The 72089-nt window shown below is 41.5% G+C and overlaps 1 protein-coding gene across 2 annotated transcripts; it reads left to right on the forward strand.

Moving 5' to 3' along the window:
- Positions 1-7381: 7381 nt before the first annotated feature.
- ZC4H2 (zinc finger C4H2-type containing) lies at positions 7382-40322 on the forward strand. 2 transcript variants are annotated; one of them, XM_055338289.1, is made up of 5 exons: positions 7382-7586; positions 34849-35020; positions 36587-36759; positions 37580-37742; positions 38860-40322. In XM_055338289.1, the coding sequence occupies exons 1-5, from the start codon at positions 7444-7446 to the stop codon at positions 38971-38973; spliced, it is 765 nt and encodes a 254-aa protein (XP_055194264.1). In that variant the 5' UTR covers positions 7382-7443; the 3' UTR covers positions 38974-40322. The 2 variants fall into 2 exon arrangements, with proteins under 2 accessions (XP_055194264.1, XP_055194265.1); XM_055338290.1 differs by lacking the exon at positions 37580-37742.
- Positions 40323-72089: the final 31767 nt, after the last annotated feature.

Consider the following 72089-nt stretch of genomic DNA (forward strand, 5'->3'; position numbering starts at 1 on the left):
AAAAGAGAATATATCTTTCACATTCACATTCAGAACCCAGCACCTGGAGTCCAATTTTCAGTATTTTAACTACCTCAATAATGTTATGAATGTAAGATATTGGAATAGAGATCCCAACTTGAAACAACTGGTGCCGATGGTAATTTAATGTCTTGTCAAATGCTTTTATTGATTGGTTTAAATGTTATTCTTGATATAGAAGAATATGCCTTTTTAAAAAGCTTGTAACACTTTCCCAGTCTGTATTTAAAAAAGCTACAGAACACTGGATTAATTTGGGGACGGTAGAATAAAATAATTAATTGGTTACTATTGCTGCATACATAGGGTGGGGTGGGATGCGATGATTGGAGAATCAGAGCTATTTTTAAAACATTAGGTTCAAGATAAATACAACTCACGACTGCTAGTCTTGGGGGATGAGGGTGGGGGAGTTGTGCGGGTTTTATTTTGTTTAATTTATTGGTTAGTCTTTAAAGTAGGTCATTTTTTTTTAGATTACTGGACCATCATTAAAAGTGTACTGTGAAGAGATTAATGATATGTATAAAGGGCTTTACCAAAGTCCACTAAATAAACACTACTCAAGTACAGACTGCAAGCCAAAAAAAAAAAAAAAAGAAGAAAGAAAGAAAAAAGAAACAGTCCTCTCTCCCACAGAGTTACAAAATTTGGATTACAATTCAATGTCAGAAAGCCAATTTAGAAGCACAATGATAAAGATACTGGTGGCTCTAGAAAAAAGCATAAAGGATTCAAGAGACTTCATGACTGCAAAATTTAGATCTACTCAGGCCGAACTTAAACATCAGTTAAATGAGATGCAACCCAAACTGGAGGTCCTAACGATGAGGGATAACAAGATAGAAGAACAAGTGAGTGATATAGAAGACAAGTTGATGGCAAGGAAGAAAACTGAGGAAAAAAGATAAAAACAGTTAAAAGATCATGAGGAGAGGTTAAGGGAAATAAACGACAGCCTCAGAAGGAAAAAAAATCTACATTTAATTGGGGTTCCAGAGGGTGCAGAAATAGAGGACCAGAAACTGTATTTGAAGAAATCATAGCTGAGAACTTCCCTAACTTGGGAAGGGAAACAGGAATTCAGACCCAGGAGATAGAAAGATACCCCCCTAAAATCAATAAAAACCGTTCAACACCTCGACATTTAATAGTGAAACTTGCAAATTCCAAAGATAGAGAAGATCCTTAAAGCAGGAAGAGACAACAAACAGATACCTAACCTTTATGGAGAGAAGTATTAGGTTAACAGCAGACCTCTCCACAGAGACCTGTCAGGCCAGAAAGGGCTGGCAAGATATATTCAGTGTCCTAAATTAGAAGAACATGCAGCCAAGAATACTTAATCCACCAAGGCTCTCATTCAGAATAAAAGGAGAGATAAAGAGCTTCCAAGATAGGCAGAAACTGAAAGAATATGTGACCACCAAGTCAGGTCTGCAAGAAATACTAAGGGGGACTCTGTAAAAGAAAGAGGAAGTCCAAGGAAACAATCTGCAAAAACAGGGAGTGAATAGGTATCATGATGACATTAAATTAATATCTTTCCATAGTAACTCTGAATGTGAATGGGCTTGATGACCCCATCCAAAGGCACAGGGTTTCAGACTGGATAAAAAAAGCAAGGGGATCCCTGGGTGGCGCAGTGGTTTGGCGCCTGCCTTTGGCCCAGGGCGCGATCCTGGAGACCCGGGATCGAATCCCACGTCGGGCTCCCGGTGCATGGAGCCTGCTTCTCCCTCTGCCTATGTCTCTGCCTCTCTCTCTCTCTCTCTCTGTGACTATCATAAATAAATAAAGAAAAAAAATTAAAAAAAAAAGCAAGACCCATCTATTTGCTGTCTACAAGAGAATCATTTTAGACAAGAGGACACCTACAGCCCGAAAATAAGGTTGGAGAACCATTTACCATTTAAACGTTCCTCAAAAGAAAGCAGGGGTGGCCATCCTTATATCAGATAAATTAAAGTTTATCCCAAAGACTGCAGTAAGAGATGAAGAGGGACACTATATCATACTTAAAGGATCAATCCAACCAGAGGAACTAACAATCATGAATATTTATGCCCCGAATGGGGAAGCTGCCAAGTATATCAATCAATTAATAACCAAAGTTAAGACATACTTAGATAATAATATACTTGGTGACTTCAATCTAGCTCTTTCTATACTCGACAGATCTTCTAAGCACAACATCTCCAACGAAACAAGAGTTTTAAATTATACACTGGACTAGATGGATTTCACAGATATTTACAGAAATTTACATCCAAATGCAACTGAATACACATTCTTCTCAAGTGCACATGGAACTTTCTCCAGAAGAGACCACATACTGGGTCATAAATCAGGTCTTAACAGATACCAAAAGATTGGGATCATCCCCTGCATATTTTCAGACCATAATGCTTTGAAACTACAACTAAATCACAAGAAGAAGTTTGGAAGGATTTCAAACATGTGGAGGTTAAGGACCATCCTGCTCAAAGATGAAAGGGTCAACCAAGAAATTAGAGAAGAATTAAAAAGATTCATGGAAACTAATGAGAATGAAGATACAACCATTCAAAATCTTTGGGATACAGCAAAAGCAGTCCTGAGGGGGAAATACATCACAATACAAGCACCCATCCAAAAATTTGAAACAACTCAATAAAAAAGCTAACCTTGCACCTAAAGGAGTTGGAGAAAAAACAGCAATTAGATCCTACACCTAGTAGAAGATGATAATTAACAAAGATTCGAGCAGAACTCAATGAAAGAGACCAGAAGAACCGGGAACAGATCAACAAAACCAGGAGTTGGTTCTTTGAAAGAATTCATAAGATAGATAAACCATTAACTAGCCTTATTAAAAAGAAGAGAGAGAAGACTCCATTTAATAAAATCATGAATGAGAAAGGAGAGATCACCAACAATACCAAGGAAATGCAAACGATTTTAAAAACTTATTATGAGCAACTATACGCCAATAAATTGGACAATCTAGAAAAAAAGGACACATTTCTGGAAAACCACAAACTACCAAAACTGGAACAAGAAGAAATAAAAAACCTGAACAGGCCGATAACCAGGGGGGGAATTGAAGCAGTCATCAAAACCTCCCAAGACACAAGAGTCCAGGGCCAGATAGTTTCTGGGGGGGAATTCTATCAAACGTTTAAAGAAGAAAACATACCTATTCTACTAAAGCTTTTCAGAGAGATAGAAAGAGATGGAGTACTTCCAAACTCGTTCTATGAGGCCAGCATCACCTTAATTCCAAAACCAAAGATTCCACCAAAAAGGAGATTTATAGACCAATATCCCTGATGAACACAGATGCAAAAATTCTCAACAAGTTATTAGCCAATAGGATCCAACAACACATCAAGAAGATTATTCACCATGACCACTTGGGATCTATCCCTGGGATGTAAGGCTGGTTCAACACTCATAAAGCAGTCAATGTGATTGACCATATCAGCAAGAGAAAAAACAAGAACCATAGGATCCTCTCCATAGATGCAGAGAAAGCATTTGACAAAATACAGCATCCATTCCTGATCAAAACCCTTCAGAGTGTAGGGATAGAGGGAACATTCCTCAGCATCTTAAAAACCATGTATAAAAGTCCACAGCAAATATCATTTTCAATGGGGAAACGCTGGGAGCCTTTCCCCTAAGTTCAAGAGCAAGACAGGGATGTCCCCTCTCACCACTGCTATTTAAGATAGTACTAGAAGTCCTAGCCTCAGCAATTAGCCAACAATAAGAAATAAAAGGCATTCAAATTGGCAAAGAAGAAGTCAAACTTTCCCTCTTCGCCGATGACATGATACTGTACATAGAAAACCCCAAAGACTCCACCCCGAGATTGCTAGAACTCATACAGCAATTCGGCAGTGTGGCTGGATACAAAATCAATGCCCAGAAATCAGTGGCATTTCTATACACTAACAATGAGACTGAAGAAAGAGAAATTAAGGAGTCAATCCCATTGACAATTGCATCCAAAAGCATAAGATACCTAGGAATAAACCTAACCAAAGAGGTAAAGGATCTATACCCTAAAAACTACAGAACACTTCTGAAAGAAATTGAGGAAGACACAAAGAGATGGAAAAATATTCCATGTTCATCATTGGAAGAATTAACATTGTAAAAATATCAATGTTACCCAGGGCAATTTACACGTTTAATGCAATCCCTATCAAAATACCATGGACTTTCTTCAGAGAGTTGGAACAAATCATCTTAAGATTTGTGTGGAATCAGGGATCCCTGGGTGGCGCAGCAGGATCCCTGGGTGACGCAGCGGTTTAGTGCCTGCCTTTGGCCCAGGGCACGATCCTGGAGACCCAGGATCGAATCCCATATCGGGCTCCCGGTGCATGGAGCCTGCTTCTCCCTCTGCCTGTGTCTCTGTCTCTTTCTCTCTCTCTCTCTATCATGAATGAATGAATGAATGAATGAATAAATAAATAAATAAATAAATAAATAAATAAATAAATAAAAGATTTGTGTGGAATCAGAAAAGACCCCGAATAGCCAGGGGGAATATTAAAAAAGAAAACCATAGCTGGGGGCATTACAATGCCAGATTTCAGGTTGTATTACAAAGCTGTGGTGATCAAGACAGTTGGTACTGGCACAAAAACAGACACATAGATCAATGGAACAGAATAGAGAATCCAGAAGTGGACCCTCAACTCTATGGTCAACTAATATTCGACAAAGGAGGAAAGACTATGTACTGGAAAACAGTCTCTTCAATAAATCGTGCTGGGAAAATTGGACAGCCACCTGCAGAACAATGAAACTAGACCATTCTCTCATACCATAAACAAACAGAAACTCAAAATGGATGAAAGATCTAAATGTGAGACAAGATTACATCAAAATCCTAGAGGAGAACACAGGTAACACCCTTTTTGAACTTGGCCACAGCAACTTCTTGCAAGATACATCCACGAAGGTAAGAGAAACAAAAGCAAAAATGAATTATTGGGACTTCATCAAGATAAGAAGCTTCTTCACAGCCCAAGAAACAGTCTATTGTTGTCAAAACTCAAAGACAATTTACAGAATGGGAGAAGATATTTGCAAATGACCTATCAGATAAAGGGATCCAAGATCTATAAAGAAGTTATTAAACTCAACAGCAACGAAACAATCTAATCATGAAATGGGCAAAAGACATGAAGAGAAATTTCACAGAGGAAGACATAGACATGGCCAACAAGCACATGAGAAAATGCTCTACATCACTGGCCGTCAGGGAAATACAAATCAAAACCACAATGAGATACCACCTCACACCAGTGAGAATGGGAAAATTAACAAGAATGGAAACATCAAATGTTGGGGTGATGTGGAGAAAGGGGAACCCTCTTGCACTGTTTTTGGGAATGTGAACTGGTGCAGCCACTCTGGAAAACTGTTTGGAGGTTCCTCAGAGTTAAAAATAGATCTGCCCTATGACCCAGCAATTGCACTGCTAGGAATTTACCCCAAAGATACAGATGCAGTGAAACGCCGGGACACCTGCACCCCGATGTTTATAGCAGCAATGTCCAGAATAGCCAAACTGTGGAAGGAGCCTCAGTGGCCAATGAAAGATGAATGGATAAAGAAGATGTGTTATATGTATACAGTGGAATATTACTTAGCCATTAGAAATGACAAATACCCACCATTTGCTTCCATGTGGATTGATCTGGAGGGTATTATGCTGAATGAAATAAGTCATTTGGAAAAGGACAAACATCATATGGTCTCATTCATTTGGGGAATATATAATTAGTGAAAGGGAATAAAGGGAAAGGGGAGAAAATCAGTGAAAATATCAGTGAGGGTGACAAAACATGAGAGTCACCTCACTCTGGGAAATGAACAAGGGGTAGTGCAAGAGGAGGTGGGCGGGGGGGTTGTGGTGATGGGCACTGGGGGGTCACTTGGTAGGATGAGCACTGGGTGTTATGCTATATGTTGGCAAATTGAACCCCAATAAATATTTTTTAAAGTATTAGAGTAGACGCCACAGATAATTTCCTAGTTTTGAAAGGTATGTTTGGGATCCAATGAAGAGAATGACTTCAGTTTTTTTCCCTAGAGAACTCTTAAAATCAGTGTGGACAGGGCACCTGGGTGGCTCAGCAGTTTAAGCACCTGCCTTCATCCCAGGGCATGATCCTGGAGACCTGGGATTAAGTCCCACATCGGGCTCCCTCCATGGAGCCTGCTGCTCCCTGTGCCCCCCCCTCTCTGTCTCTCATGAATAAATAAATAAAATCTTAAAAAAAAATCAGTGTGGACATCCAGAATGTCCTGATATTTATATTGTACTAACTTTTCTCTAGCACCTAAAAAATATCAAGCTCTGTATTCTGCTCTGCTGGGGATGTTTTCATTGAGTACTCACAATAAGCCTTTAAAGGCTATATGATTAAGTCCAAATTCTTTATTGTGATATTCAAGGTCTTTCACATTCTGGCTCCAACCTACCTTTTCTACATACTTTTCCTACTTCTCTTTCCCACCTCCACATGCCATATATGAACTTTATACCTCAGACACTATGGCCCATTTGTCCTTTCCTTTCAATATGTGTTGTGCCTTTTCCTGGAAAGTCCATCCTCACCAATGGTCTGACAAATTCTCAGTCGCCTTTTGAGACCTATGTACATCTTCTCTGCTGAGGTTACAGCTTATCTATTCCTGTATTTATGATAGAACACAGCACTGTAATTAATGGGTCACCTTACAGTCTCTTATGCTCCTCAAAGCCAAGGATTCTTTTTATTTATTTTGCCTCACCCAGTGACCCCCTCCCCAGTACCTCCTTCAATGACTGGCAAAATCTGAACTCTGTTAACTGTTTTTAGGCTGGAAAGAACTAGGTCACTCCCCCATGTCCCCAGCTTTTAGCAGCTGCTCCCTCTTAAGTCCTCCGCCTCTTCTCTAACCACACCCCCCTCATCTACATCTAAATGCCAAAGCCACTAATTCCCAGGCAGCTGCCAAAACACTCAACATCTCAAAAGAGAGTTCTTCTGCAGGGTTTCCCTCCAGCCCGAAAGAGTCCACTAATTAGCGAGTCCTGGTTACCTTTTGGGAGTGGGTAGGCGTAAGGGCCCCGGGAAGGGTGTGAGTACATCTCTTATCTCTCCGGTTGCCTTCCTCAGAAGGCATTTTTTCCCATTTTTTTCCGCACGGGCCAGACGAATATCCTCGTTCCCTTGAACACCTCACAACCTTTGACACAATTATCTGTGACAAATTGATTAAAACTGTAACTGCAGGAAGAGAAACAGGCATGTCTCGCATGGCCTTCTGGGAGTTGTAGTCCCTTTGGTCCCTGGGCTGCATGGCTGGTCCTGCAGCTGCAGACTACAGCTCCCAGGCCTGCTCCGAATCCCTACCGCACAGGCTCAGAGCCCAATGCCCGGAGGCGGTGGTTACGTTGTGTCTATTGTATGCCTGGGTTTGTATTTGTACATTTCTCGGGACCTGAAATTGGGAGTGAAGAGCATGGCAGATGAGCAAGAAATCATGTGCAAATTGGAAAGCATTAAAGAGATCAGGTAAGTGAACATTGCAGCGCCCCTTAGACCCCCTCGAAGCCCCCAAAATCCCAGGCTGCGGGAAAGAGCTGAGTTACCACGGAAAGTATCTATTGTTAAGCTACTTGTGGAGAGGGGCGGGAAAGGAACCCATTCACGGAATTCGACGATGGGAGGGAGGCTGCAAAGTGTTGGAACTAAGGCCAGCAGATTGACCAAGAGAGACCTGTCGCCAGATGTCAGAGAGAAAGCCAGATGGAGACACCGGGAGGTTGGGGAGGACGGTGCCGGGGGTGGGGGTGGGCTGGGGCGTGGACCTTGGCGGGTGGTGGTGATGTTGGTTCCAAGACAGCTTTTTTCATCTTGGGGTGGGAGTTGGACAGCATTCTTGGATTTATTATTATTATTATTATTATTATTATTATTATTAGTGTTTGTTTGCTCCAAGGTCTATGTGGCTCCTTGTTCTTTCAGAGGCGAGATTTTTTTCAGTCTCCTGATAACTTCAGGACCTAGAGCTCAGGCTGGACTTTTGAGAGCAAAGTCCAGCGCATTGGGGCAGGTGGTGGCCTCCAGGGACTAATTGCTGGGGGTGCGGAAGTATATGGCAGTCTGGGATTGGTAGGACGGAAAGCACTTGCACGTATGTACTTTTTGCATTCACACATTTACCACCGTCTTCCTCTCCTACCCGGTGCTCTGAAAGGGGAATGGGAGCAGTGGGGACTGGGGAGGCAGTGGCTGCGCCAGATGGTGGTAGCTCAGCTGCAGCTCTAAGGTGCCAGAGGTGAAGGACAGGCCAGCAAAGGGGAATTTGCCGGCTTCCTGACCCCTTCCTTCCAGGAGCAGCTTTGGCAAGGTGATGATGTTGTCCTTGCTCAGAACATACTGTCGCCAAGCAAGTGGACTGACTGGGCTGACACCCGGCTTTCCTTCACCCACTCTGCTTTTCCAGAACCATCCCCCCTCGCTGGCTCCAGTTTTCACCCTCATTCTGAGGATGGCCTGGGTTGGACAGTCTCCCTTTAGCGTTTTCACAGAACTCGGGGAAAAGGATACGGATGTCAAGTGTGTCTATTTAGGAAATAAGACGTTGGACCAAGAGATTTAACCCTTGGAGTGAATGTCTTGGGTGAGACACATGTGTAGGGAAGCACTTGAGCTTTTTTTGTCCTTTGGAGGTTTGCATCTCTCCTTCTGCAGGAGTGTAAAGTGTAAAGGGAAGGGACTATTAATTATTAAGCATCTGGTGAGCCAAGTTCATTGACCCACTATTGCTTATTTCAGCAAGAGCCCTGAGAGCTTCCTACACCTCTTTTACAACTGGGAAAATGGAAGCTCAGAACATTTAAGTAACTTTCCCAGAGCCTGACAACTTGAAAATAAATGTCAGATTTTGACAGGAACCCAATTCTCTGGTTTTCCCACTGTATCCCATGGAGGGTCTACAAAAGGCTGGAGAGGGGGATTATGTTGCAATATTCTTTTGCAAAAAGAGTGAGATACTTTGGTGTGTCAGAAAGCTAGCTATCATAATAAAAATGTAGCTAATAAGAAGCTTAGGCCTACAAGTGAAGAGCCTAGATCTTTTCTTACTAGACTTTATTTTCTTTTTAAGATTTTATTTATTTTATTTATTCATGAGAGACACACACACAGAGAGAAGCAGAAACATAGGCAGAGAGAGAAGCAGGCTCCATGCAAGAAGCCCGTTGTAGAACTTTATCCCAGGACCCCGGGATCACCCCCTGAGCCAAAGGCAGATGCTCAACCGCTGAGCCACCCAGGTGTCCCTCTTACTGTACTTTAAAGAAACCTCTGTCCAACTCCAAAAGAAAGGACAGTTGGGAGAAAGGGAAGTACCCTCCCAATGGAGACCTTATAGGGAGCCTCTACCCTCACCTATATAAACCAGGCATTCCTACTACTAGCTGGGAGGGGTACATCAGAGGCCTACAGAGAGGGCTGAACCCCCATCAGCAATCAGCAGTAACAAAGAGCCCTTTGTAAACGTGAAGGTCAACTAGAGACCAGGTGGAGAACCTGGATTTATACTACTCACTTCCTGCAAAAAGAATACATCAGGTCTGCAAAACCAAAGGTTTAAAAGAGATCCATTGTCCAAATTTAATTTTTAGAAAAATTACTTGCCATACCAAGATTATAAATTTAAATGACAAGAGAAAGTAAACCCTTGTCAACATTAAGATGACACAGATGGTAGAATTATCTTACAAAGATTTTAAAGCAGCTTTCATAAAAATGATTCACTAAGTGATTGCAACACACTTAAACGATAAAATAAAATATCTCAGGGATCCCTGGGTGGCGCAGCGGTTTGGCGCCTGCCTTTGGCCCAGGGCGCGATCCTGGAGACCCAGGATCGAATCCCACGTCAGGCTCCCGGTGCATGGAGCCTGCTTCTCCCTCTGCCTGTGTCTCTGCCTCTCTCTCTCTCTCTCTCTCTCTGTATGACTATCGTAAATAAATTAAAAAAAATAAATAAATAAAATATCTCAGCATATAAATAGAAGTCTCAGCAAGGATATATAAAACATAAAGGAGAACCAAATAGAAATTTGTGAACTGAAAAAACACAAAGCCAAAAAACGTTATAAAAACTAAATGGATGGGCTCTACAGCAGGATGGAGAAGATAGAGGGAAAAAAATACCAGACAACTTAAACATCAAATATTAGAAATTTCATAATCCAACCAAAGGGAAATTAGATTCCAAAAATAAGAAAAAAGAATTAACCAGAGTGTCCAGACCTGTGGGACTATAACAAATGATCTAACATTTATGTCCACTTTATGTCAGGACTAGGAAAGTACTTGAAGAAACAGTGGCTAAAACTTCACAAACTAAGCAAAGGACATGAACTTCCAGATTCAGCAAGCTAAATAAACACCATCAGGATAAATGTGAAGAAATTCACACCAAGACACATCATAATCAGCCTTCTGAAAACAAAGGGTAAGGAAAAGATCTAGAAAGCAATCAGAGAGAAACAACACTTTACCTATACCTTCAGGGGAAAAATTTTAGAAGACAACAGACATTTCGTCAGACACTGAAGAGGCCCTAGCAGAAAGTGGCACATTTTCCAAGTCCTGACAGAAGAGAATCTTGAATGAAATCCAAAATCCTATATCCAGTGATAATATCCTGCATGAATAAAAGGATTAACCAAGATATTCTAAAATGAATTGAATCAGGGAATTTATCAATAGGAAGTCTACCTTATAAGAATGATTAAAGTAAGTCCTTTGAACACAAAATAAACAATAAAAGGACTCTTGCAGGGAAGAATACAGTGAGCAAAAATATGAGTAATTACAAGAGAAGTCTTTACCTCTTGAGTCATCTGAATTACATTTGATTATTGGTTCAAAATTTATCACACTGTCTCATGCAGTTCTCAGTGTAAGTAGAGGAAACATTTAATACATTCATGTCACAAATAAGGCAGCGTAAAGCGATGTAAAAGGTGAGGTTTGTATATTTCACTTGAACTGACACGATGACATCAGATGACTGTGATAAATTATGTATACATAATGTAATAATGAGAAGAAACACTAAAAAAGCTGTACAAAGAGATGCACTCAAAAACATTATAGATAAATAAAAATGGAATTTTAAAAAAATGTTCAAGTCACCCACAGGAAAGCAAGGCAAAACAACAACAACAAAATAAATCCAGACAGAACAAACAGGTAACAAAGTAAAATGGCAGGCTGAACCTTAATATATCAGTAATTGTGTGCATATAAATGGTCTAAATACACCAATGTAAAAGAATGGATTTTTTAAAATTTTATTTATTTATTTGACAGAGAGAGAGAGTGAGCAAGTGCACAAGCAGAGGGAGCAGCAGGCAGAGGGAGAGGGAAAAGCAAACTACCCCTGAGCAGGGAGCTTGATCCCAGGACCCTGGGATCATGACCTGAGCTGAAGGCAAATGCTTAACTGACTGAGCCACCCAGGCGCCCCCAAGAGTGGATTTAAAATAAAAAAGATCCAACCATATACTGTCTATAAAAAATACATTTCAAATATAATGATATAGGTAAGCTGAAAGTAAAAGGAGGGGAAAAGATGCAATGGAAACTTTAAAAGAAACCAGGAGCAGCTATGGTAATGTTAGATAAAACAGATTTCAGATGAAAAAACATTCCAAGAATAGAGATGGATATTGCATAATGAGAAAGGGTCAAGCCACCAAGAGGACATAACAATTCTAAATGCATATGCCCCCAAAGTCATTTAAATTAGCTTGCTTTAGACACTTATTTTATTTTATTAGACAATTTTAAAGCAATATACAAAGTTTATATCACTTGGTTTATGAATTTAAAGTGGGGAAATTACTACAAATACAACTTGATGTTCACAAATGGGACAGGTAACCGTGTATGGGTGGGTGAGAGAAGGAGGGAGCAAAGAAAGGGGTAGAAGGAACTGGAGAAAGGAGCTAACATTTATTTGTCCATCACCTAATTTCAGAGTTCTTGGCTCATTTATATTTAACCTTCTTAGTGGAAATCTGTGGTAGGAATTATTATCCCCATTTTACAGTAAGGATACCAAGGCTCAGAAAGGTTAGGTTATCTATCTATGGATATATAGCTAGGAAAGGAAGAATATATCCTCCTCCTCACATGACATACACATTTTAGCAAATACTGATAATCTGAGACACCTGGGTGGCTCAGCAGTTGAACGTCTGTCTGCCTTTGGCTCAGGACGGGATCCCAGAGTCCCAGGATTGAGTCTTACACTGGGCTTCCTGCATGGAGCCTTCTTCTCCCTCTGCCTATGTCTCTGCCTCTCTCTCTCTCTCTCTCTCTCTCTCTCTCTCTCTCTCTTTCTCTCTCTCTCTCTCGAATAAATAAAATCTTTAAAAAATGCTGATAATCTCATTAACTATTATGCACAGTTCTTCAACTGCTCTTATCTGAGATAAGATAATCCCTGGAAGGTATGAGCAGAGCAGCCTATTTCTGTTAAAAAATAATAAAATGTTGCTTCTGAGCTCAAGTAGTAGTGATGATGGCAACATCATCAGAAGGCCTAATTAAGATAAGCGGAAGCTAGATGGACCTCCAGGCCCAGAAAGAAACACATTCATATTCAGTGGTCATGCATACCAATGGCAGGATTTGAAATGGGAAATGTTTCAGGAATAGATCCTCTAAACCACAGACCATTTCCCCAGTCCTGACTCTGACCATCTGTCCAGCCCTGCCTTTCCTCCCAATCCCACCCACACTCCCAATAGTGTGTTTAAGACCACAGCCCCCAAATCTGACACTGGTCTATTTTGCCAGTCCATTCATTAGGCTTTCAAGTGGTGCTGCACATATGTAGAAAGGGGAAGAGGAGAATAGAACAAAAGAAGGGAGATGGAAAAGAGGGAAGAAAAGAAGCCATGAGGCAGAGGAAAGGAGTGCAGCCACCACTAAATGAACCAGAGTGCTTCACCAGCTCCCCAAATGCATACTAATATCTCCTTAATATGCACATTCCATTCATACACATACATTACATCCACTCATGTCCTGGTGCACCCGTATCTATACACAATGAGTTTTCCCCACTTAAGAAAGGAAAACACATTTTGGAAGTATACACAGGTATACTTCATTTTATTGTGTTTTGCAGATAGTGCATTTTTTTTTAACAAATTAAAAGTTTTTGTCAACCCTTGTATCATCAAGCAAGATTTTGGGTGCCATTTTTCCTATAGCATTTGCTCATTTCATGTCTCCATATCATATTTTGGTAATTCTTGTAATAATTCAAACTTTTTCATTGTTATCATATTTTTATGGTGATCAGTGGCCAGTGATCTTTGATGTACTATTGCAATTGTTTCAAAGTGCCGTGAACTGCACCCATATAAGATGGTAGACTTAATCAATAAACAATGTCTGTTCTGACTGCTCTACTGACCAGCAGCTTTTCTATCTCTAACTCTTTGACCTTCCTATCCCATGAGACACATCAATATTGACTATAGACCAATTAATAAGCCTCTGATGATCCCTAAGTGTTCGTGTGAGAGAAACACATCTCTCACTTTAAATCAAAAGCTATATTAAAAAAAAACAAAAAACAAAAAACAAAAGCTAGAAATTAAATTATTAAGCTTACTGAGGAAATCAAGTCAAAGGCTGAGATAGGCCAAAAGCTAGGCTTCTTGTGCCAAACAGTTAACTAAGTTGTGAGTGCAGAGGAAAAGTTCTTGAAGGAACTTGAAAGTGTTGCTCCAGTGAATAAGAAAGCAAAATAGCCTTATTGCTGATACAGAGATAGTTTTAGTGATCTGGATAGAAGATAAAACAAACCACAGCATTTCCTTAAGCCAAAGCCTAATCCACAGCAAGGCCCTAACACTTTTCATTTCTGTCAAGGCTGAGAGAGGTGAGGAAGCTGTAGAAGAAAAGTGTGAAGTTAGCAGAAGCTGGTTCATGAGGTTTAAGGAAAGAAGCTTCCTCCATAAAGCAGAAGTATAAGATGAAGCAGCAAGCGCTAACAAAGCTGCAGCAAGTTATCCAGAAATGTAGCTAAGATAATAAATGAAGGTGACTACACTAAATAACAGATTTTCAATGTAGATTAAGTAGCTTTGTATTGGAAGTAGATGCCATCTAGGACTTTCATAGCTAGAGAGAAGTTTCAAAGCTTCAAAGGACAGGCTGACCCTTGTTAGGGGCTAATATAGCTGGTGACTTAAAGTTGACTTTAAGCTGGTGACCATTTACCATTCTGAAAATCCCAGTGCCCTTAAGAATTACCCTAAATCTATTTTGCCTGTGGCCCATAAACAGAACAATAAAGCCTCGATAAGAGCACATCTGTTTACAACATGGTTTACTGAATATTTTAATCCTACTGTTGAGTCCTACTATTGAAAACAAAATGATTCCTTTCAAAATACTGCTACTCACTGACAATGCATCCGGTCACCCAAGAGCTCTGCTGGAGATGAACAACAAAATTAATGTTTCCATACCTGCTAACACAGCATTCATTATGAAGCCTATGGATCAAGGAGTAATTTCATCCTTTAAGAAATACATTTTATGCAAACAAAATCGGAGAAGGACAATCATCATATGGTTGCACTCATACGGGGAATATAAGAAATGGTGAAAGGGATTATAAGGGAAAGGAAGGAAAATGAGTGGGAAAAATTAGGGTGACAAAACATGAGAGACTCCTAACTCTGGGAAAGGAACAGAGGGTAGGGTAAGGGGAGGCAGGTGGGGGGATGGAGTAACTGGGTGAAGGGCACTGAGGAGGGCACTTGATGGGATGAGCACTGGGTGTTATACTATATGTTGGCAAATCAAACTTCAATTAAAAAAATAATACACTTTGTAAGGCCATAGCTGCCATAGATGGTGATTCCTAGATGAATCTGGGCAAAGTAAATTGAAAACCTTCTGGAAAATGTTCCCTATTCTAGATATCATTAGAAACACTCATGGTTTGAGGCGCCTGGGTGGCTTAGTGGTTGAGTGTCTGCCTTCAGCTCAGGTTGTGATCCTGAGGTCCTGGTATTGAGTCCCACATCAGGCTCCCTGTAGGGAGTCTGCTTCTCCCTCTGCCTATGTCTCTGCCTCTCTCTCTGTCTCTCATGATTAAATAAATTTTAAAGATCTTAAAAAAAAAGAACACTCATGGTTCATGGAAAGTAGTCAAAATATCAACATGGACAGGAGTTTGGAAGAAATTAATTGTACCCTCATGGGTGACTTGGAGGAGTTCAAGACTTTAGTGAAAGAAGTATTTATAGGTGTAGTAAAAATAGCAAGAGACCTGGAATTAGTTGTAGAACCTGAAGATGTGACTGGATTGCTACAATCTCATTATAAAACTTTTAAGAGATGAAGAGTTGCTTCTCGTGGATGAGCAAAGAAAGTGGTTTCTTGAGATAGACACCAGGTGCAGATGCTGTGAAGATTGTCAAAATGACAACAAAATTTAGAATAGTACATAAATATTGGTTGATAAGGCAGCAGCAGCATTTGAGAGTCAAAGATGGCTCCAGTTTTGAAAGAACTGTGGGTAAAATGGTATCAAGCATCATCACATGCCACAGAGACATCATTCACAAAAGGAAGAGTCAATTGATATGGCAAACTTCATTGTCTTATTTTAAGAAATTGCCACAGCAACCCCATCCTTTGCCAATCATCACCCTGATAGGTCAGTAAGCATCAAGATCAAGGGAAGACCCTCTACTAGCAAAAAGATTAGGACTCACTTAAAGGTCACGTAATGGTTAACGGGTTTTCTAACAATAAAGTATTTTTAAATTTATGTATATCTTTTTTAGACATAATGCTATCACATAATAGACTACAGTACAGTGTAAACATAGCTTTTATATGCCCTGGGAAACAAAAAAATATTTGGCTCTCTATTGCAATATTCACTGTATTGAAGTGATCTGGAACAGAACACACAGTATCTCAGAGGCATGTCTGTTTTGTGATGTGAAGTAGTTTCCCTTAAATGTTTCTGCTCTGGGTCCTCTCTTTCCTTCTTTACAAATTCTTCTGTGTGACCAACTATACTTCCATGGCTTCAGGTATTACCTTCAAATCCCCAATCTCTGTCCCCCCAGCTTCCTTCCAAGTTTTAGCCCAATACATCCCACACTGTACTGGGCTTGTCCACCTGGTTGTTTCACAAATGCTGCTTAAGTTGGCCAGCTCTTATGACTTTGTCTCTACACCAGTCCAGGTTCTTGTTTAATGCCATTATTTTCTGAATAGTTACCTCAAATTGAAACCTATATTTCAGTGTTGCTTACCCTTTTTTTACAACTCATCTCTGATACTTAGCAAATCCTACTATTTCTGTGTTTACCATTATAATTCAAATTCCTACCCCACTCTCCACTTCCACACTAACTGCCCCATTTTATGTTTTCATCATGACTTGTCTGCATATTTATAACTCTACCTATGAAATTGTTTTCTTGTCTTTTTTCTCCTTCCCTGTCTTCAATGCCATCCACATTGCTATAAGAACTGTCTTCCTAAAGCACTGGTGTTATGTTATCCCTCAAACATATTTACCAACTTCCCACAGCCTATAGCAGTATTTTTCCTTTTTTAAAAAACAGGTTTTATTTATTTATTCATGAGAGACACAGAGAGAGATAGAGAGGCAGAGACATAGGCAGAGGGAGGAGAATCAGGCTCCATGCAGGGACCCCGACCGATGTGGGACTCGATCCCAGAACCCCGGGATCACACCCTGAGCCAAAGGCAGAGGCTCAATCACTGAGCCACCCAAGTGTCCCTACAGCAGTATTTTTCAAAACACAGGTTACAAACCACATGTTTCATGAAATAAATTAATCAGTTGCCAGTAGCATCTGTAAAACATTTAAATATCAAAATAAGATAGGAAATACCAGCCTACATTGCATAAGAAATGGTAAATATTCTTTTCAGAAACTTTTGTTTCAAGTTTTTATCTGTGTTTGCGTGTATTGGGTCACAACGTAAAAATCATTTCTTGCTGTAGGCCATTTCTTACTGTATTTCTAATGAACAGATATTTGCCTATAGTTGTTGCATTCATGTACCTCTGTCCCACAAGTCTGGCCCACACCCACCTTTCCAATCTTATCTGCTACTACTTTTTATTCAACCTATCCTTTATTTACATGAAAGTTCCCTGCTCTATCATACACTTTTACACCCCTAGGCCTTTGCCAATGTCAATCCCTTATTGAATGCCTTTTCCTCATTCTAGGCCGTAAGTCCTACTCGTTCTTCAAAGAAGACCCAGAACAAACCCCAGCTGTTGTCCAAAACCTTTCAATTTCCCCAGTCCAAATGGATCACTACCTTTTTGGGTTCCCACAGTAAGACTTATGCCTTATGATCAAGTTTTGAATTGGCATATATTTCCTTCCCTTCCTCCCTTTATTCACTCATTGCTGTGGCAGCTTCAGCAGGCTCCTTTGTCACCTGGCTTGAAAACTGACACAGCCCAGTACTCACTCAACAACCAGTTACAGGAGATTCAGTACCTCTGGGACTTAGGAATGAGTAAGCCAAATAATGCTGATCACAGGAAAGAGAATGGGAAGGAGTTGACATTTGGTAGTGAGCTGTAAGAAAGTCTTCAAACTGAACTGTTCTAACCTGATTTTCTGACAGTACCTGTTCTGTTTTCCCAGATGAGCAAATAAATATTAGATGGAAAGACACTTGGTACTTAGGGACTGTTCTAACTAGACTAGAGAAGGCAGGAAAAACTGGCTCCCCTTTCTTAATTCAGTAACATTTACCAACCACCTGTTCTGAGCCATATACTGGACTGGGATATTCTGGGGACCATTAAGACAAATTAGACCTGTTCTCAAGGATCTTAGAATCAAGGTGAATAGCTCTGATCTCTCCCCTGAGTTCCAGACTCACATATCCAACTTCCCACTTACCCATACCTACTGGATGTGTTACTGGCATCTCAAGCTCCAACAGAACTTTCAGTTCCACTCCCACCCCAACATTCTCCACTCCTAGTCTGCCCCATCAATAGTAATTGTCTCCTGAACTCAAAATCTGGAATCATTCTTCATTCCTCCCTCTCTCTGACCCCCTACATCTGAGTGATTATCAAATAGTAGTACACTGGTTATGCATCAGAATCCACCTGGAGGACCATTGAAACAGATTTTTGGGTCCCATCTCCAGAATCTCTGATTCAGTATATCAGGGGTGGAGCCTGAGCATATGCATTTCTATCAAGTTTCAGGCAATAGTGTTACTTGTGGTCCTGAGATCACACTTGAAAAACCACTGCATTAGTTAGTTTGACCTGGTGGGTTATACCTATATAATATATTCTGGATCTGTCCACTTCTCACCATTTACTTAGCTCATCAACAAATTTGTGCAGGTTTCCATACATCTGCACTACCCAGTGGCTTCACTTGATCAGTGCATCCTCAAGTCCTATAGATCCTAGCTGCCCTGTCCTGTTTGTTGTGTGAGTATTGGGGCTAAGTCACCTCTGGAGCTGGATGATGGATGAGCCTGCCAAGTTCGGCCCATGAATGGATGTTCTATTGCCCTAGAACCTGTCCTCCCTATACGTCCTACTCCATGTTAGCCAGTAAAAATCCATTGGAAAGAAGTCAGCCAGCTGAATATTTTTGTTTTGACTCAGGATTCTGTATGGATAGACTGTGACCTAGGGAGGTCAGATATCCTGGTTCAACAGTTAAATAAAACTATGGCCCCAGTGATTGTGGGAAGCCTTAAGTAAGTATGATGTGATTTTCCTGTGATTCTCTGGCCACACCATGTGCACTTTAGCCTCTTGGGAGGATTTCCTTATAAAACTTTCCACATAAAATCACATCTTTAATGATTTTGATGTTTTCCTCTCTTGTAAGGCCAAATATACCACAGATTCTATTTCATGGAGTCATCTAAGACCTATGTGCAAGGTTATACTGAGTTTTACTTCTCAGGTAGAATTTCCAAGGTTCCAGGAAGTTCCATGATGTGGAAGTTCCATCCTGAAAATTGGTGACTGCACCAGGACAAGAATTCACCTCTGTTGGCTTGTTTTCCACTGCTTGAGATCTATCATATGAGAAAAGTCCCTTGGTATGATGGCAAAGTTGATTAGGCTCACTACAATGGAGTCTCTACTTCTTGGCTTTGTGATCTCAGCCTCAGATTTTTCATCTGTAAAAATGAAGCTAAACATCCCATTCATATGGTCATGATAAGGATTAAAGTAGATGACATATAAGATGCCTAGCACAGTTGCTGGAACATAATACACACACACACACACACACATACACACACACACACACACACCTGCTATTATTAAACAGAACTCTTCTGAACACCCAATTTCTTCTCAGTTCCTGGTACTTATAGACTCAATAAATGATGCCTAAATGAATCAACCCTTCTCACCCATGATAATGTCTTTCTTTCTCTGAGGCTACTGAAATTTCAGTCAATACCCTAAACTTACTACCTATTTGCTTTCATTTTGTCACTCCAAATGTAATTGCTGAGCCCTGCTTATGGCCAAAGCAGTGTGATGGATGATGGGGAGTTTATAGAGAGAAGTATAACATTGTGCCATTCTCTAGAAAGCTCTTGTGTGTATAATTATCTATATTTTAAATTGCTTCATGTGTAAGTCTGTACATTTAGAGGACCCAAAGGACCATAGCTGCATGCTTTTGGGCTAGTTCTTTGCCCTATCTGGGCATTTGTTTCTTCATCTCTGAAATGAAGAGGATGAATTTGATTGGTAGCTTTGAAATAATGTTCTGAGAAGCCCTGGGAGTTCCACAGAGGTATATCAATGGCCACTCTCATAGAGTCAGACAGAGTTGGATTTGGAGAATAAGGACTCTGGAGGTCCCAGTTCCACTTCAGCCATAACAGTTAAAATGTGTTCTATTTTCTGTATTGGATCACAGTTATTTTATTTGAAGGAAGAGGTCTACTCATCAGTAACCCACAGGATCCAGCACACTGTTGGAGTAAATGGTACTTGCTTAATAAACTTTCTTTGTCCACTTGATTGATAGAAAAAAATGTGAAGAGAAGGAAGTTAGCATGATGTCTACTCTGTAGATTTGGGAAAGGAAGGACATTTTCCCTAAACTTAATCTTAGCCAGACTACCCAGTTACTGGACAGAGCATAGATGGTAGAACAATAGATACTAATCCTAAGAACAGAGTAAAGGCAATTGACCACCAGGGTAACATGTCTGCATTTTTTGTTTCATCATTAACCCCCTCCCTAGTCCTCCTGGGTACCTCAGTTGACCAACTCCATTAAAAATCTCTTGCCTCTACACAAGCCTTTTGACATGTCATTTATTTTCCTGGAGAAACAGGAACGGAGGAGTAGGAACAGCTTAAAATTTGGGTTCAGATGGTTTTGTGAATCTAAGTATGGTAAGAAGTCATTGGAGGATATACGTGTAATATCTATTGAGTTGTGATTTTCATACTATAGAAAACATCCATTTTAGGTGTGCAATTCAATGGCTTTTAGTAAATTTACAGAGTTGTACAACTATCACCTCAATACAATTTTAGAACATTTCCATCATACAATAAAGAGCCCTTATGCCCAGTTTTAAGTTGATCTCCATTCCCACCCACAGCTCCAGACAACCAGTAATGTACTTTCTGTCTTTATAGATTTGCCTTTACATACAACTTAGCATATTGATTTTGAGGTTTGTACACATTGTAGCATATGCCATTGTTTCTTTCCTTTTTAATGGCAAATAGTTTTTCATTGTATGAGAATACCACATTTTGTTCATTTGCTGACCGATTAGTAAACATTTGGGTTATGTCTACCTTTCAGCTTCCGTGATTAATGTTCCTCTAAACATAGGCATATAAGTCATTGCAAGGAATTACATTTTATTTTTAAGTTTTTATTTAAATTCCAGTTTACTAACATACAATATAACACTAGTTTTAGGTGTACATATAGTGATTCAACACTTCCATACAATACCCAGTGCTTAACACAAATGCACTCATTAATCCCTTCACCTATTTATCCCATACCCATCCCTCACTTACCTCTTCTCTGGTAACCATCATTTTGTCCTCTATGGTTAAGAGTCAGCTTCTTGGTTTGCCTCTCTTTTTCCCCCTCATTCTTCATTTGTTCTGTTTCTTAAATTCTACATATGAGTAAAGTCATCAGCTTTTGTCTTTCTCTGACTGGCTTATTTCACTTAGCAAAACACTCTAGCTCCATCCATGTCATTGCAAATAGCAAGATTTGATTCTTTATTATGCATGAGCAATATTCCATTGTCTATGTATATCATAACTTCTTTATCCATTCATCAGTCAATGGACACTTGACCTGTTTCTATAATTTGGCTAATATAGATAATGCTGCTATAAACATCAAGGTGCAAGTATTCTTTTGAATTAGTATTTTGTATTCTTTGGGTAAATACCTAGTATTGCAGTTGCTGGGTTGTAGGGTAGGTCCATTTTTCACTTTTTGAGGAAACTCCATTCTGTTTTTCAGAGTGGCTGTACCACTTTGCATTTTCACCAAAAATACGAGAGAGTTCCCATTTCTCCACATCCTTACCAACACCTGTGGTTTTTTTTCTGCTGTTAATTTTAGTCATTATTACATGTGTGAGGTGATAATGTCATTGTAGTTTTGATTTGTGTTTCCCTGATAATGAGTGATGTGTTGAGCATCTTTTTAAGTGTTGTTGGCCAACCTTATGTTTTCTTTTGAAAAATGTCTCTTCATATCTTTTGCCTATTTCTTAACTGTATTATTTGTTTCTTGGGTGTTTAGTTTGATAAGTTTTTAAAAAATATTTTATTTATTTATTCATGAGAGAGAGAGGCAGAGACATAGGCAGAGGGAGAAGCAGGCTCCATGCAGGGAGCCTGATGTGGGACTTGATCCCAGGACTCCAGGATCATACCCTGGGCCTAAGGCAGGTGCTAAACTGCTGAGCCACCCAGGGATCCCCAGTTTGATATTTTTTGTGGATTTTAAATACTATCCCTTTAGCAGATATGTAATTTGCAAGTATCTTCTCCATTCCAAAAGTTGCCTTTTAGTTTTGTTGATTGTTTCCTTCACTGGGCAGCAGCTTTTTATCATGATGAAGTCCCAGTAGTTAATTTTATTGTTTCCCTTGCATCAGATGTGTCTAGTAAGAAGTTGTGACAGCCAATGTCCAAGAGGTTGCTACCTGTGTTCTCTAGGATTTTGATTGGTTTCCTATCTCACATTTATGTCTTTCATCCATTTTGAATTTATTTTTGTGTACTGTATAAGAAAGTGGTCCAGTTTCAGAGAGAGAGAGAGAGAGAGAGAGAGAGAGAGAGAGAGAGAAGAAAGAAAGAAAGAAAGAAAGAAAGAAAGAGGTCCAGTTTCATTCTTTTGCCTGTTGCTATCTAGTTTTCCCAACACCATTTGTTGAAGAGACTGTCTTATTTCTATTGGGTATTCTTTCCTGCTTTGTTGAACCATATAGTTATGGGTCTGTTTCTGGGCTTTTCATTCTGTTCCATTGATCTATGTGTCTGTTTTTCTACCAGTAAGATACTGTCTTGATGGCCGCACCTTTGTAATACAGCTTGAAGTCTGAAATTGTGATGCCTCCAGCTTGCTTTTTTTTTTCAAGATTGCTTTGGCAATTTGCAGTCTTTTGCAGTTTTAGGATTATTTTTTCTAGCTCTAAAAGTGCAATGGTATTTTATTCAATAACTATTGGATATGGTATTCAATAGGGATTACATTGAATTTGTAGGTTGCTAAAACAGACATTTTAACAATATTTGTTCTTCCAGTCTATGACCATGGAATATTTTTCCATTTGTGTCATCTTCTATTTCTTTCATAAGTCTTCTATAGTTTTCAGAGTACAAGTCTTTTTACCTCCTTGGTTAGATGTATTCCTAGGTATCTTATGGTTTTGGGTACAATTGTAAATGGGATTGATTCCTTGATTTTTCTTTCTACTGCTTCATTATTGATGTATAGAAATGCAACAGATTCTGTACATTGATTTTGTATTCTGCAACTTTACTTAATTCATGTATCAGCTCTAACAATTTTTTGGTGTCTTTCAGGTTTTCTACATAGAGTATCATGTCATCTGTGAATAGTGAAATTTTGATCTCTTCCTTGCAGATTTGAATGCCTTTTCTTTTTGTTGTCTGATTGCTGAGGCTAGGATAAACTAGAGTGGTGATAGTGAACATCCTTTTCTTGTCCTGACCATAGGGGAAAAACTCTCAGTTTTCAGGATGATATTAGCTATGGGTCATTCATATATGACCTTTATGATGTTGAGATATGTTTCCCCTAACTCTACTTTGTTGAGGGTATTTTATCAATAATGGATGCTGTACTTTGTCAAATGTTTTTTTCTACAACTATTGAGAGTATTGATACGGTTCTTCTTATCTTTTCTTTTATTAAAGTGATCTGTCACTATTGATTTGCAAATATTGAACCATCCCTGCAGCCCATGAATAGATCTTACGTGGTCCTGGTGAATAATTATTTTAATGTACTGTTGTATTTGATTTGCTAGTAGTTTGTTGAGAATTTTTGTATCCATGTTCATTGGGAATATTGGTCTGTAATATTACTTTTTAGAGGGATCGTTGTCTCATTTTGGAATCAAAGGATACTGACAAAAAAAAAACAAAGTGATACTGGCATCATAGAATGAGTTTGGAAGCTTTCCTTCCATTTTTATTTTTGGAACAGTTTCAGAAGAATAGATATTAATTCTTCTTTACATGTTTCATAGAAGGGATGCCTGAATGGCTGAGTCAGTTAAGCATCTGCCTTCAGCTCAGACCATGATCTGTGTCCCAGGGTCAAGCCACATATTAGTGTCCCTGCTTAGAGAGGAGTCTGCTTTTCCCTTTCCCTCTACCCCTCCCCACTACTCATGGTCTTTTTCATATCCTATCTCTCTTAAACAAACAAATAGTGTAGTATTTTAATTTTTAATAATAGTTTTAAATATTTTTAATACAAACAAATACATAAATAAAATCTTTTTTAAAAATCTGTTTGGTAGAATTCACCTGGCAAGTCACATGGCCCTGAACTTTGTGGCGAGATATTGATTAGTGATTCAAATTCTTTGCTGGTTTCAAGTTTTCTATTTCTTCCTCTGATTGCTTTAGGTTTCATTTGATTTTCTTTTTCTAGCTCCTTTAGGTATAAAGTTAGTCGCGCTGCTTTTAGTTTTTCTTTTTATCTTGATATTTTCCAAATTTAACTACAATATATCTTTGTGTTGGTCTGCTTTTCTTGATTTTGGTGAGAGTTCTGTGTGCTTCGCAGATTTGGAAGTCAGTTCATCCTCTAAATTAGGGAAATGTTCAGCTATAATTTCCTCAAATAAACATTCTGCCCCCTTTTCTCTCTCTTTTTTACTTGGAGTCCTATGATATGAACGCTATTAGGTTTCATGGAGTTATGGAGTTCTCTAAGTCTACCTTCCTGATCCAAGATTTTTCTTTCCCTCTCTTAATTAGCTTCATTATTTACCATGAATCCATTTTCTGTATCACTTATTTGTTCTGCTTCTTCCATCCTTGAGTTCATTACATCCAATTAGTTTTGAATCTTGGTTATTAAATTTTCATTTCAGCCCGATTCATTTTTTGCACCTTTATCTCAGTGGTTTTCAAACTCTGTGATGTCATCTATACATTATTTTTTTAAAGATTTTATTTATTTATTCATGAGAGACACAGAGAGAGAGAGGCAGAGACACAGGCAGAGGGAGAAGCAGGCTCCATGCAGGGAGCCTGATGCAGGACCCGATCCCAGGTCTCCAGGATCACAACTTGAGCCGAAGGCAGGTGCTAAACCACTCAGCCACCCAGGGATCCCTCTTCTATGCTTTCCTGAAGCTTGGCTACTATCCTTTTAATTATTGCTTTATTTTATTTTTAATACATTTTTATTTATTTATTTTTCATTTTATGTAATATTTATTTTACTTTTCTATTTTATTTTTGTTATTTTTTTCTCTTTTCCTTTTATTTTATTATTTTTTAATAAATTAATTTTTATTGGTGTTCAATTTACCAACATACAGAATAACACCCAGTGCCCATCCCATCAAGTGCCCCCCTCAGTGCCTGCCACCCAGTCACCACCACCCTCGCCCTCCTACCCTTCCACCACCCCTAGTTCATTTCCCAGAGTTAGGAGTCTTCCATGTTCTGTCTCCCTTTCTGATATTTCCTACCCATTTCTTCTCCCTTCCCCTCTATTCCCTTTCACTATTATTTACGTTCCCCAAATGAAAGAGACCATATAAATGTTTGTCCTCCTCCAATTGACTTATTTCACTCAGCATAATACCCTCCAGTTCCATCCACGTAAAAGCAAATGGGGGTTATTTGTCATTTCTAATGGCTGAGTAATATTCCATTGTATACATAAACCACATCTTCTTTATCCATTCATCTTTCGATGGACACCGAGGCTCCTTCCACAGTTTGGCTATTGTGGACATTGCTGCTAGAAACATCGGGGTGCAGGTGTCCCGGCGTTTCATTGCATCTGTATGTTTGGGGTAAATTCCCAGCAGTGCAATTGCTGGGTCATAGGGCAGATCTATTTTTAACTCTTTGAGGAACCTCCACACAGTTTTCCAGAGAGGCTGCATCATTTCACATTCCCACCAACAGTGCAAGAGGGTTCCCTTCTCTCTGCATCCTCTCCAACATTTGTGGTTTCCTGCCTTGTTAATTTTCCCCATTCTCATTGCCATGGGGTGGTATCTCATTGTGGTTTTGATTTGTATTTGCCTGATGGCAAGTGATGCAGAGCATTTTCTCATGTGCTTGTTGGCCATGTCTATGTCTTCCTCTGTGAGATTTCTCTTCATATCTTTTGCCCATTTCATGATTGGGTTGTTTCTTTGCTGTTGAGTTTAATAAGTTCTTTATAGATCTTGGATACTAGCCCCTTATCTGATACGTCATTTGCAAATATCTTCTCCCATTCTGTAGGCTGTCTTTTAGTTTTGTTGACTGTATCGTTTGCTGTGCAAAAGCTTCTTATCTTGATGAAGTCCCAATAGTTCATTTTTGCTTTTCTTTCCTTTGCCTTCGTGGATGTATCTTGCAAGAAGTTACTGTGGCCGAGTTCAAAAAGGGTGTTGCCTGTGTTCTCTTCTAGGATTTTGACGGAATCTTTACTCACATTTAGATCTTTCATCCATTTTGAGTTTATCTTTGTGTATGGTGAAAGAGAGTGGTCTAGTTTCATTCTTCTGCATGGGGATGTCCAATTTTCCCAGCACCATTTATTGAAGAGACTTTCTTTCTTCTAGTGGATAGTCTTTCCTCCTTTGTCGAATATTAGTTGACCATAAAGTTCAGGGTCCACTTCTGGGTTCTCTATTCTGTTCCATTGATCTATGTGTCTGTTTTTGTGCCAGTACCACACTGTCTTGATGACCACAGCTTTGTAGTACAACCTGAAATCTGGCATTCTGATGCCCCCAGATATGGTTTTCTTTTTTAAAATTCCCCTGGCTATTCAGGGTCTTTTTTAATTCCACACAAATCTTAAAATATTTTTTTCTAACTCTCTGAAGAAAGTCCATGGTATTTTGATAGGGATTGCATTAAAAGTGTAAATTACCCTGGGTAACACTGAGATTTTCACAATATTAATTCTTCCAATCCATGAGCATGGAATATTTTCCAATCTCTCTCTGTCTTCCTTAATTTCTTTCAGAAGTGTTCTGTAATTTTTAGGGTATAGATCCTTTACCTCTTTGGTTAGGTTTATTCCTAGGTATCTTATGCTTTTGGGTGCAATTGTAAATGGGATTGACTCCTTAATTTCTCTTTCTTCAGTCTCATTGTTAGTGTATAGAAATGCCACAGACTTCTGGGCATTGATTCTGTATCCTGCCACACTGCCATTTGCTATATGAGTTCTAGCAATTTTGGGGTAGAGTCTTTTGGGTTTTCTATGTAGAGCATCATGTCATCGGCAAACAGGGAGAGTATGACTTCTTCTTTGCCAATTTGAATGCCTTTAATGTCCTTCTTTTGTCTGATTGCTGAGGCTAGGACTTCCAGTACTATGTTGAATAGCAGTGGTGAGAGTGGACATCCCTGTCTTGTTCCTGATCTTAGGGGAAAGGCTCCCAGCATTTCCCATTGAGAACGATATTTGCTGTGGGCTTTTTGTAGATGTCTTTTAAGATGTTGAGGAATATTTCCTCTATGCCTACACTCTGAAGAGTTTTGATCAGGAATGGATGCTGTATTTTGTCAAATGCTTTCTCTGCATTATTGAGAGGATCAAATGGTTCTTCATTTTTCTCTTGCTGATATGATGAGTCACATTGATTGTTTTATGAGTTTTGAAGCAGCTTTGTGTCCCAGGAATAAATCCTACTTGGTCATGGTGAATAATTTTCTTAATATATTGTTGGATCCTATTGGCTAGTATCTTATTGAGAATTTTTGCATCCATGTTCATCAGGGATTTTGGTCTATAATTCTCCTTTTTGGTGGGGTCTTTGTCTGGTTTTGGAATTAAGGTGATGCTGGCCTCATAGAACGAATTTGGAAGTACTCCGTCTCTTTCTATCTTTCCAAACAGCTTTAGTAGAATAGGTATGGTTTCTTCTTTAAACATTTGATAGAATTCCCCTGGGAAGCCATCTGGCCCTGGACTTTTGTGTCTTGGGAGGTTTTTGATGACTGCCTCAATTTCCACCCTGTTTATTGGCCTGTTCAGGTTTTCTATTTCTTCCTGTTCCAGTTTTAGTAGTTTGTGGCTTTCCAGGAATGCATCCATTTCTTCTAGATTGCCTAATTTATTGGCGTAGAGCTGTTCATAATATGTTTTTAAAATCGTTTGTATTTCCTTGGTGTTGGTAGTGATCTCTCGTTTCTCATTCATGATTTTATTAATTTGAGTCTTCTCTCTCTTCTTTTTAATAAGGCTGGCTAATGGTTTATCTATCTTATTAATTCTTTCAAAGAACCAACTCCTGGTTTTGTTGATCTGTTCCACAATTCTTCTGATCTCGATTTCGTTGTCTGTTCGAATCTTTATTAACTCTCTTCTTCTGCTGGGTGTAGGATCTACTTGCTGTTTTTCTTCTAGCTCCTTTATGTGTAAGGTTAGCTTTTGTATTTGAGTTCTTTCCAGTTTTTGAATGGATGCTTGTATTGCAATCTATTTCCCCCTCAGGACTGCTTTTGCTGTATACCAAAGATTTTGAACAGTTGTATCTTCATTCTCATTAGTGTCCATGAATCTTTTTAATTCTTCCTTAATTTCCTGGTTGACCCTTTCATCTTTTAGCAAGATGGTCCTTAACCTCCATATGTTTGAAGTCCTTCCAAACATCTTGTTGTGATTTAGTTCTAATTTCAAGGCATTATGGTCTGAGAATATGCAGGGCACAATCCCAATCTTTTGGTATCGGTTCAGACCTGATTTGTGACCCAGTATGTGGTCTATTCTGGAGAAAGTTCCATGTGCCCTTGAGAAGAATGTTTATTCAGTTGTGTTTGGATGTAAAGCTCTGTAGATATCTGTGAAATCCATCTGGTCCAGTGTATCATTTAAAGCTCTCATTTCTTTGGAGATGTTGTGCTTAGAAGACCTATCGAGTGTAGAAAGCGCTAGATTGAAGTCACCAAGTATAAGTCTATTATTATCTAAGTATGTCTTCACTTTGGTTATTAATTGATTGATATATTTGGCAGTTCCCACATTTGGGGCATATATATTGATGATTGTTAAGCCCTCTTGTTGGATAGATCCTTTAAGTATGATATAGTGCTCCTCTTCATCTCACACTACAGTCTTCGGGGTAAATTTTAGTTTATCTGATATAAGGATGGCTACCCCTGCTTTCTTTTGAGGACCATTTGAATGGTAAATGGTTCTCCAACCTTTTATTTTTAGGCTGTAGGTATCCTTCTGTCTAAAATGAGTCTCTTGTAGACAGCAAATAGATGGGTCCTGCTTTTTTATCCAGTCTGAAACCCTGCGCCTTTTGATGGGGTCATTAAGCCCGTTCACGTTCAGAGTTACTATTGACAGATATGAGTTTAGAGTCATCATGATACCTATTCAGTCCCTGTTTTTAAGAATTGTTCCATTGGACTTCTTCTTAAAGGGGAATTTTAAGAGTCCCCCTTAAAATTTCTTGTAGAGCTGGTTTGGAGATCACATATTCTTTCAGTTCCTGCCTGTCTTGGAAGCTCTTTATCTCTCCTTCCATTCTGAATGAGAGGCTTGCTGGAAAAACTATTCTTGGTTGCATGTTCTTCTCATTTAGGACCCTGAATATATCCTGCCAGCCCTTTCTGGCCTGCCAGGTCTCTGTGGAGAGGCCTGCTGTTAAGCTAATACTCCTCCCCATATAAGTTAGGGATTTCTTGTCTCTTGCTGCTTTAAGGATCTTCTCTTTATCTTTGGAATTTGCAAGCTTCACTATTAAATGTCAAGGTATTGAATGGTTTTTATTACTTTTAGGCGGGGGGATCTCTCTATTTCCTGGATCTGAATGCCCGTTTCCCTTACCAGATTAGGACAGTTTTCAGCTAGGATTTGTTCAAATACATATTCTGGACCTCTGTCCCTTTTGGCGCCCTCGGAAACCCCAATTAAACGTAGATTCTTCTTCCTCAGGCTGTGATTTATTTCCCTTAATCTATTCTCATGGTCTTTTAATTGTTTGTCTCTTTTTTCCTCAGTTTCCCTCTTTGCCATCAACTTGTCTTCTATGTCTCTCACTCATTCTTCCACCTCGTTAACCCTCATCGTTAGGACCTCTAGTTTGGATTGCATCTCATTCAATTGATTTTTAATTTCTGCCTGATTAGATCTAAATTCTGCAGTCATGAAGTCTCTTGAATCCTTTATGCTTTTTTCGAGAGCCACCAGTAGCTTTATAATAGTGCTTCTGGGGGGATCCCTGGGTGGCGCTGCAGTTTGGCGCCTGCCTTTGGCCCAGGGCACGATCCTGGAGACCCGGGATTGAATCCCACATCAGGCTCCCGGTGCATGAAGCCTGCTTCTCCCTCTGCCCATGTCTCTGCCTCTCTCTCTTTCTCTCTGTGTGTGACTATCATAAATAAATAAAAATTAAAAAAAAATAGTGCTTCTGAATTGGCTTTCTGACATTGAATTGTAATCCAGATTTTGTAACTCTGTGGGAGAGAGGGCTGTTTCTGATTCTTTCTTTTGAGGTGAGGTTTTCCTTCTATTCATTTTGCTCAGTACAGAGTGGCCAAAAAGAAGTTGTATTGGGAAAAGGGGAAAAAGAGAGAAGAGAAAGAAGAAAAGGAAATGAAAAAAGAAAAAAGAGGGAAAAAAAGAAAAAAGAGAGAAGAAAAAGAGAAAAAAAAGAAAAAAGGAAAAAAGGGGGAAGCAAACAGAAATCAAAAAGGAAAAAAAAAGACAAGGGGGAGTATCCTCTAATTCTGTATACTGTAAGTTCCTTGACTTCCCCTGGAACTTTCCAGTGTTGCTCGGTCAATAATTTGTTTTTCGCCTGTCTAGCTGGTCTTCTGGGGGAGAGGCCTGTTGTGCTGATTGTCAGGTATTAGCACTTGGGGGAACTGCTCAGCCCCCTGCCTGGTGCAGGGCTCAGTGAGTGATGTTTAAACTGCTTAACCGGTGAGGCCACAGTGAGGCTCAGTGGGGGTTGTTTACCCTGTGAGGCCCCAGGAGGAACAACCACAGTGGTGGCGGCCAGCTCTGGATTCCTGGATTCAGCTCCCGCAATAACTATGGAGCTCTCAGTCTGCAGGGGCCTGGATGCTCCCAAGGCGTGGCCGCTGATCTCTTCAGCTTGGGGTAGGAGCGTCCTTGCTGTCCTGTGCCCTCCTGGCCTCTGCCTGTTCCGGGGGGGAGGCCGGATCCTGGGCTGTGTCCCTGTTGCCCTGTGCTCCTGGGCCTGCGCTGTTGATTTTGCGCTCCTGGGGCTGCCGGCCCGTCCGCGGAGCCGCCGCCTGAGCCCCTCCGAGCTGCTCCCGGGGCAGCCCCCTCTGGGGGGAGCCTCTTCCTCTGCCGGAGCAGCCCCCGAGCTACTCCCGGGGCCGCGCAGCCTCCTCCTGCGCTGAGCCTCTGTCAGAGCCGGAGCCGCCTCTGAGCTGTTCCCGCGGGTCCAGCCGTGCGAGAGCTGCAGCCCTTTAGGGAGCTTGGCCGCGGGGTGTGGCGTGCTCTCCCTGGGGTGCAGGTGTCTGTTAGTGTCCCAGGGAGCCTGAGGGCATCCCCGCCCCTCCTGGGGTCCTGCTCTAACTCCCTGGGAGAGCCTTTCCACCCGGGAAGATTGGTGAAGCTCCCGCTTCTCCGGGATGGGGCTTTCCTGTCCTGAGGACACTCGCCCCAGCCTTGGCCCGGGTCCTCGTGGGGCCCCTCCCCCTTGGATGCCTTTTGTTTCTTTATTTCTTTTTCCCCCGTCTTCCTACCTTGATAGAACCGTGAACGCTTCTCACTGTAGCATTCCAGCTGTTCTCTCTTTAAATCTCAGGCCGAATTCGTAGATTTTCAGGATGATTTGGAAGTTATCTAGGTAATTTGGTGGGGACAGGTGACTTGGGGACCCTACTCTTCCGCCATCTTGCCCCGCCTCCCTGCCCCTCCTTTTATAGTGACTCCAGGAATCTTTTGGCTTCACTGCTCCTCCTGTGTTCTGTCAGATTACTCTGTTAAGTACTTTTCTGTCCTGCAAAATCCGATGCAGATTTTTAAAGTTCCAGCTTCTCCAGGGCTGGGCTCTCCTGCCCTGGAGGCTTTTGCCCAGCTAGTTGTTGTTCCCCTCCCCCACATTTTTTTTTTTTTGCTTTCATACCTTGTTAGAAGCAAAAATCTTTCCAAGACTGAGAGAAGTAAAGTGAGATAATCAGATTATGTCCCTCTCCTGATGCTTGAAATACTACAATGATTCCCCCTTCTCCTAAGGATAAAAGTCCTAACTCCTCATCTCAATCCCCAGACCATATTCTGGCATCCTCTCTCATTTCATCTCAGGCCTCCTCCCTCATACAATAAATGCTCCAGCCACACTGACCTTTGTTTAATTCATCTAATGTTCCATTTTCTTTTCTGTGCCAAGGCAATTGCTCATGCTATTCTTTCTGCCTGGGCTGCTTTCCTCTGTGTCTACGTGCACTTTTCCAGCTACCTCCTACTCATTTTCCAGGTTTTGCTCCAATTTTCACATCCACAGATTATTAGGATAGCTTCTGGTGAATGTCCCTTTGACTTTACAATGTCCCTTAGACTGTTATATCCCTTTATTGTGTCTTTCCATTGCATTCTGCATCTCATCTTTACTACTCATCACATAGTTTTTCATGTAGCAATGTGTTCAGGGTCCATTTTAGTCATTAGATGAATTTTCCTGTCCACAGACTATTCTGTTTTTTTGTTCTATTCCTTGCAACTGGTATAGTGCATGCCTCATGATAAATGTCCCATAAATATTTGTTAGAGTTGATATTAGAATCCTATATAATTGGTACATAATAGGTGTTCAATAAATATAAACTATAAATATAGCTGTTATTATTATTGTCCAGAAACAGATAGCTAGGGAATGGTAGAACCCAGATTTATACCCAGGTCTGAATCTAAAGCTCATGTTCCTTTTATAACATGGTTCTGCTTGCAGAAATGGATTGTAGGCTGAGCACTGTCACAGATTGCCTTAGGATGATATACTATATCTCACTCTAAATCTCAATTTTCTCATCTGTAAATTGGGATAGGGATAGGCAAAATTCAGATTGCTCTACATGTAATATAGGGGAGGAAAATGGAAGTCTAGATAGGAGGGGCTCTATATAGTTAGTTAATTGGCCAATACAAGTCAGTTTCACCCTCTTCAAGGCAGTTGAACAGGTATACCAAGAACTCTTATTATGTTTATGCTTTTTAGTCAAGGCAACCTCACTCAGGTAGTGTGGCATAGTGGGTGGTGTTAGAGGGCCCTGTGTTCAAATCTCAACATCCCATTTACTAGTTCTGTGGTCTTGGGCAAGTTGCTACCCTGAACCTCAATTTCCTATTTTACAAATGGGATAATAACACTCATCTTTTGTTTTTACCCTTTCTAGGTAACAAAATACAATAACATGAAAAGAATTTTTGAGTAAATAAAGAAAAATTTCTTCCATTATCCTATCCACCTAACACAAGTCTGTTTGTGGGTCTGTGCCATTGAGGGTCACCTCTTAAGGCAGGAGCCACGAGAGAGAGACTAAAGACAGAAGCAGGCTAAAGCCAGAGGCCAGAGTCTAGGGTATAGAGCAAGAGCACCCATGGAATGGCCTGGAGCAAGGGTGAAAACCAGCTACTGATGCAGAAGAAAGTATCTGAGTGATGGATAACAGCTAGGTAGTACCTGAAAACCAGAAAGTAGAGAGCCATTAGGAGGATAGCAATGTGCCCTAGAGGGGCCTCCTTCCAAATTTTTGTGTCATTTTTATTTAGGCATGCTTCAAATGGTCTTAAAGGTCTTTGAAACTGTGCCAGTATATTTTGTGCATGTATATTTTGAAAAATGCAATCCAAGTATATACACTTTTCCATTAAGTATCATATCTTCAATATTTTCCATGTCATAAGTCTTCATAGTGATTACTTTTAATGATTTCCAAATATTGCAGTCTTTCCCATAGTCCAGAATGAACATTCCTGTGTACTAATGTTTTGTTTCCCTTAATTATTTCCTTAGAATAAATTCACAGGTGTGCGATTACTGAACCAGAATGTATGCAATTGGGATTTAACAACAAGATACAAGTTTTATTTTTTAGGAAAAGAAATGAGCTATAGTTCTTACATTCCACTTCCTCTTCTGGAACTGAAGAGTGGACTCTGTAGAGTTGTGCAGTCCTGTTAACCATTGTGATAGTATAATATTAAATTAATTAAAATTAAATAAAATTCAAAATTCAGTTCTTCAACTACACTAGCCATATTTCAAGTACCCAGTAGCTACATGTGTGTATTGGCAACTGCATGAGAAAGTATAGATATAGAAAATTTCCATCATTGTAGAAAGTTTAATGGACGGTGCTCCTGTAGGAGTTTCTCAAAGGTCATGGTTGGCATCTTGGGTTGGAGTTTTTTGTGATGTAGGACTTTCCTGTGCATTAAGAGGCTATTTAGTGTCTTTGGCCTATGGCCACTACATGCCAGTAGTGTTTTATCATGAATCATTCTAACAGCAAAAACCTCCATGTTTGTAAATGCTCCATAAAGGAATACAATTATCCCCTTTTGAGACCCACTGAGCTTCAATCTTAGAATAAAGGATCTTCTAAGAAATGGGTAGGAAATATCAGAAAGGGAGACAGAACATGGAAGACTCCTAACTCTGGGAAACGAACTAGGGGTGGTGGAAGGGGAGGAGGGCGGGGGTTAGGGGTGACTGGGTGGCGGGTACTGAGGGGGGCACTTTACGGGATGAGCACTTGGGTGTTGTTCTGTATGTTGGCAAATTGAACACCAATAAAAAATAAATTTATTATTTAAAAAACATGAAACAATAATAAAAAAATAAATAAAGGATCTTCTAACTTTTGGGGGATGGCTTCAAGTTGGGTCTGCCTGGAGAATGAAAAGCTTAGGAAAATAGCCCTGGCTCAGGGCTAAATCTGTATTCTATTCCCATTTTCCTCCCTTTTCCTGCTGATCTGTTTCTTGCTTTTTGGTAATTGCAGGAACAAGACCCTTCAGATGGAGAAGATCAAGGCACGTTTGAAGGCTGAGTTTGAGGCTCTTGAATCAGAGGAGAGGCACCTGAAGGAATATAAGCAGGAGATGGACTTGCTGCTACAGGAGAAGATGGCCCATGTGGAGGAACTCCGACTGATCCATGCTGATATCAATGTGGTACGTGGCTTGCCACCTGAAGCCTACCTCTGGGCCCTTAGCTGAATAGACAGTAATGAGTACTGTGGCCTCTCCTTGAGATGTGGCTGTGGCCAGCTTAGGGGAGTAAGCATCAGGTTGTGGTAGAATGGAAGAATCCAGGAGTTCTGAGATCTAGCTCTGGCTCCATCACTGAATATCACTGGACAAGTCCCTTTTTCTCTTAGGCCTCATTTTCTCTCTTTACTGTTACAGGGACTCAGTCACCTCTAAGGTCTCTTTCAGCACTTATGTGCTGTCATTCTGGGAGTCTGGGAGTTGAGAGTTAGCCTTGGAGTAAATCAGAGCAGACAGCTGCCTCTGGGGTCTAGCTCAACGGGCTCCAAAGCTTCCAAGTAGGCTAAACAAATAATCTCTGCCAACTTACTAAAGTGTAGCTCCCTCATTAGAGTCTCTTTTTGAGATACTTAGAACATGGGGAATGAACTGTCTGCTAAGTTGATAAGTTTCCCACTTTTTGGAGTTATTCAAGCACAGTCTGAATGATCACCTCTGGGCTGCAAAATTGATGCACCAGGAGGAAATTTAGAGGTGCTGACTTAGGAGATCCTTTTCGATCCTTTGAGCCTATGACAATGAGAAGCAGTTTTTAAAAATTACATTTGAAGGCGTTAAGTTTCTATTCTTAGGGAACTCATTTCTATGGCAATACTTATTTCCTGATATTGCCAAGCCTAGGATTTTAAAGGAAATATGAATGTGATTTGGACAGTAGGTACTTGGTATTTCCTGTGTCACAAGATCACAGGATTCCAGGGTCTCATGGACTGTTGCCAACTAACAAAGGATACAAAGCCAATGCAAATTACAAATATTAGCCACAGAGAGGCTAAGAATCTAAGTTAGTGGATTTCAAACTTAAACATGAATCAAAGTCACCTGGAAGAAGCTCTTAGAACATAGATTATTGAACTCAACCCTAGAATTTCTGATTTTTATATGCCTGGGGTTGTGCCTGAGAATTTGCATTCCTAATGAATTTCCGGGTGATGCTAATGCTGTTGATCTGGTGACCACATTTTGAAAACTACTGATCTAAGGTAAAAGCCACTGGCTTAGGAAGAAGACCTTATTCTTTGTCTATGTTTTGCCCCTAAGAAGTATTTCTCTGAGGAAGTTTCTTCTTCTTTCTGAGTCTCAATTCTCTGATCTGTAAAATGGTGGTAAGATGGACTAAATCAGCTCTAAGGGCCATTCTAGCTTTAAGGTGCTATATTTGTATAATAACTACCATTTATTGAACCTTTACTCTTTGGTAGCCCCTGTACTGAGAGCTTTATATGAATTAAATCACTGAATCTTCATAAGATTATATGAATTAAGAACTATTAGTATCACCATTATAAAGATGAAAAAAACAGGCATGATGAGTCACATAGAACACATGGTGAATGAAGGACTTGACCATAGATTGGTCTGGCTCCGGACCCTGAGCTATTTTATCCATCTAGCTGTAGAGCCTTGCATTGTTACATTGTTGACATTGTTGGTGTCTTTTCTCTGTACCTACCTCACTGTGTGTTCTAGATGGAAAACACCATCAAACAGTCTGAGAATGACCTAAACAAGCTGCTAGAGTCTACCCGGCGGCTACATGATGAGTATAAGCCACTGAAGGAACATGTGGATGCCCTACGCATGACTCTAGGCCTACAGAGGCTCCCTGACCTATGTGAAGAGGAAGAGAAGCTCTCCTTGGAGTAAGATGCCTACTCCCTGTCCCTGTAACACACATACAACACACACACACACATACACACGCAGAGGTGCATATACATACATAAAACCTGGTCTAAAGTCATGGTTCTCAGTCCTAGCTTCAGGCCTGTCAGTATGACCTTGGACAAGTCTCTGTGTACCAAAATAAGGATGATTAGACTAGTATTACTGGGAAGCTTTTAAAATTCTTTGTGCAATTTTGATAACACAAGACTGTGTCTATGACTCTGTGTGTGTGTGTGTGTGTGTGTGTGTGTCTTAAGAGGTGACTTCCCAAGTCAAAGTCTAGAAGGGGTGTCTAGAAACCTTTGAAAATGTTGAAGGCTGGGCTTTCATGGTCTCCAGGTGCTAGCCTGGAACTTTATCTAGAGACCTAGATACTCACCTTACAGAGAGAGTTCAGTTTAGTAGAAGGAGGCACACTTCTTAAAGTAGAGCAGGCTGCCTGTGGAAGTGTTGAGCTTCTTCCTAGAGGTATGTGAGCAGAGGTCTGGGACACTTAATGAGAATATTGCAAGGGTAAATGGGATGAACAGTAAGCAAGTGCCCTTTAAGGACTTTGTTAGCCCTGGGAGTCTTGATTTTCTGGATCTGTCAGAGCCAGCAAAGAGGAGGATTACCCTTCCCAGCAGACAATGGGCCAGGTAGTGAAGGAGAAGAACCTTGTGCTGGAGAGGATATAGGAACTTTCTATAGTGAGCCACAGCCCAACCCCTTTGGTTCTGTGACATGGAGTCTTTAAGAGGGGCAAGGTTCTCCTTGCTTTCAGAATGATCTAACTAATGTCTTTCATTTCCAAAGTTACTTTGAGAAGCAGAAAGCGGAGTGGCAGACGGAGCCTCAGGAGCCCCCCATCCCTGAGTCTCTGGCCGCTGCAGCTGCTGCTGCCCAACAACTCCAAGTGGCTAGAAAGCAGGACACTCGGCAGACAGCCACCTTCAGGCAACAGCCACCACCTATGAAGGTAAGTGAGCTGAGTAGGGGTTGTGGAGGAAGCAAGGTATCTTCAAGCAGCCCCACGGAAGGCTAGGACTCGGGCTTTGTAGTTAAATATTTGGTGCCTTCCTAAAACAGCCTTTGCTTGGGACACAGTGGAAGAGTTAGTATATATGTGCTGTAGCAGACGAGCTGGTTTCACTGCTTCACATTCCCAATGGGGCTACAATGCAAGAAGGTTGGCAGGCTCTACCAAAGGATAATTTTTTTTTAAGTTAGAAAGACTTGTGCAAATATATAGTGAACATTTGTTCTTAATGAGGGAGTCAGCAGGATTACAAAGGTGGTTCCAAAAGCATTTGAAAAACAGTTAATTATGTAGTAAGAAAAGGAAAAGAATGCTGAAATAAGTTTGCAAAATTAAATACAGAACTGGTTGATGTCCAGTAAAATAAATAAATGTAACTTTTATGATTATCTTTTCTTTGGAACAGAAATCTGCATCTCTACTGGGAAAAAAATCATTTGTACTTTATTAGCATAAATCACAGTTTGGACCCTGATCAATAGTAAATAGTCAAGAAAGGGACATTCTCCTAGAGCAGGGGTCAGCAAACTAGAACCCACAGACCAAGTCTGATTGGTTCTCAGTTTTTGTAAATAAAGTTTTACTGACACACACACATCTGCCTGTTTGTTTATGTATTGTCTGTAGCTTCTTTCATAAAGAACAGGTATAGTTGAGTAGGTGCAGCTAAGACCACATGACCTGAAAAGTCTAAAATATTCATAGAGAAAGTTAACTGCTGTATGTCCTAGAGTATTAAATAATCCTTAATAGTAGGGCCTGTTGGACCATGCTCCAATATAATGCTAAAATGATATATAATTCTCATTTTGCCTTATTTCCAAATTCTGGATATTTTTCCTCAATAACCATCTTGGACCCTCATCCCTTTATAGCCTTTACATTCTTACATCTAGCCCTGATCTCTCTACTTGGGTCACACTCTTTGAGAAGTGATAATAACATCTTCCTATTGGGAAATCACAATTGCTTTCTTGACCCTTGGGGATGAAAAGGCTGAACCATAGGCTAGAAGAACCTGATCACTAACTTTCTTTGTCCTGTGTCCTCCCACCAGGCCTGTTTGTCATGCCATCAGCAAATTCATCGGAATGCACCTATATGTCCTCTGTGCAAGGCCAAGAGTCGGTCCCGGAACCCCAAAAAGCCAAAACGGAAGCAAGATGAATGAAGAGATGGAGAACACATAGAGCTCTGCTGCTCATAATTCCTTCCATGGCTAGAGTGATTAATTTCTTGATTTGAAACCACCCTGCCCCACCTCTACCAAGTTTCCTATTTAGTGTGATGGAAGCACAACCTCTCTCCTTTGCTCTTCTTTCTTCTCTTGGGGTTTCTGATTTAAGAAGAGATATGGTTCAGGTGCTAATGATAGTGTGTCTGATGATCCCTTCTCTCCCACCCACATTTCAACTCCTGCCCTTATTTGATGCTGAGGGAAGGGCAGAGGCCAAGATGTGATTCTCTGCCTCTTGTGTCTGAGGCCTGGGACCTAAGGGCTGAGGGCTGGAGGAGGCCCTTGTTTCAGGTGAAGGCTCCAGTGTGCCCCCTCCTTGTACTTTTACATTAGGCTCTGAAGGGTCAACAGTCTTCTTGCTGAACTTTCCAGTAGACTTGGTGTATATATCTTCCCCACAAACCCCTCCTCATCTCATGTCGTCTAAGGAAGGCCCAGAGGTCAATTGGACAAGACCTCCTTTTATTATTCATTTGGGAAGCCTGGCTGCTATTATGGAGTTCACTCCCATGCCAGTCTCCCAGATAGGGTAAAGTTCTCAGGTATAGGTTGTGTGTCTAGAGATCCTGAGACCAGCAGGCCTTTCCCATAACCCTTGTTTTTCAAATTAATGACAGAATTTCCTCACAGTGAAATCAGTGAGCTGCAGCTATCCACAAGTCCTATGTAACTTGCTGCCTAAATTATCGGGCTCTACTGTACAGGCTGCCTTAGAATGAGAGGGGCCCCAGGCTGACATCTCTGTTGCCAAATGTTCAAAATCATTTTTATTCAAAACCATTATTCTGGCAGTTTCTCAATGATATATCTTAGGGGTTAAAGGCATAAGCTGAGATTCAAGTGAGTGCCAACCATTTCCATAGGTAGGAGGGTGGAATTTCCCCTCCATTCATCCCTCCCTCTCTTGGGTCTGCTCTCTTGTAAAGCAACCTCGGCTCAAGTCAGCTGCTGGCTACTCCCTTTCCTATAGATTGTTTTGGTGGCCTTCCCTTACAAAAGAAAAGGCACTAGGCTCCCCAAGCTCTACAGTTCTCCTCTCTACCAAAATCAGATCTCTAGTCAAGTCACTCTCAGACTTAAAGGACAGAGATGGAGGTTGGCTTTAGCTACAAGTCTCAGTCCCTGGCTGGGGAAAGGGGATATTTTTCCTACCTTCCTTAACCATAGTTTTAAGTTGCCAGTGTTTGTTTATTCATAATATAAAAAGTTACTCTGCTTTTTGAAAGTGAGAGTGTTATATGTGTACAAATTCTTTTAAATAAACATTTGTTCATTTGAGTGAATGCTGAGGAGTTTCTATATGTATCAAGTAACAGAAAAAATGTGGTGCCGTTTTCCCTTCTGGGTAGCTCTTCTTCACTTTTATTTCTCCACCCTACAAATGATGAGAGAAAACACACCACTGCACAATGATTTACCCTATTATTATTATAATTCCATTTATTAAATATTAACTCGGTGTCAAGCCTCTGTAATACACTTAATGTACATGACTGTATTTGATTTTCAAAACAATCTTTCAAACTAAGTATTTTTTAATTTAAATTCAATTACCCAACATATAGTAGTACATCATTAGTTTGGGATGTAGAGTTCAGTAATTCATTGGTTGCAAATAACACCCAGTGCTCATCACATCACATGCCCTCCTTAACACTCATCACCCAATTACCCCATCCCCCATACACTTCCCCTCCAGCAACCCTCTGTTTCTTTCCTGCATTTAAGACTCTCTCATGGTTTGTCTCCCTCTATGATGACTTCCCCTTCAGTGTTCCCTCTCTCCCCATATGATCCTCTGCACTGTTTCTTATATTCCACATAGGAGTGAAATAATAAAATTATCTTCCACCGACTGACTTATTTCACTCAGCAAAATACCCTACAGTTTCATACAAATCAATGTAAAGGATAAGTATTCATCCTTTCTAAAGGCTGAGTAATATTCCATTTTGTATATATACATATTTTTACCCATTCATCTGTCAGTGGATCTGACATCTTGGCTCTGTCCAAAATCAGGCTATTGTGGACATTGCTGCTTATGAACATTGAAGTGCAGATGCCCCTTCAGATCACTATATTTGTATCTTTGGGATAAAAAGATTGCTTGCTGAGTTGTCAGGTAGCTCTTTTTTAACTTCTTGAGGAACTCCATACTGTTTTCCAGAGTGGCTGTATCAGCTTGCATTCCCACCAATAGTGTAATAGGGTTCCCCTTTCTCTACATCCTTGCCCACATAGGCTGTTTCTGTCTTGTTAATTTTAGCCATTCCCACCAATGTAAAATGGCATTTCATTGTGGTTTTGGTTTCTACATCCCTAATGACAAGTGATGTGAAGCATTTTTTCATGTCTGTCAGCCATTTGTATATCATCTTTGAAGAAATATCTATTCATGTCCCCTGCCTATTACTTGCCTAGATTATTTGTTTTTATGGGTGTTGAGTTTGATAAGTTCATTATAGATTTTGGATAATAGCCTTTTATCTGATAAGAAACTTGTAAATATCTTCTCCCATTCTATAGATTGCTAGATAGACTTTGAGTTTTGTTGACTGTTTCCTTTGCTGTGCAAAAGCTTTTTCTCTTGATGAGGTCCCAATAGTTCATTTTTGCTTTTGTTTCCCTTGCCCTTGGAGACATGTCTAGCAGAAGTTCCTGAGGCCAAGGTCAAAGAGGTTGCTGCCTGTGTTCTCCCATAGGATTTTGATGGATTTGTCTCACATTTATTTCTTTCCTCCATTTTGAGTTTATCTTTGTATATAATGTAAGAGAATGGTCTAATTTCATTCTTCTGCATGTGGCTGTCCAATTTTCCCAACACCATATATTGAATGTCCATTTACCATTGGATAGTCTTTCCTGCTATGTCGAAGATTAGTTGACCATAGAGTTTAAAGTCCATTTCTGGGTTCTCCTTCTGTTCCATTGATCTTTGTGTATGTTTTTGTGCTAGCACCACGTGTCTTGAAAATCACGGCTTTATAATACAGCCTGAAGTCAGGCATTGTAATGCCTCTGGGCTTGGTTTTCTTCTTCAATATTCCTCTGGCTATTCGAGGCCTTTACTGATTTCATGCAAATCTTAGGATTCCTTCTTCCAAATCTGTAATAAATGTCCATGGTATTTTTTAAAAAGATATAATTTATTTATTTGACAGAATGACAGAGAGTATACAAGCAGGCAGAGCAGCAGGCAGAAGGAGAGGGATAAGCAGACTCCCCACTGGGCAGAGAGCCTGACATGGAGCTCAATACCAGGACCCTGAAATTGTAACCAAAGCAGACATTTAACTGGCTGAGCCACCCAGGTGCCCTTGTCCATGGTATTTTGATAAGGATTACATTGAATGTGTAGATTCGCTCTGGGTAGCATAAATATTTTCACAATATTTATTCTTCCAATCCATGAGCATGGAAAGTTTTTCCATCTCCTGTGTCTTCCACAATTTCCTTCATAAGTGTTCTGTAGTTTTTAGAGTACAGACCCTTTGCCTGATTGGTTAGGTTTATTCCTATGTATCTTATAGAGTTTTGTGCAATTGTAAATGGGACCCATCCCTTAATTTCTCTTTCTTCAGTCTCATTGTTAGTGTACAGAAATGCAACTGATTTCTGTGCATTGATTTTGTATCCTGCCATGTGGCTGAATTACTGTATGAATTCTAGCAATTTTGGGGTGGAGTCCTTGGGTTTCCACATACAGTATCATGTCATCTGTGAAGAGGGAGAGTTTGACTTCTTTCCCATTTGAATGCCTTTTATTTCCTTTTGTTGTCTGATTGCTGAGACTAGGACTTCTTGTATTATATTGCTCAACAATATTGTCACCCTATTGTTGAGGGTGGACATCCTTGTCGTGTTCCTGATCTTAGGGGAAAGGCTTTTAGTTTTTCACCATTGAGAATGATAATCTGTGAGTTATTATAGATGGCTTTTATAATATTGAGATATGTTCCTTCTATCCCTACACTTTGAAGAGTTTTAATCAAGAAAGGATGCCGTATTTTGTCAAATGCTTTTTCTGCATCAATTGAAAGGGATCATATGGTTCTTTTCTTTTTTTAATGTGATCTATCACATTTATTGATTTGTGAACTACCCTTGCATCCCAGGAATAAATCCTACTTGGTCATGATGAATAATCCTTTTAGTGTACTGTTGGATTTTGACATCCATGCTTATCAGGGATATTGATCTGTAATTCTCCTTTTTGGTGGAGTCTTTATCTGCTTTTGGGATCAAGGTATTGCTGGCCTCATAGAACAAGATTAGAAGTTTTCCTTCCCTTTCTATTTTTTGAAACATCTTTAGAAGAATATATATTAATTTTTCTTTAACTGTCTGGTAGAATTCCCCTAGGAAGCCATCTAGTGCTGGACTCTGGTTTGTTGGGAGGTTTTTGATAACTGCTTCACTTTCCTTGCTGGTTATGGGTCTGTTCAGGTTTTCTGTTTTTTCCTGTTTCAGTTTTGGTAGTTTGTAAGTTTCCATGAATGTATCCATGTCTTCCAGATTGCCTAATTCATTGGCATATATTTGCTAATAATGCATTCTTACAATTTTTTGTGTTTAATTAATGTTTGTCATGATCTCTCTTTCATTCATGATTTTATTAATTTTGGTCCTTTCTATTTTCTTTTTGATAAGTCTAGCTAGGGGTTTATTTTTTTTTTGAAAGCTAGGGGTTTATTGATCTTATTAAGTCTTAAAAAAAACGGCTTCTAGTTTCGTTGATCTGTTCTACTGTTCTTCTGCTTTCTATTTGATCGACTTCTCTAATCTTAATTATTTCTCTACTCCTGTTTGGTTTAGGCTCTATTTGCTGTTCTTCTCCAGCTCCTTTAGGTGTAAGATTAGCTTGTATATTTGTGACTTTAAAAAAATTTTTTTGAGAAAGGCTTGTATTGTTATGTACTTCTCTCTTAGGTTCACCTTTCCTGTATCCCAAAGGTCTTGGAGTCATATTTTAATCTTCATTTATTCCCATGAACTTTTTAAATTCTTCTCTAATTTCCTGGTTGACTCATTCATTCTTTAGTAGGATGCTCTTTCACCTCTAAGTGTTTGAGTTCCTTCCAAATTTCCTTTTCTAATTGAGTTCAAGTTTCAAAGCATTGTTGTCTGAATATATGCAGGGAATCATTGTAATCTTTTGGTACCTGTTGAGATCTGATTTGATCCAGTATGGAATCTATTCTGGAGAATGTTCCATGTGCACTTGAAAAGAATGTGTATTCTGTTGCATTAGAATGGAATGTTCTGTAAATATCTGTGAAGGCCATCTAGTCTAGTGTGTCATTCAAAGGCCTAGTTTCCTTGTTGATCTTCTGCTTAGATGAGCTGTCCATTGCTGTGAGTAGAATGTTAAAGTCCCCTACTATTATTGTATTATAATCAATATAATTCTTTATTTTTAAAAAGATTTTATTTATTTATTCATAAGGGACAGAGAGAGAGGCATACACATAGCCAGAGAGAGAAGCAGACTTTCTATGGGGAGCCTGATGCCAGACTCTATCTGAGGACCCTGGGATCATGACCCTAGCCAAAGGCAGATGCTCAACCACTGAGCCACCCAGGTACCCCTCAATATATTTCTTTAATTTTTTTTAATTTGGTTTTTAATTGGTTGATATAATCACTGTTGGCAAATTAGGGCATAAGTATTTAGAATTGTTAGATATTCTTTTTTTTGTAGCTGTTGAAAAACAGTAGTATTTATATTTATTTATTTATTTTTAAAATTTATTTTATTGGAGTTCAATTTGCCAACATATAGCATAACACCCAGTGCTCGTGGATACTTTAAGTATGATATAGTGTCCTTCTTCATCTCTTACTACCATCTTTGGTTTAAAATCTCATTGTCTGATATGAAGATTCCTACCCAGCTTTCTTTTGAGGTTCATTTGCAAGATAAATAGTTCTCCACAGCCTCACTTTCAATCTGGAGGTTTCTTTTTCTAAAGGGAGTCTTTTGGGACATGGGGCAAGGTGGTGGAAGAGTAGGGGTCCTCAATTCACCTAGTCCCACCAGCTTAACTAGATAACTTTCAAAAATCAGTGGGGGGGGCACTGCGAGGAGCTGGCTAAGGGCTAAAGCGGGCGGTAAAAGCCTCCAGGACAGGACAAACCAGCCCCGGAGAAGTGGGGACTTTAAAAATCCACACCAAATTCTTCCCAGATGGAAAAGCACTTAACAGGGAAATCGGGCAGAATCGCAGGAGGGAAATAATTTTCTCAACAGTAATCGCTAATAAATATTGTATTAAATTGTCATGAAGGAGTTCTTGTTTAATAAATGGACACATAAAAGTGAAAAAAAAAGAGGAGGGGCAGGAGGAGCAATGAAACCTCCAGTTTCTCAGAGTCACAAATAGAGGAAGTAAGGTGGGGAAAAGAGCACCACAAACCATGGACTGATCTTGGTAAAGGGCTGGCGCACAGACAGCAGGGCATTTGGGAGAAGCCAGTCAGTTAGGCCAGCTTCAGACAGAGGTGTCTGTGACCTGCTGCCTTCAGAAGCTGCACAGCCCAGGAGGTGATTCCAGCAGCACATAGCCCCTGATCCCAGGGTGCTGAGCAGACAAAGCCCAAGATCCTGCACTCCCCCTAGGACAGATGTAAGCGGGGAGGGCACAGGACAGCAAGGACTCTCCTGCTGCCAGGCACTCCAAAGCTGTGCAGATCAGCACACCCCAGCTGGTCTGGGAGCATCTAGGCAAGCGTGAACTGGGAGACTACATTAGTTACTAGTGGAGAGCTGACTCCAGAGTTAGAAATCTGGCCTCCGCCATTGTTGTTTTTCCTCCTTTCACCTTGTGCCTGGGATAGGCAGGGCCCCCAGAAAACAAAGGCCTCACAGAAAAAAAAGCACACACTGAGCTTGGCACCTGGCAGGGGGTGGGGCAGCTCCACCCAGGCACAGACACCTGTGAGTCAGCACAGCAGGCCCCTTCCACAGAAGACCAGCTGGAAGAACAGTGGAACAGCAAGTTCTTGACCAAGCAGCACTGGAAACTCCAGGGGAAGTTGAGGGACTTATAGTATATAGAACTAGTGGGTACCCCTCCCTTTTCCCCCTTTTTCCAGTACAACTTGTTTTTATATGAGACTAAAAATTTCCAATATTTTTTCTCTTTTCCCACCTTACCTACAATATTTTATCACCTCTTCATTTTTAAGTTTCTTTTGTTTCCTTTTTGACTTTTATATTTCTACAATTACATGTCTTAGATATATTTTCCATGTCTAGATTCCCTTCAACATACTCAATTCAATTTTGGGAGATATGAGATACGTTTTTGTTTTGTTATCTTTTCTCTGCCTCATTTTGTTCTACAATGATGCAAGTTAATACTTTCTAAAACATAAACAGCATGCACCCAGAACAAAGTGGTTTATCATGCTGCTTTATTTTGTGAGATTATATTCACTCTTCTTTCCCATTTTATCCCATTTATATTTTGGTGGTCAGTGTTGGGGCTTTCTACAAGTATTGTTGGTTCATCTAAATTTGGGACTGAGCATCTTCTAACATACAGAACTTAATACACTCAGAACCAAGAGGATAAGCCTCTAGTACCCCTCAGGTAGACTATATTCTCCCTCCACTACAACTTCTTCACCACTACCATCTGCTACTCCCTCCCCCCCCTTTTTTTCCTTTTCCTTTTGCTTTTTTCTCTTTTTCTTTTTTTCTTCCTTGGGATTCTTGGGCTTTTATTTTTACTACTTTGTTTTAAAATTTGTTTTCAATTTAGTGGTCCTTTTGTTTTCTTTTGTTCTGATCTTTGTTTTTATTTTCTGGTCTCAGACCACAGCAGAATCATCTAGGGTGAAATTTGCTTAGGTCCTGGTTGATATTCTTGACTCAGACCAATCATAGACCTACTCTGCACTGAGCAAAATGACTAGGGAGGAAAAACTCACCACAAAAAAAAAGAATCAGAAACAGTACTCTCTGCCACAGAGCTACAGAATATGGATTACAATTCAATTTCAGAAAGCCAATTCAGAAGCACTATTATAAAGTTACTGGTGGCTCTGGAAAAAGCATAAAGAATTCAAGAGACTTTGTGACTGCAGAATTTAGATATAATCAGGCCAAAATTAAAAATCAATTAAATGAGATGCAATCCAAACTAGAGGTCCTAATGACGAGGGTTAACGAGGTGGAAGAATGAGTGAGAGACATAGAAGACAAGTTGATGGCAAAGAGGAAAACTGAGGAAAAAAGAGACAAACAATTAAAAGACCATGAGAATAGATTAAGGGAAATAAATGATAGCCTCAGAAGGAAGAATCTAAGTATAATTGGGGTTCCAGAGGGCGCCAAGAGGGACAAAGGGCCAGAAAGCATATTTGAACAAATCAGAGCTGAGAACTTCCCTCATTTGGGGAGGGAAACAGGCATTCAGATCCAGGAGACAGAGAGGTCCCCCCCTAAAATCAATAAAAACTGTTCAACACCTCGACATTTAATAGTCAAACTTGCAAATTCCAAAGGTAAAGAGAAGATCCTTAAAGCAGCAAGAGACAAGAGATCCCTAATTTATATGGGGATAAATACCAGATTAACAGCAGACCTCTCCACAGAAACCTGGCAGGCCAGAAAGGGCTGGCAGGATATATTCAGGGTCCTAAATGAGAAGAACATGCAGCCAAGAATACTTTATCCAGCAAGGCTCTCATTCAGAATAGGAGGAGAGATAAAGAGCTTTCAATATAGGCAGAACCTGAAAAAATATGTGACTGCCAAACCTGCTGTGCAACAAATACTAAGGTGGACCCTGTAAAAGAAAGAAGAAGACCAAATAAATAATTCACAAAAACAAGGACTGAATAGGTATTACAAAGACACTAAATTCATATCTTTCAATAGGAACTCTGAATGTGAATGGATTAAAGTATCCCATCAAAAGACACAGGGTTTCGAACAGGATAAAAAAGCAAGACCCATCTATCTGATGTCTACAAAAGACTCATTTTATTTTATTTATTTATTTTTTTTATAAATTAATTTTTATTGGTGTTCAATTTACCAACATACAGAATAACACCCAGTGCTCATCCCGTCAAGTGTCCCCCTCCGTGCCCGTCACCCATTCACCCCCACCCCCCGCCCTCCTCCCCTTCCACCACCCCTAGTTCATTTCCCAGAGTTAGAAGTCTTTATGTTCTGTGTCCCTTTCTGATATCTCCCACACATTTCTTCTCCCTTCCCTTATATTCCCCTTCACTATTATTCATATTCCCCAAATGAGTGAGAACATACACTGTTTGTCCTTCTCTGATTGACTTACTTCACTCAGCATAATACCCTCCAGTTCCATCCACGTTGAAGCAAATGGTGGGTATTTGTTGTTTCTAATGGCTGAGTAATATTCCATTGTATACATAAACCACATCTTCTTTATCCATTCATCTTTCGATGGGCACCGAGGCTCCTTCCACAGTTTGGCTATTGTGGACATGGCTGCTAGAAACATCGGGGTGCAGGTGCCCCGGCGTTTCATTGCATCTGAATCTTCGGGGTAAATCCCTAACAGTGCAATTGCTGGGTCGTAGGGCAGGTCTATTTTTAATTCTTTGAGGAACCTCCACACAGTTTTCCAGAGTGGCTGCACCAGTTCACATTCCCACCAACAGTGTAAGAGGGTTCCCTTTTCTCCGCATCCTCTCCAACATTTGTTGTTTCCTGCCTTATTAATTTTCCCCATTCTCACTGGTGTGAGGTGGTATCTCATTGTGGTTTTGATTTGTATTTCCCTGATGGCAAGTGATGCAGAGCATTTTCTCATGTGCATGTTGGCCATGTCTATGTCTTCCTCTGTGAGATTTCTCTTCATCAAAAGACTCATTTTAGACCTAAGGACACCTACAGCCTGAAAATAAAAGTTTGGAGAACCATTTACCATTCAAATGACCCTCCAAAGAAAGTTAGGGTAGCAATCCTCATATCAAATACATTAAAGTTTATCCTAAAGACTGTAGTAAGAGATGAAGAGGGACACTATATCATACTTAAAGGGTCTATCCAACAAAATCTAACAATCATGAATATTTATGTCCTTAATGTGGGTGCTGCCAAGTATATCAATTAATAACCAAAGTAAAGACAGACTTAGATAAAAATACACGAATAGTAGGAGACTTCATCACGGCACTTTCCGTAAATGACAGCTCTTATAAGCACAACATCACCAAAGAAACAAGATCTTTAAATGATTTACTGAACCAGATGGATTTCACAGATATATACAGAACTTTCTGAACGCAACTAAATACACATTCTGCTTGAGTGCACATGGAATGTTCTCCAGAATAGGCCAGATACTGGGTCATATGTCAGGTCTCAACCAATATGTAAACATTGGGATTCTTGCTTGCATAATTTTAGACCAAAATGCTTTGAAACTAGAACTCAATCACAAGACAAAATTTGGACAAAACTAAAACAGGTGGAGGTTAAAGAGCATCCTACTAAAATATGAATGGGTCAACCAGGAAATTAGAGAAGAAATAAAAATATACGGAAACTAATGATGATGAAGATACAAACGTTCAAAATCTTTGGGACACAGCAAAAGCAATCCTCAGAAATACAAGCATCCCTCAAAAAATAGGAAAATACTGAAATACACAAGCTAACCTCAAACCTAAAAGAACTGGAGAAAGAATAGCAAATAAAACCTACACCAAGCAGAAAACAGGTAATAAAGATTCTAACAGAACTCAATGAAATAGAGACCAGAAGTGTAGAACAGATCAACAAAACAAGAGCTGGTTCTTTGGAAAACTTAATTAGCTAGGTACACCAATAGATAGCCTTATTAAAAAGAAAGGAGAAATGAGTAAAATTAATAAAATGAAAGAGAGAGATCACAAACAATGCCAAGGAAATACAAACTATTTTCAAAATGTACTATGAACAGCTATACACCAATAAATTAGTCAACCTAGACTAAATGGACACATTTATTGAAAACCACAAACTCCAACAAGAGGACCTAATCCAAAGGAGGACCTAAGAATCATGAATATTTATGCCCCAAATGTGGGAGCTGCCAAGTATATCGATAAATAACCAAAGTTAAGACATACTTAGGTAATAATACATTTATACTTGGTGACTTGAATATAGCCCTTTCTACAATCGGCAAATCTTCTAAGCACAATATCTCCAAAGAAACAAGAGCTTTAAAAGATACACTAGACCAGATGGATTTCACAGATATATACAGAACTTTACGTCCAAACGCAACTGAATACACATTCTTCTCAAGTGCACATGGAACTTTCTCCAGAATAGACCATATACTGGGTCACAAATCAGGTTTTAACTGATATCAAAAGATTGGGATCATCCCCTACATATTTTCAGACCATAATGCTTTGAAACTAGAAATAAATCACAAGAAGAAGTTTGAAAGAATTTCAAACACTTGGAGGTTAAGGACCATCCTGCTAAAAGATGAAAGGGTAAACCAAGAAATTAAGGAAGAATTAAAAAGATTCATGGAAACTAATGAGAATGAAGATACAACTCTTCAAAATCTTTGGGATACAGCAAAAGCAGTCCTGAGGGGGAAATACATTGCAATACAAGCATCCATCCAAAAACTAGAAAGAACTCAAATAAAAAGTTAACCTTGCACCTAAAGGAGCTGGGGAAAAAACAGCAAATAGTTCCTACACCCAGCAGAAGAGGATTAATAAAGATTCGAGCAGAACTCAATGAAATAGAGACCGGAAGAACTGTGGAACAGATTAACAAAACAAGGAGTTGGATCTTTGAAAGAATTAATGAGAAAGATAAACCATTAGCCAGCCTTATTTAAAAGAAGAGATAGAAGACTCAAATTAATAAAATCATGAATGAGAAAGGAGAGATCACCACCAATACCAAGGAAACACAAACGATTTTATAAACTTATTATGAGCAGCTATACAACAATAAATTGGCAATCTAGAGGAAATGGACGCATTTCTGGAAAACCACAAACTACCAAAACTGGAATAGGAAGAAATAAAAAACCTGAAGAGTCCAATAACCAGGGAGGAAATTGAAGCAGTCATCCAAAACCTCCCAAGACACAAGAGTCCAGGGCCAGATGGTTTCCACGGGGAATTCTATCAAATATTTAAAGAAGAAACCATACCTATTCTACTAAAGCTGTTCAGAAAGGTAGAAAGAGATGGAGTACTTCCAAACTTATTTTATGAGGCCAGCATCACCTTAATTCCAAAATCAAACAAAGCCCCCGCCAAAAAGGGGAATTAAACACCAATCTCCCTGATGAAAATCGATGCAAAAATTCTCAACAAGATACTAGCCAATAGGATCCAATAGTACATTAAGAAGATTATTCAACATGACAAAGTGGGATTTATCCCCGGGATGCAAGGCTGGTTCAACATTCATAAAGCAATCAATGTGATAGATCATATCAGCAAGAAAAAAAACAAGAACCATATGACCCTCTCAATAGATGCAGGGAAAGCATTTGACATAATACAGCATCCATTCCTGTTCAAAACTCTTCAGAATGTAGGGGTAGAGGGAACATCCCTCATCACCTTAAATGTTGTATAAGAAAAGCCCACCGCAAATACCATTCTCGATGGGGAAACACTGAAAGGCTTTCCCCTAAGATCAGGAACATGGCAGAGATGTCACTCTCACCACTGCTATTCAACATAGGACTAGAAGTCCTAGCCTCAGCATCAGGCAACAAAATAAATAAAAGGCATTCAAATTGGCAAAGAAGAAGTCAAACTCTCCCTCTTTGCAGATGACATGATATTGTACATAGAAAACCCCAAAGACTCCACCCCAAGATTGCCAGAACTCATAGAGCAATTTGGCAGTGTGGCAGGATACAAAAATCAATGCCCAGAAATCAGTGGCATTTCTATGCACTAAGAATGATACTGAAGAAAGACAAAGTAAGGAGTCAATCCCATTTACAACTGCACCCAAAAGCATAAGAAACCTAGGAATAAACCTAAACAAAGAGGTAAAGGATCTATACCCCAAAAACTACATAGCACTTCTGAAAGAAATTGAGGAAGACACAAAGAGATGGAATAATATTCCATGCTCATGGATTGGCAGAATTAAGATTGTGAAAATGTCAATGTTACCCAGGGCAATTTACACATTTAATGCAATTCCTATCAAAATACCATGGACTTTCCTCACTGAGTTGGAACAAATCATCTTAAGATTTGTGTGGAATCAGAAAGGACCCTGAATAGCCAGGGGGCTATTCTTAAAAAAGAAATCCATAGCTGGGGGAAATCACAATGCCAGATTTCAGGTTGTACTACAAAGCTGTGGTCATCAAGACAATGTGGTACTGACACAAAAACAGACACTTAGATCAATGGAAGAGAATAGAGAATCCAGAAGTGGACCCTCAACTTTATGGTCAACTCATATTCGACAAAGCAGGAAAGACTATCCACTGGAAAAAAGACAGTCCTTCAATAAGTGGTGCTGGGAAAATTGGACATCCACATGCAGAGGAATGAATGTAGACTGTTCTCTTACACCATACACAAAGAGAAAATGGATGAAAGATCTAAATGGGAGACAAGATTCCATCAAAATCCTAGAGGAGATCAAATGCAACACCCTTTTTGAACTTGACCACAGCAACTTCTTCCAAGATACATGTATGAAGGCAAGGAAAATAAAAGCAAAAATGAACTTTTGGGACTTCATCAAGACAAAAAACTTCTACACAGCCAAAGAAACAGTCAACAAAACTAAAAGACAACCTACAAAATGGGAAAATATGTTTACATATGACATATCAAATAAAGAGCTAGTATCCAAGATCTCTAAAGAACTTATTCAACTCAATAGCAAAGAATCAAACAATCCAATCATGAAATGGGCAAAAGACATGAACAGAAATTTCACAGAGGAAGACATAGACATGGCCAACAAGCACATGAGACAATGCTCCGCAGCACTGGCTATCAGGGAAATATAAATCAAAACCACAATGGAATACTACCTCACACCAGTGAGAATGGTGAAAATTAACAAGACAGGAAACAACAAATGCTGGAGAGGATGTGGAGAAAGGGGAACCCTCTTGCACTGTTGGTGGGAATGTGAACTGGTACAGCCAATCTGGAAAAGTGGGTGGAGGTTCCTCACAGAGTTAAAAATAGAGCTACCCTGTGACCCAGCAATGGCACTACTGGGCATTTACCCCAAAGATACAGATGCATTGAAAATACTATACACCAGCACTCCAAAGTTCATAGTAACAATGTCCAGAATTACCAAACTGTGGAAGGAGCCTCAGTGTCGATCAAAAGCTGAATGGGTGGGAGGAGGGGCAAGATGACAAAAGAGTAGGGTCCCCAAATCACCTGTCCCCAACAAATTACCTAGATAACCTTCAAATCATCCTGAAAATCTACGAATTCGGCCTGAGATTTAAAGAGAGAACAGCTGGGATGCTACAGTGAGGAGAGTTCACGCTTCTATCAAGGTAGGAAGACGGGGAAAAAGAAATAAAGAAACAAAAGGCCTCCGACGGGGAGGAGCCCCGCGAGGAGCCAGGCTAAGGCCGGGGCGAGTGTCCCCAGGACAGGAGAGCCCCGTCCCGGAGAAGCAGGAGCTGCACCAACCTTCCCGGGCGGAAAGGGGCTCGCAGGGAGTTGGAGCAGGACCCAGGAGGGCGGGGATGCCCTCGGACTCCCTGGGACACGAACAGACACCTGCGCACGCAGGAGAGTGCGCCGAGCTCCCTAAGGGCTGCAGCGTGCAAGGCGGGGCCGGAGCAGCTCGGAGGGGCTCGGGAGCGGCTCCACGGAGGGAGCTGCGGGGCGGGAGCGCAAATCCAACAGCGCAGGCTAGGAGCACAGGGCGCCGGGACACAGCCCAGGATCCGGCCTCCTCCGGGACTGGCAGAGGCCTGGAGGGCCCAGGACAGCAAGGACGCTCCTACCCGAGCTGAGCAGATCAGCGGCCCCGCCCCGGAGCCTCCAGGCCCTGCAGACGGAGAGCCCCATAGTTCCTGAGGAGGCTGAATCCAGGCTTCCAGAGTTGCCATAGCAACTGCGGCTGTTCCTCTTGGGGCCTCACGGGGTAAACAACCACTGCTGAGCCCTGCAGCAGGCAGGAGCAGAGCAGCTCCCCCAAGTGCTAACACCTGAAAATCAGCCCAGCAGGCCCCTCCCCCAGAAGACCAGCTAGACGGACCAGTTCCAGGGGAAGTCAAGGGACTTAAAGTATACAGAATCAGAAGATACTCCCCCGTGTTTTTTTTTGTTTTTGTTTTTTTTCTTTTTTCTTTTCTTTTTGATTTCTGATTGCTCACCCCACCTCCCTTTTTTTCACCTTTCTTTCTTTTTCTTTCTCTTTATCTTCTCTTTTTTTTCCTTTTTTCTTCTTTTTCTTTTTTCTTTTTCTCTTTTCTTTCCTTCTCTCTCTTTCTCTCCTTTTCCCAATACAACTTGTTTTTGGCCACTCTGCACTGAGCAAAATGACTAATACAGAAATACAGCTACTGGTGGCTCTAGAAAAAAGCATGAAGGACTCACGAGACTTCATGACTGCAGAATTTAGATCCAATCAGGCAGAAATTAAAAATCAATTGAATGAGATGCAATCCAAACTAGAAGTCCTAACGACGAGGGTTAACGAGGTGGAAGAACGAGTGAGTGACATAGAAGACAAGTTAATGGCAAAGAGGGAAACTGAGGAAAAAAGAGACAGACAATTAAAAGACCGTGAAGACAGATTAAGGGAAATAAATGACAGCCTAAGGAAGAAAAACCCATGTTTAATTGGGGTTCCCGAGGGCACCGAAAGGGACAGAGGGCCAGAATATGTATTTGAACAAATCCTAGATGAAAATTTTCCCAATCTGGGAAGGGAAACAGGCATTTAGATCCAGGAAATAGAGAGATCACCCCCCCTAAAATCAATAAAAACCGTTCAACACCTCGATATTTAATAGTGAAGCTTGCAAATTCCAAAGATAAAGAGAAGATCCTTAAAGCAGCAAGAGACAAGAAGTCCCTGAATTTCATGGGGAGGAGAATTAGGGGAACAGCAGACCTCTCCACAGAGACCTGGCAGGCCAGAAAGGGCTGGCAGGATATATTCAGGGTCCTAAATGAGAAGAACATGCAACCAAGAATACTTTATCCAGCAAGGCCCTCATTCAAAATGGAAGGAGAGATAAAGAGCTTCCAAGACAGGCAGAAACTGAAAGAATATGTGAACTCCAAAACAGCTCTGCAAGAAATTTTAGGGGGACTCTTAAAATTCCCCTTTAAGAAGAAGTTCAGTGGAACAATCCACAAAAACAAGGACTAAATAGATATCATGATGACACTAAACTCATATCTGTCAATAGTAACTCTGAACGCAAACGGGCTTAATGACCACATCAAAAGGCGCAGGGTTTCAGACTGGATAAAAAAGCAGGACCCATCTATTTGCTGTCTACAAGAGACTCATTTTAGACAGAAGGACACCTACAACCTGAAAATAAAAGGTTGGAGAACCATTTACCATTCAAACGGTTCTCAAAAGAAAGCAGGGGTAGCCATCCTTATATCAGAAAAACTAAAATTTACCACGAAGACTGTAGTGAGAGACGAAGAGGGACACTATATCATACTTAAAGGATCTATCCAGCAAGAGGACTTAACAATCCTCAATATATATGCCCCGAATGTGGGAGCTGCCAAATACTTAAACGAATTATTAACCAAAGAGAAGACATACTTAGATAATAATACACTTATACTTGGTGACTTCAATCTAGCGCTTTATACCCTCGATCGGTCTTCTAAGCACAACATCTGCAAAGAAACGAGAGCTTTAAATGATACACTGGACCAGATAGATTTCACAGATATCTACAGAACTTTACATCCAAACTCAACTGAATACACATTTCTCAAGTGCACATGGAACTTTCTCCAGAATAGACCACATACTGGGTCACAAATCGGGTCTGAACCGATACCAAAAGATTGGGATCGTCCCCTGCATATTCTCAGACCATTACATCTTGAAATTAGAACTCAATCACAAGAAGAAGTTTGGAAGGACATCAAACACGTGGAGGTTAAGGACCATCCTGCTAAAAGAAGAAGTTTGGAAGGACATCAAACACGTGGAGGTTAAGGACCATCCTGTTAAAAGATGAAAGGGTCAACCAGGAAATTAAGGAATAATTAAAAAGATTCATGGAAACTAATGAGAATGAAGATACAACCATTCAAAACCTTTGGAATGCAGCAAAAGCAGTCCTGAGGGGGAAATACATCGCAATACAAGCATCCATTCAAAAACTGGAAAGAACTCAAATACAAAAGCTAACCTTACACATAAAGGAGCTAGAGAAAAAACAGCAAATGGACCCGACCCTCAGCAGAAGAAGAGAGTTAATTAAAATTCGAGCAGAACTCAACGAAATTGAGACAAGAAGAACTGTGGAACAGATCAATAGAACCAGGAGTTGGTTCTTTGAAAGAACTAATAAGATAAATAAACCATTAGCCAACCTTATTGAAAAGAAGAGAGAGAAGACTCCAATTAATAAAATCATGAATGAGAAAGGAGAGATCACTACCAACACCAAGGAAATACAAACGATTTTAAAAACATATTATGAACAGCTCTACGCCAATAATTTACGCAATCTAGAAAAAATGGACGCATTCCTGGAAAGCCACAAAACTACCAAAACTGGAACAGGAAGAAATAGAAAACCTGAACAGGCCAATAACCAGGGAGGAAATTGAAGAAGTCATCAAAAACCTCCCAAGACACAAGTGTCCAGGGCCATATGGCTTCCCAGGGGAATTCTATCAAACGTTTAAAGAAGAAATCATACCTATTCTACTAAAGCTGTTTGGAAAGATAGAAAGAGATGGAGTACTTCCAAATTCATTCTATGAGGCCAGCATCACCTTAATTCCAAAACCAGACAAAGACCCCACCATAAAGGAGAATTACAGACCAATATCCCTGATGAACATGGATGCAAAAATTCTCAATAAGATACTAGCCAATAGGATCCAACAACACATTAAGAAAATTATTCACCATGACCAAGTAGGATTTATCCCCGGGACACAAGGCTGGTTCAACATTTGTAAAACAATCAATGTGATTCATCATATCAGCAAGAGAAAAACCAAGAACCATATGATCCTCTCATTAGATGCAGAGAAAGCATTTGACAAAATACAGCATCCATTCCTGATCAAAAGTCTTCAGAGGGTAGGGATAGAGGGAACTTTCCTCAACATCTTAAAAGCCATCTACGAAAAGCCCACAGCAAATATCATTCTCAATGGGGAAGCACTGGGAGCCTTTCCCCTACGATCAGGAACAAGACAGGGATGTCCACTCTCACCACTGCTATTCAACATAGTATTGGAAGTCCTAGCCTCAGCAATCAGACAACAAAAAGACATTAAAGGCATTCAAATTGGCAAAGAAGAAGTCAAACTCTCCCTCTTCGCTGATGACATGATACTATACATAGAAAACCCAAAAGCCTCCACCCCAAGATTGCTAGAACTCATACAGCAATTTGGTAGCGTGGCAGGATACAAAATCAATGCCCAGAAATCAATGCCATTTCTATACACTAACAATGAGACTGAAGAAAGAGAAAGTAAAGAGTCAATCCCATTTACAATTGCACCCAAAAGCATAAGATACCTAGGAATAAACCTAACCAAAGAGGTAAAGGATCTATACCCTAAAAACTATAGAACACTTCTGAAAGAAATTGAGGAAGACACAAAGAGATGGAAAAATATTCCATGCTCATGCATTGGCAGAATTAATATTGTGAAAATATCAATGTTACCCAGGGCAATTTGCACGTTTAAAGCAATCCCTATCAAAATACCATGGACTTTCTTCAGAGAGTTAGAACAAATTATTTTAAGATTTGTGTGGAATCAGAAAAGACCCCGAATACCCAGGGGAATTTTAAAAATAAAACCATATCTGGGGGCATCACAATGCCAGATTTCAGGTTGTACTACAAAGCTGTGGTCATCAAGACAGTGTGGTACTGGCACAAAAACAGACACCTAGATCAATGGAAAAGAATAGAGAACCCAGAAGTGGACCCTGAACTTTATGGTCAACTAATATTCGATAAAGGAGGAAAGACTATCCACTGGAAGAAAGACAGTCTCTTCAATAAATGGTGCTGGGAAAATTGGACATCCACATGCAGAAGAATGAAACTAGACCACTCTCTTGCACCATACACAAAGAGATACTCAAAGTGGATGAAAGATCTAAATGTGAGACAAGATTCCATCAAAATCCTAGAGAACACAGGCAACACCCTTTTTGAACTTGGCCACAGTAACTTCTTGCAAGATACATCCACGAAAGCAAAAGAAACAAAAGCAAAAATGAACTATTGGGACTTCATCAAGAAAAGAAGCTTTTGCACAGCAAAGGATACAGTCAACAAAACTCAAAGACAACCTACAGAATGGGAGAAGATATTTGCAAATATCATATCAGATAAAGGGCTAGTTTCCAAAATCTATAAAGAACTTATTAAACTCAACAGCAAAGAAACAAACAATCCAATCATGAAATGGGCAAAAGACATGAACAGAAATCTCACAGAGGAAGACATAGACATGGCCAACATGCACATGAGAAAATGCTCTGCATCACTTGCCATCAGGGAAATACAAATCAAAACCACAATGAGATACCACCTCACCCCAGTGAGAATGGGGAAAATTAACAAGGCAAGAAACAACAAATTTTGGAGAGGATGCGGAGAAAAGGGAACCCTCTTACACTGTTGGTGGGAATGTGAACTGGTGCAGCCACTCTGGAAAACTGTGTGGAGGTTCCTCAAAGAGTTAAAAATAGACCTGCCCTATGACCCAGCAATTGCACTGTTAGGGATTTACCCCAAAGATTCAGATGCAATGAAACGCCGGGACACCTGCACCCCGATGTTTCTAGCAGCCATGTCCACAATAGCCAAACTGTGGAAGGAGCCTCGGTGTCCATCGAAAGATGAATGGATAAAGAAGATGTGGTTTATGTATACAATGGAATATTACTCAGCCATTAGAAACGACAAATACCCACCATTTGCTTCAACGTGGATGGAACTGTAGGGTATTATGCTGAGTGAAGTAAGTCAATCGGAGAAGGACAAACAGTGTATGTTCTTATTCATTTGGGGAATATGAATAATAGTGAAAGGGAATATAAGGGAAGGGAGAAGAAATGTGTGGGAAATAACAGAAAGGGAGACAGAAAATAAAGACGCCTAACTCTGGGAAACGAACTAGGGGTGGTGGAAGGGGAGGAGGGCGGGGGTGGGGGTGAATGGGTGACAGGCACTGAGGGGGACACTTGACGGGATGAGCACTGGGTGTTATTCTGTATGTTGGTAAATTGAACGCCAATAAAAATTAATTTATTAAAAAAATGATACACTTCACCAGATGGATTTCCCAGATATATACAAAACTTTCCAGGGATCCCTGGGTGGCGCAGTGGTTTAGCGCCTGCCTTTGGCCCAGGGCGTGATCTTGGAGACCCAGGATCAAATCCCACGCCGGGCTCCCGGTGCATGGAGCCTGCTTCTCCCTCTGCCTATGTCTCTGCCTCTCTCTCTCTCTCTCTCTCTCTCTCTCTCTCTCTCTGTGACTATCATAAATAAATTTTAAAATTTTTAAAAAAGAACTTTCCAGCTGAATGCAACTGAATACACATTCTTCTCAAGTGCACATGGAACTTTCTCTAGAAGAGACCACATAATGGGTCACAAATCAGGTCTGATGGTTGGCAAAAAACCATCTTAAGATTTGTGTGGAATCAGAAAAGACCTGGAATAGCCAGCGGAATATTGTAAAAGAAAGCCAGGGCTTGGGGGCATCAGAATGCAGGATTTCAAGTTGTACTACAAAGTTGTGATCATTAAGACAGTGTGTTACTGGCAGAAAAACAGCCACATATATCAATGGAACAGAATAGAGAACCCAGAAGTGGATCTCAACTTTATGGTCAACTAATATTCAACAAAGGAGGAAAGACTATCCACTGGAAGAAAGACAGCCTCTTCAATAAATGGTGCTGGGAAAAATGGACAGCCACGTGCAGAAGAAACAAACTAGACCATTTGCTTACACCACACAGAAAGATAAACACAAAATGGATGAAAGATCTAAATGTGAGACAAGAATCCATCAAAATCCTAGAGGAGAACAGAGGCAACACCCTTTTTGAACTTGGCCACAGCAACTTCTTGCAAGATTCATCTATAAAAGCAAAGGAAACAATAGACCTGCCCTACGACCCAGCAATTGCACTGTTAGGGATTTACCCCAAAGATTCAGATGCAATGAAACGCCGGGACACCTGCACCCCGATGTTTCTAGCAGCCATGTCCACAATAGCCAAACTGTGGAAGGAGCCTCGGTGCCCATCGAAAGATGAATGGATAAAGAAGATGTGGTTTATGTATACAATGGAATATTACTCAGCCATTAGAAACGACAAATACCCACCATTGGCTTCAATGTGGATGGAACTGTAGGGTATTATGCTGAGTGAAGTAAGTCAATCGGAGAAGGACAAACAGTGTATGTTCTCATTCATTTGGGGAATATGAATAATAGTGAAGGGGAATATAAGGGAAGGGAGAAGAAATGTGTGGGAGATATCAGAAAGGGAGACAGAACATAAAGACTTCTAACTCTGGCAAATGAACTAGGGGTGGTGGAAGGGGAGGAGGGCGGGGGGTGGGGGTGAATGGGTGACGGGCACGGAGGGGGACACTTGACGGGATGAGCACTGGGTGTTATTCTGTATGTTGGTAAATTGAACACCAATAAAAATTAATTTATTAAAAAAAAGGCAAAGGAAACAAAAGCAAAAAATGAACTTTCCTAGGCTTTTGACAGTTTAGGAGCCTCTCTGTGAGACTTGGCACCTGCAGGAAGAAGTCATCTCCTGTCTTTGCCAGATCTTCAGTAATATGGGGGTAAATCTCATGTGATCTCAGTCCAAATCTTGTGACTCTCACCCCAACTTCAAGAGATGTCTGGCACAGCCAGTGAGATATAGGGCCATACCTCTTGAGCTTGCTGGCCAAAGCTGCTTGGCCCTGAGGAGGAGCTGGCATTTCCTAGCAGATCCAGCTTTGTGCTCCTTAAGTAGATGGATATGGCATATTTCATGATTGGGCTCAACTTCCAAGACTTCCAGATTCAGAAAGATTCCCTGACAACCTGCAGGAAGACATTTTGTCTTACATGCCAATCCCTGCTGTTACAAGTATCCTGTGTGAAGTTGGCATAACAAGGGAGCACTGAATTCAGGATGAATACTTCCTGTGGACTCTTATTCATATGAAACTGGAGAGGACAGAAACAGGAGGGCAGGAGGAGAAGGAAAAAGTTATGTGTCCCAGAGCTGGACATGTCAGCATCCAGGTAGGCTCCCTGGGGGCTTTCCCAGTCTGTCAACATATGAAGGGTGGCTCTGTTTGTCTCACAACACCCCAGAAAAAAATAAATATATGACTCCTATTTCCTCAGCAAGATCTCCTGTAATCTCAGGGCAAGTCTCGCAAATGCTATAGCTCTCTCACAGGAATTTTGGACCAAATCTCCTGAGGATCTGCACAAATCTCACCAGGGCAAAGCCCACCCTGGGAACTTGACCCCAGTCCCCTGAGAGGTAGGAGCAAACTTCACCAGATCTATATTGAAATCTCCCTAGAGCTGTGGTGAAATGTCAGGAGAACTCAGCTGGTCTGGGACATCCTGATGTTGGATACATGTGAGGCCTAAGAGATAGCACCCCAACATTCCCGTTTGGGAAGCCTAGGAACACCTGGCATGCCACTGAAGCCACAGATGTCATTCTGAAGTGGAGGTCCAATTGGAGCCCTGAAACAGGAATAGGCCTCCTGGGCCCTTCCTGTCAGTACATGGGAGGCAATCCACCCAGGAGGGCATTAGGTACAGGAAGAGGCAAGGGGCTTGGGAGCTGACTCCTAGGGAAACACAGGAAGGTGCCTTGGGGCTTTCCCAGGCTTTGGACATTTCAGGACAGTCTGGGTAAGGGTCACAATCTGCAGGAAAAAGCCAGTTCCTGACTTTTCTGATCTAAAGGGATCAGCAAATCCCACTAGATCAGCAAAGGGGCAAATCTGGGGTGATCTCAGTCCCAATCCCCTGACTTCTCAGCCACAAGCCCCGTAAGAATTCCTCCAGGGCTAACAAGATATCAGTCCAAATCTCACCCGGTTTAGCCCAAATCTCATGAGATCTCCTCCAAAGCTCCCATGATCACAGTCCAGATCTCCCAGAATCTTACCCCAAGTCTCATGAGTTCTCCTCCAAGCCTCACCATCTCACTACAAATATCTGAGATCTCAGACCAAATATCTTGAGATATCCTCAAAGTCTTGCCTGATCTCACTCCAGCTCTTGTAAGAAGCACAAGTCTCACGAGAACTCAAGCCAAGCTATTGAAATCTAGGTACTGAACTTCATGCATCTCTGACCATGGATCCAGGCTCTTGGCAGGAGCTGGCTCTCCCTGGCAGAGCCTATGTTGGGCTCCTTAAGGAGGCAGGGATGGTACATACCATGACTGGGTACAACCTTCAGCATTTCAGCTTTCAGAAATGCTCCCCAACGTGCCATGCAGAAAGACCCAAGGGGTTTCACCCCAAGCACCCTGGGGATTCACCCTCCTAGGGGAAGTGGGTGGACAAAGGAGCACTGAAAGCAGGACCAGTGGTCCCCAGGGCTCCTCTTCCCAGGAAACTGGAGGTGATAGAGACAGGATGGCAGAAGAAAGAAGAGGCCTTGTGGCCCAGATCATGACATGTGAGCACTGAGGTAGGATCTTCCTGGTGGTTTTCTGAGTCTCTCCACCCTTAAAGACTGTTTGTCTCCCAATACCCCTGAAAAACAAAGAGATGACACCTCATTCCTAACACAGATCTCGTGTCCTCTTGGGACCCATCTCACCAAATATATGGCTAACTTGCAAGATTTCTGGGACCAAAACTAAAGATAATCTAGACAATATTCATACCTCAAAGCCCACTGGCAGTAACTAAGTCCAAGTCCCCTGAGAGGTGAAGCCAAATCACACCAACTCTAGAAAAAAATCTCTGGAGAGCTAGGGAGAAAGCTCACGGGACCTCAGCAGGGTTGGGCCCTCCTCTAGGCTTGTTACCTCCGAGGACTAAGTGCAAACACTCTGACCTTACTCTTTGGGGGATCCTGGGGTCACTGGGCATGATACTCAGCCTACAGAGACCATGGTGGTGTTACGGACCAATCAGAGCCGTGAGATGGGGAAGGAGGGTGCCCCACATCTCCTATGGTCATTGCAGGAGAGGTGATCCAACCAGGAGGGCATTACATAAAGGAATAGGCAAGGAACTAGGGATCTGGCTCTGCAAAACACACAGAAAATATCCCCAGAGGCATTCCTAGGCTTTGGACATTTTCAGAACAGTCTGATGAGAGTCCATCCCCAGGGGAACACACTGGCCTCTGCCCTAAAAAATCTTGTGTGATATTGGGGCAAATCTCACGTGATCTCAGTCCAAATTATTGGAAATCTCCACCAAATATTGTGTGATCTAGGTCCCTGTCTCCTGAGATTACCTCCAAGTCTTGTGAGATCTCAGTCCAAATCTCGTGAGATCTCCAGCAAGTCTCAAGTGATCTCAGCCAAAATATTGGGAGATCTCCACCAAATCTCATGTGACCTCAGTTCACATCACATGAGCATGCCTCCAACTCTCGAGTTATCTCAGGCCCCATCTCATTAGATCACCAAATCTTTTACAATTTCCAGCCTCACAAGCAAAACCTCGGGCCTAAAAGCCCAGCATCCATGATCAGATTTCCCCGGCTCTTGGGAGGAGCTGACAGTCCCTAGCAGGGCCTGATTTGTGCTCCTGAAGCTTGGAGGGATGGTGCATGCCATGTTTGGCCACAACTGTCAGCATTTCCACTTTCAAAAATGCTCCTGAAATGGCATGCAGCAAGGCACACAAGGGGTCTCATCTCAAACACCCTGGAGAGTCAGCATCCTTGGTGAAGTGGGTGTAGCAAGGTAGCATGCCTGCAGGACCAACAGCCCCCATGGCTCTTCTCTCCAGGACATAGGAGAGGATAGAAGCAGGAGGAAAAAAGGAGAAAGGACAGACCCTGTGCCCCAGAACAGGACATAGGAACACTCCTACAAGTTCCCCTCCCCCAGGAGTTCTTCCCAGTGTCATCATTAAGGCTGTCTGTGGGCCTTTCAGCCCACAAAAACACAAAAAGACACCAACTCATTCCTAGCTGGATCTCGTGTCCCCTTGAGGCACTTCTTAACAATTTTCTACCTACCTTGCAGGAATGCTCAGACAAAATCTCAGGAGTATCTGGACAATCTTAAAACTTCAAATCCCACTGGTGAGAACTGGGCCCAAGTCCCCTGAGAGGTGGAGCCAAATCACGACAGATCTAGAAATACTCTCTAGAGACCTGGGGAGAAAACTCGTGGGCCCTCAGCAGGGCAGAAACCACCCCTAGACCTGATGCCTGTGAGACCCAAGTGCTAGCATTCCGACATTCCTGTTGAGGGAACTTGGAACCACCTGGCATGGCACTCAGCACACAGATTCCATTGTGGTGTTGGAGTCCAATCAGACACCTGAAATGGGGAAGGAGGGCCCCCACGACCCTTATGATCATTTCCGGAGAGGCAATCCACCCAGACGTGCATTAGGTAGAGCCCAGAATCTGGCTCAGCCTAACACATGGGAAATCTCTCTGGGGGCTTTCCTAGGCTTTATACATTTCACAACACTCTGAGACAGTGTTGCCAAACAGTGAAACATTCCAGCCTTTGCCTTCAACAGATGTCACATGCTATTGTGGCAAATCTTCTATGTCTTGCTACAAATATCGAGAGAGCTCCACAAAATCTTGTGTGATTTCAAGTGACATCTCGGGAGACTGACTCCAAGTCTCATGTGATATCCATCCAAATCTCATGAGATTTCCACCAAATCTCGCAAGTTCTCAGTCCACATCTGGTGAGATCTCAAGCAAGACTCTCATGATCTCAGAAAAAAGATCTTAGGTGATCACCAAATCCTGTGTGAACCTTGTACAAATCACGTGAGCTCACCTCCAAGTCTTGCATGATCTCAGACTCCATCTCTTGAGATCCCCAAGTCTCACGGGAAGTCAAGCCTTGCCAGCAAAATCTCAGGCCTGAATGCCCCGCATCCCTGTTCACAGTTCCTTGGCTTTCAGAAGAAGCTAACAATCCATCACAGAGTCTGATTTGAACCCCTGAAATTTGGAGTGATGTCACATGGCTGGAGTGGCTACCACCGCCAGCATTACCACTTTGATAAAAGCCACCCAAAACAACCTGAAGTATGGAAAACAAGGGGTCTCACCCAAAATGCTCTGGTATGTAAGCCTCCTAGGTGAAGTGAGCATGACTAGGGAACACTGAATGGAGGAACAATGTGTCCAGTGGCTCTTCTCCCCAGCAAATCAGAGTTGTTAGAAACTGGAGGACAGGTGAGAAAGAACAAGTACTCTGTAGCCCAGAGCAGGACACAGGAGCACACAGGCAAGCTACCCCGTGAGTGCCTTCCCAGTGTCCCAATGTGTTAAGGCTATCTGTGTTGACTTCACAGGGCCCCTGCAACCCAAAGAGACACTACCTCCATCTTTAGCTGGATCTCGTGTTCTCTCCTGAAAACAAATCTCAGGAGAATCTGTTCAATCCTCAGACCTCAAATCCCACTGGTGATAACTTGGTCCTAGTCCCCTGAGAGGCAGGGCCAAATCACAGCAGACCTAGAAAAAAATCTCTAGGGGGCTAGGGAGAAAGCTCATGGGACGTTAGCAGGGCTGAGATATCTCCTACCCTTGGTGCCTGTGAAGCCTGTGCCCTAGAGTAGAACATAGGAGCACACAGGCAGCCTCCTCCCATGGGAGCTTTCCCAGTATGGCAAAGCATTAAGGCTGATGTGTTCGCTTTGAAGATCCCCCAAACCCAAAAAGTCATGATCAAATGCATAAAGGGATCTCATGTCTGTTTGGAGTGCATCTCGCCAATTCTCTGCCTACCTCACAGGAATGCTCAGAAGAAATCTCAGGAGCATCTTGACAATCCACTGACCTCAAAGCCCACTGGCAGGAAATTGGCACAAGTCCCCTGAGAGGTGAGGTCAAAATGCCACACCTAGAGAAAACTTCTAGAGAGATAGGGAGAAAGCTCATGGTCCCACAGTCCAGTGGGGCCCTTCCCTAGACTTGTTGCCTGTGAGGTATAAGTGCTAACGCTCTGACATTCCACTTTGAGGGAGCATGGTGTCACCTAGAATGGTACTCAGCCCACAGAAGACATGGTGATGGGGTCAAATCAAGGCCCTAAAATGGGGAAGGTGGGGCCCCACATCTCTTATGCTTATTGCAGGAGAGACAATCCACCCAAGAGGGCATTAGATAGAGGAATAATCAAGGAGCCAGGGAGCTGGCTTGGGTGAATGTTCATGAAATCTCCCTGGGGACTTTCCTAGGCCTTGGACATTACAGGATGGTCTGAGCATTGCCTACCACAGGAATGAGCCAGCCTCTGCCCTCAGCAATATCTACGGTGATATTGGGGCAAATGTGGCAAGATCTCAGTCCAAATCTCCAGACATCTCCACCAAATCTCAAGTGATTTCCATCCAAGTCTTGTGAGATTTCTAATCAAATCTTGAGTATTCCACCAAATCTCATGTGATCACGGACCATGTTTCATGAGGTTGCCTCCAATTCTCATGATATCACTGTCCAAATCTCGTGATATTTCCACCAAATATTGCATAATGTTGGTCCATGTGACGTGAAATTGCCTCCAAAATTTGCAAGATCTTGGTCCAAATCTTGTGAGATCTCCAGCAAATTTTGTGTGATCTCAGAACAAATCTTGGGAGATCACCAAATTTCGAGTGATTTCCATATAGATTTCCTGTGATTTCCATCCACATCTCATGAGATTTCCACTGAGTCCCACGTGATCTCAGTCTAAAACTTGTGAGATTTCCAACAAATCTCGTGTGATCTCAGTCCACAACTTGTGAGATCGCCTTCATGACTTGTGAGATATTGCTCCAAATCTTGTGAGAACTCCAGCAAATCTCAGACCAAATCTTGGGTGATCTCCACCAACTCTTGCATGTTATCAGGCATATCATATGAGCTCACCTCCAAGCCTCACTTGATCTTAGGCCTCATCCTTTGAGGTATCCTCTTAAGTCTCATGTGAAATTGGCCCTTACCAGCAAGAATGTGGGCCTAAATCCCCAAATACCAGGTGACACTTCCACAGCCCCTGGGAAAAGCTGACAAACTTGAGCAGAGGTTGATGGTGCTGCTGAATCTTGGAAGGATGGAACATGTCACAATAGGCCATGACTGACAGCATTCCTGCTTTCACAAATGCTCCCCAAATGACTTGCACCAAGGCACACAAAAGGTCTCATCCTGAAAGCCCTTGTGTGTCAGGCTCCTGGGTGAATTGGGTATAACAAGGGAGCACTGACTGCAGGACCAATGGCCCGCAAGTCTCTGCTCTGCAGAGGGAATAGAAACAGGAGGACAGGTGGAGAAAGGACAGGTCCTGTGCCCCAGAGCAAGCCAAAGAAGCACACAGGTAGGTGATCCCCTGGGGGCTTTCCCAGTGTCACAAGGCATTAAGGCTGTCTGTGTTGGCTTCACAGGCTCTCCGAACCTGAACAAACACCACCTCCATTCTTAGCCGGATCTCTTCTTTTGGCACATCTTGCCAATACTCTGCCTACCTTGCAGGAATGTTCAGGTGAAATCTCAGGGGAATCTGGACAATCCTGTGACCTCAAAGCCCACTAGCGGTAACAGGGCACAAGTCCCCTGTGATGTGGGGTCAAATAGTGCTATACCTAGAAAAAAAATCTCTAGGGAGGTTAGGTATGGAGAAAGCTCATGGAACCTCAGCAGGGAAGGGCCTTCCCCTAGCCTGGATGCCTGTGAGGTCTAAGTGCTAGCACTGTGACGTTCCTATTTGGGGGACCCCATGGTTCTCTTGCATGGCACTCTGCCAACAGAAGCCATGGTAGTGATGGAGTCCAATTGGAGCCCTGAAATAGGGGAAAAGGTGGCCCATGTCTCTTATGCTCATTTTGGGAAAGGCGATTCTCCCAGGAGGGTATTAGGTAGAGGAATAGTCAAGAAGCCATGGAGCTGGCTCAGGTGAACACTCATGAGATCTCCCTGGGGAATTTCCTAGGCGTTGGACATTACAAGATGATTGACTGGACATTGCCTACCACAGGAATGAGCCAGCCTCTGCCATCCGCATATCTATCTTGATATTGGGGCAAATCTGGCAAGATTTCAGTATAAATCTCAGAGGAGCTCCACCAAATCTCAAGTGATTTCCATCCAACTCTTGCATGCTTTCCATCCAAATCTTGTGATATTTCCACCAAATCTTGTGTGATGTTGGTCCATATCTCATGAGATCACCTCTAATTCTCGCAAGATCTTGGTTCAAATCTCATGAGGTCTATAGCGAGTATTGTATGATATGGATCAAATATGGGAAGAACTCCAGCAATTGTCCAGTGATTTACATCCAAACCTCATGAGATTTCCACAAAAACTTGTGTGACCTCAGTCTACATTGCCTGAGCTTGCCTCCAAGTCTCACAGGTCCCATCTCTTGAGATCTCCTCCATGTCTCACGGGATCATGGGCCTTGCAAGCAAGATCTCAGGCCTAAATGACGTGCACTCCTGGTCATTGGCTCTCAGGAGGAGTTAATAATCTTGATTTGTAGAGCCTGATTTGAGGTCCTGAAATTTGGATGGATGGCACATGCCAGGAATGGCCACAACCACCAGCATTTCCACTTTCACAAATGTTCCCCAAAATGACCTGAAGCATGGTAACAAGGGATCTCACCATGAATTCCTTGGTGGGTCAGCCTCTTGGGTGAAGTTTGTGACATGGGAGCACTGACTACAGGACCAATGGGTCTAGTGGCTCTTCTCTCCAGGAAACCAGAGGATATAGAAATGGGAGGACAAAAGAAAAAAAGAATAGATGACCTGTGCTCCAGAACAGGACAAAGGTGCACACAGGCGGGAATCACCCTGGGGGAATTCCAGCTGTAGCAATGCATTGAGGCTGTGTGTGTTGGCCTAAAAGGCCACTGGAACTCAAAGAGACACAACCTCCATCATTAGCTGGATCTCGTGTCCTCTTGGGGGTGCATGTCGCCAATTCTCTGCCTACAAGGCAGGAACACTCAGAAGAAATCTCAGGAGCATCTGGAATATCCTTGGACCTCAAACCCACTGGAGGGAACTGTTAGATTTCCATCCAAATCATGTTGAGATTTCCAACAAATCTCACATGATCTCTGTCCACATCTTGTGCGATTACCTCCAGTCCCACAAGATCTTGGTCCAAAACTCTTGAGATCTCCAGCAAATCCCACGTGATCACAGACAAAATCTCAAAAGACAGCTACCAAATCTTGCATAATTTCTATCCAAGTCTCATGTGATTTCCAACCAAATCAGTGAGATATCCGCCAAATCTTGCATGATCACAGTACAAATCTCATGGGATCTCCAGCAAGTCTTTCATGATCCCACACCAAATTTTGGGAGATCTCTAACAAATCTCAAGTGATCACAGTCCACATCATGTGACATTACCTCCAAGTCTCACATGATCTCAAGCCCTATCTCATGAGAACTCCTCCAGGTCTCATGAAATCTCGGCCATTGCCAGTGAGATCTCGTGACCAAAAATCCTCCCATCACTCGTGACACTTCCCAAGCCCCTAGGAGGAGTTGACAATACCGAACAGAGTGTTATGGGTGCTATTAAAGCTTGGATGAATGGTACATGCCATGATAGGGCATGACTGACAGCATTTCTGCTTTCATACATGCTTCCTAAAATGACATGAAGCAAGGCATGCAAGGCATCTCATCCCGAACCCCTTGTGTGTCACCTCCTGCGTGAAGTGGGCATAACAAGGGAGCATGACTGCAGGACCAATAGGCCCTATAACTCTTCTCCCCAGGAGACTGGAAGGGAAGAAATGGGAGGGCAGGTGGAGAAAGAACAGGTTTAGTGCCTTGGAGGACACAGGAGCACACAGGAAGGTGCTCACCCTGGGGGTTTTCCCAGTGTTGCAAAACATTAAGGCTGATGTGTTTGCCTTGCAGACTCCAAAGCCCAAAAAGACACCAACTTGTTCTTCAGCAGGATCTTGTGTCCAATTGGGGGGCATCATGCCAATTCTCTGCCCACCTCGCAGGAATGCTCTGATGAAAACTTAGGACATCTGAACAATCCTTGGGCCCCAAACCCCACTAGAGGAAACTGGGCCCAAGTCCCTGAGAGGTGGGTCAAATCAAGACAGATCTAGAAAAAAAAATCCCTAGAGAGCTAGTGAAAAAACTCTTGTAACCTCATCAGGGCTGGGCCCTCCCCTAGCCTGTGAGTCCTAAGTGCTATCTCTCTGAGGATGCTCTCTAGGGGAGCCTGGGCCTGGGGACACTTGGCATAGCATTCAGCCTGACTAAGCCATTGTGGTGATGGGGCTCCACGGAAGCCCTGAAATGCAGAAGGAGGCCTCCCCACACTTCTTATGCTCATCGCAGGAGAAGCAATCCACCCAGGAGGACATTGGATAAAGCAATAGTCAAGTATCCAGAGAGCTGGCTTGGACGAACGCTCATGAAGCCTCCCCAGGGCTTCCTAGGCTTGGGACATAAGACCACAGTCTGTGAGAGCCACCCCCCACAGAAACACCCCATCCTCTGCCCTCAGAAGATCTAGTGTGATAGTGTTCAAACCTGGAGTGATCTCCACCAAATCTCGAGTGATTTCCATCCAGGTCTCATGTGATTTCCATGGCAATATCATGAGATTTCCTTCCAAAACTCATGAGATTGCCAGGAAATATCACGTGATCTTGGTCCACGACTGGTGAAATCGCCTCCACATCAAGTCCCTTCTATCCAAATCTTGTTAGATCTACATCTAGTATTGCGTGATCTCACACCAAATCTTGGGAAATCTCCATTAAATCTCACGTGATCTCAGTCCCATTGGATGAGCGAACCTTCAAGTTACCAGGCCCTATCTCATGAAATATCCTCCATGTCTCCTGTGATCTCAAGCCTCGCCAGTAACATCTCAGCCCTAAAAACTCCTCACCTTGGTGACATTTCCCTAGCCCCTTGGAGAAACTGACAATCTCAAACAGAGCCTGATGGGTGCTCCTGAAGCTTGGAGGGTTAGCACATGCCACAGTAGGCCTGAACACTAGCATTTCCACTTTGAAAAATGCTCCCCAAAATGACATGCAGCAAGGCACATAGGTGTCTCATTGAGAACACAATCTGTGTCAGCCCTCCGGGGTGAAGTGAGCATAACAAGGGAGCACTGGCTGCAGGACTAACTGGCCCCCATGGCTCTTCTCCCAAGGAGACTAGAGGGGATAGAAACTGGAGGTGAGGTGGAGAAAGAATAGTTCCTGTGCCACAAAGCAGGATGCAGGAACATGCAGGCAGGCTCCACTCCATGGGGCTTTCTCTGTGTCACAAAGCAATAAGGCTAATTTGTTTGTTCACCTCCCAGACCCCCAAACCCAAAATACACCAACTTGTTCTTAGGGGGATATCATGTAGGCTAAAGGCACATCTCACCAATTCTCTGCTTATGTCACAGGAATGCTAGGATGAAATCTCAGGAGAATCAGGACAATCATTGGACCTCAAAGCCCAGTGGTGTGAAATGGGCCCAAATCCCTTGTGGGATGGGGAAAAATCATGCCAGATATAGAAAAAAAATTGTACAGAGCTAGAGAAAAATCTCATAGGACCTCGGCAGGGATGGTCCCTCCCCTAGCCTTTGACTTGTGAGGCCTAAGTGCCAACACTCTGACCTTCCTCTTT

Source organism: Nyctereutes procyonoides, unplaced genomic scaffold (genome assembly GCF_905146905.1).
Source record: "Nyctereutes procyonoides isolate TBG_1078 unplaced genomic scaffold, NYPRO_anot_genome, whole genome shotgun sequence".
Taxonomy (NCBI): Eukaryota; Metazoa; Chordata; class Mammalia; order Carnivora; family Canidae; genus Nyctereutes; species Nyctereutes procyonoides.

What these genes read in the sequence shown, in the direction of transcription:
- ZC4H2 (XM_055338289.1), top strand. Translation starts at nt 7,444, where the DNA reads ATGCCCGGAGGCGGTGGTTACGTTGTGTCTATTGTATGCCTGGGTTTG. An exon ending in GAAAGCATTAAAGAGATCAG is followed by an intron (nt 7,587 to 34,848) that starts GTAAGTGAACAT and finishes TGGTAATTGCAG; the next exon opens with GAACAAGACCCTTCAGATGG. An exon ending in TCCATGCTGATATCAATGTG is followed by an intron (nt 35,021 to 36,586) that starts GTACGTGGCTTG and finishes TGTGTGTTCTAG; the next exon opens with ATGGAAAACACCATCAAACA.